Source organism: Saccostrea cucullata, unplaced genomic scaffold (assembly GCF_032062105.1).
Source record: "Saccostrea cucullata isolate Sc308-1 unplaced genomic scaffold, CSIRO_AGI_Scuc_v1 ctg103, whole genome shotgun sequence".
NCBI lineage: Eukaryota > Metazoa > Mollusca > Bivalvia > Ostreida > Ostreidae > Saccostrea > Saccostrea cuccullata.
In genome coordinates, this window is record NW_026937060.1 from 581,991 (window position 1) to 654,079 (window position 72,089).

At 32.1% G+C, this 72,089-nt stretch overlaps 3 protein-coding genes across 3 annotated transcripts; all 3 read right to left on the reverse strand.

Moving 5' to 3' along the window:
• Positions 1-9,375: 9,375 nt before the first annotated feature.
• Positions 9,376-11,692, reverse strand: LOC134247139 (uncharacterized). Its single transcript, XM_062729469.1, has one exon. It carries the CDS (start codon positions 11,682-11,684, stop codon positions 10,926-10,928), a length of 759 nt encoding a protein of 252 aa, XP_062585453.1. The 5' UTR covers positions 11,685-11,692; the 3' UTR covers positions 9,376-10,925.
• Positions 11,693-12,434: 742 nt separating this feature from the next.
• LOC134247160 (mycocerosic acid synthase-like polyketide synthase) lies at positions 12,435-38,065 on the reverse strand. The gene is made up of 7 exons (XM_062729500.1): positions 37,857-38,065; positions 37,011-37,171; positions 36,221-36,424; positions 34,633-34,814; positions 30,441-30,615; positions 12,603-19,144; positions 12,435-12,494 (listed from the first exon to the last, which is right to left on the reverse strand). Exons 1-7 carry the CDS (start codon positions 38,063-38,065, stop codon positions 12,435-12,437), a joined length of 7,533 nt encoding a protein of 2,510 aa, XP_062585484.1.
• Positions 38,066-66,601: 28,536 nt separating this feature from the next.
• On the reverse strand, positions 66,602-67,755 carry LOC134247140 (uncharacterized). Its single transcript, XM_062729470.1, has one exon. It carries the CDS (start codon positions 67,631-67,633, stop codon positions 66,722-66,724), a length of 912 nt encoding a protein of 303 aa, XP_062585454.1. The 5' UTR covers positions 67,634-67,755; the 3' UTR covers positions 66,602-66,721.
• Positions 67,756-72,089: the final 4,334 nt, after the last annotated feature.

Below are 72,089 nucleotides of genomic sequence, written 5' to 3' on the forward strand. Positions count from 1 at the left end.
AACAGTGTAAAAATGGCCACAACCACCCAGCACCTTTAACACAACTTTTATTGTATTGAATCAGACCCTTTAATACACAAATAAGTTCAAAGAGAAAGTAGGAGAGGAGAAGCAAAGATATAAACATACTAAATCTGACAGTCTGTCAGTGAAAAAATCATATCCCCAACCACCAGGTGCCATTTATAATGCTGCGTCTTAAGACAAACCAAATGTGTTCAGAATTCTGATAGGAAAATTGTATGAAAACAGGAAGAAAATATTTTTTCATTGTGACAGATTTGATTATAGATAATGTAAATTAATACTTTCCCATGTATCATTGTTTCACATGTCTCATTAATTATATAATATATAAGGTTCTTTTATATAGATTTATTCTTGTGTAGACACAAAAATGCAACTTTCAAAAGGAAACTGATTTGCATGTAAATAAAAAGAGCAATTTATGTGCATTGTTCGAAATCCACAATTGTTCTGAACTGAATGTTGAAAGAAACACTACTGCAAAGAAATTAACATAAAAATATTAAAAACACATGTTCAAGCAACTGAACTTTATGAGGCAAAAAAAGTACGATGTGTTTTTAAATCTGATATGCTGCAAGAGAACACTAACCCTCAACCCCCACCCACCCCTCTTAGTTTGTGAGTTATATTGGTCTTATTCCTTGTTACCTATAATGTGGCATCTCACGAAACGTCTGTTAGAGCAAGGATTTTTTTTACAAGTATATCGTGAATGAATAAAAAATAGTATCTGGTCTTCATCAGTGGTTGATTTAATTTTTTTTAAATCTCGGGGCAGACACGAAAGACGATGTTGTTAATATAACTATTTTCTTTTCTTACTTTATTCGGTGGAAATAAAGTTTTTTGAGCGTTTAATATTCTACCATATATTATATTTCGAATAACTTAAATTAAAATTTTCCAAAGAAATTCTAGGCGATTGTCTCTCAATTTTTTAAAGTCGGGAAACATTTCAAATTGAAAAAGAAAATCTTCCATTTAAAAAAAGAAGTCTAAAATCTTGATTTATTAAAAAAAAACGCTCTTAATTGTTATACTTTAATGCCTATATATGACCATACCTTTTAATTATCTTCGTTCTATTTCAGTGAAAATAATTGTCTCCTTTATTTGCATAAAAAATGCAATGCAGCCATTTAAAATTACGATTAATTTTACTCCGTTAAAAGATAAAAATTATTCTGAATGAATAAAAAAAAATCACACTTCCCATTTCGGTTTAGTGTATATAGCTAACAAGTGTAAACTATTCTAATTTGGATTTTTCCCCCCCTTTTTTGGTAACTGAATATCACCAAAGCAAAGACGTTGAAACATTCTCAATTCATAAGAGCAGAAAAAGAAAGGTAACTCTTTCTATAGGTCTATTATAAAAAAAATGCTTTATTGGTCCAGTTTTGTCAGCATTTAAGATTGTTAGTCATTAGGTATACGACAGATGATTTAACAGCCTGTATCCGAGAAAAGCATGCAAAATAGTCCGAAAGCAGGTTTCTCCGATTGCCTTCAAATTTTAAGAGCCAAATCTACTATGCATAAAATGAAATCAGACAAATTTCTATTTAGCTACTCCAACCCACATATGTTTTATGGACTGTTACTAAAAATAGCTCTTATGCAACAAAAATTGAGGTAATTTTTTTAACATTTTAGATATATTTTGAGAAGAAAAATAATTGCAACTTTAAAAATTATTCAAATATTTTGTTTTGTTGTAAAATAATAAAGATTAGTTCTTTTTAAATGCATAGTCAGAATGATTGACATTCATTTTGTTTTAGTGCAAATAGGTCATGAAATTGGCAATATTCCAAAATTTGAAAAAAGTGACAATTTTTAGTGGAATTGAAACTATTCTAGTTGAAAGGGGGGATGTTTTAATCCAGTAAATTTTATTGCTTATTGTTAATAATACCTATGTTAACAAAATATGAAAAAATTACCCTTGGCCAATGTACACTTTAGAAAATATTGAAAGTCAAAGTTTGTGAAATTTTCACATAAAAAAATTTCAAGGATACAGTTAGCGCTACTCAAAAAATAGCTCAAAACATGTCCAAGACTAAAAAAAATTATTTTCTAGAGTTCTTCCTATCTGTATTACAGAATTTAAACAAACATAGCTCTCAATTTAATACTTAATGACTTTAAATTTTAAAAAATACATGGAAAAAGAGGCCGGGGGGGGGGGAGGGACTGGTATGAATTCTTTATAAACCTCTAAATGGATAAACTTAAGTATAAACCTTTATTATACAATTATAGCCTTTTGATGAGGTCAATCCCTCGATATATAAACCTTAGAGAAAGTATATCGACCGAGCACGAAGTGCGAGGTCGATATGCTTTCTCTAAGGTCTATATATTGAGGGATTGTACCGAATCAAAAGGCTACAATTGTTTTATTATTTTTTATCAGTTAATAAGAAAAGTCTTAAAATCCTTCTTTATAATATTCAGAGCCTTCTCATACAAGGCATTGTTATGTCATTGCATTATGATGTCACAGTAATGAAAACCAGCTGCAGTACCTGTTTTTAGAAACATCCAGTCTATAAAGACTATTGTGACGTCAGCACTATTGTTGCTTCACAGAAGAACGTTTCCAATTTTAGAAACAGCAGGTTTATAAATTTTTAAAATAGAAACATCCAGTCTGTAACACTTTTTATACTTGATCATGTGATCCAGTTTGAGCCAATCAGATAGTTGGAATAGTAAAGAAAAATAATAACACTTTTTATACTTGATCATATGATCCAGTTTGAGCCAATCAGATAGTTGGAACAATAAAGAAAATAATAATTACATTTAATGCATGTATACATACTTGGTCAATATTTACACAAGTGAACCAAGTGAACACATTATTCATCATACTAGTCATTTGATCAACATATTCATTTGAGTGTTAAAGTACAAACAATTTCTGCAATTTTTCAACATCATCGATACAAACATTGAGATATTTCAGACAAGTTCTTTTTACTGGGGGAAGGTGAAATGAATTGAAAATTTTTTTTGATGAATGTGACACAATACATCCTCCTTTTTTGGAGCTACTTAGCCATTTATTTTGTTTATAAAATTTCATAATTTGCACTCATTACTTTCTTCTTCTGCCATAAAACACAATCTGGACATTTACTGCTCTCTAACAATCTTCACGTATCATAGACAAGTAATTGTTCACTTTCTGGGAGAATCATTTTCTGGATTTTGAAGCCAAACCAATTCATTTTCCTGTTGGCTCTTACTGAACTCCACCAATGCCTGTTCCTGATAGGACACTTTGCAGTTTGTATCAGTAAATTGTGAAACTCTCTAATGCTTTGAACATTTTAGTAGCATACAAATTTGCTGTGATGTTCTTACTTGATCTTGAATTTGTAAAATAAGTGAGATTTCCAACTGCCAAATATTTTTCAAATTTCAAAATTGAACATTCTTTTTGATGTGATGAATATCAACAGGAGTTACATGAATTGATGATTACTACTCTCTTTGCTTGCTGTAGTGTTTTGACAACTTTCACAACTGGTATCATCTTTCACTTGATCAGTCAGATCATGGTTTTATTGAAATGAGTTTTCAGTTCTGCTCCATTGTTCCTGCTTTCTTGGAAAAACTGCATAACCTATGAAACAAAATGCACCATAAAATGAAAAGAAATATGTCCTCCTTCTTTGAGTATATATCAGTAAAATATGACGACATAAAGAATAATTTTTTGTACATGCATAAGTAACTGCTAAGTGGAGGAAAAGTGAAGTTGGATCATTGGAAAGGACTAAGTAAGAAAATAGTGACAAAATTATTGCTGTCATCAACACTGATTTTAAGAATATTACGTTTATAATTAAAACAAGAGGCCCATGGGCCACATCGCTCATCTGAGCACCGTGGCTAGCATAAAAGCAGAAATTAATTTATTATTGAAAAGTTTAAACCTAAAAGTAGTCCCAATCATTCCTTAAAGGCGAGAGGTAATTGCACAAACTTGAATCAACACTACCCGAGAATGCTTCCATATAAATGCATGTATGACCAATCATGGCTTTGCGATTCTTAAAAAGATTCTTAAAGAATTGTCCTATATATTTCTATGTAAAACTTTGGTCGGCCATTGTGGCCCTGTCCTATCCCCTGGGGTCATGATTTGAAAAAAAATTTGAATCTACACTACCTGAGGATGCTTCCATCTAAATATGATTATTCATGGCTTTGTTATTCTTGAGAAGAAGAATTTTAAAAAACTTTTCCTATACATTTCTATGTAAAACTTTGGTCGGTCATTGTGGCCCCGTTTTACGGTAAATCATTCACATTTACACTTAGACTTGATCTGTAGATAATTAAATTAGTGTGATCAAGAGAATAGCAAATATGTACCAAACAAAGTAAGAAATCACTGGCTTTATCATTGTGACAAAACTGAGTCATTGAACATGCTGAATAGCTCTATCAAAGAGCATTTGACTATTATAATAATTGTTTTTTTTCATATAAGACTTCTAAAATATTTTTTTCAGATAACAATTCTTACCATTTACATCTGGATCAGAACACTTGTCTTTTAATATAATGGGGTCCAAAAAAATCCTCTGCATGTTGACAAATGTTGCTACAAGAAGTGAAAGTTAATAGTAAATTATTTATAACTTTACCCAGGTTTGTTATACAATTTGAATAATTTGGACCTCTCCAACATATGGTATACTAATTAAATATCATATTGTGCATGCTTAAATGTTCTGTATAAACTTTCTGTTATGAGTTCATATTATCATGAGCCATTACCTTTCTAAAATATCAATTTTGCAAAAATTGTTAAAGTAAATATGATAGAAAAATATGTGTGATAATATTTGGATAAAAAAACCTTTCCTTCTTTGAATACCTGGTACTTTTACATATACTCTTTAGTTTAGACTTATTTTGAGTAGCAAACTATTTCACTACTTGCACAATACCACAATTCAAAAGCATAAATTACATGTATGCGAATCAAAGCATATGTGCAGTTGAATGTTGAATATTTCTTAATTAGAGAAGTTATAATTTTTACTCCATCTCTTAACAACTGTTTGAACTTTCTTAATTTCTTTACAAAAGTTTACATGTATGACATATCAAACAATAAACATGACTGTTCCTAGTTAGAACATTTTCATTCAATATATAAATTTCTATTACAAATTCTTTATAGGTCACTGTAGATATTGAAATAAATAGGAGCTGCAACTTGGATGTCCAATTTTTTTTTATTGCAGAATTATTTCAAGACCAGAGAAAAAATATTTATAATCTTCTGTTGTTCATATTTGCCGCATGGCGATGAAAAAACTTTTTCATAACCTATGATTGAAGCAAGATTGCATTATCGTTGTCCTGTACAATATTGATTTCTAAATAATTTTAATTTGCTTGTACAGAAGTCTTTCTTCTAAAACACTTTAATACTTCATTTTAGTCTTGCTGAGCATACAGGTTTTAATTTAAATACAAATCTAACATTATAACACATTATATAATTTTTATGGCAAAATAAATTTCTTAAAAATGCAGCTCATATTACTTGAAGTAGAGATAAGATATTTGGCCTACCTGTCAGCATGGTCAGATCCTTCAGTTTCTCGTCAACTTCAAGGTAGCAGAAGTTTGTTATTCTTCTTCGCCATTTTAACCATTAACCCCCCCCCCACGTTATCCGTATGTCTTGGGTAGATTCATAACTTAAAATATACCACTGTATACATGGTCAACATGGTCATGAGAAAAAATCCACATTTCACAATCAATCATCCAGTCGGTCCATAACTTTTTCCCATACAACCTGATACTATAGCATCTCGGTCGGAGCCTTAAAGAAGTGCAAACAGTGTGATGGATCCTTAATACAGTCATACAAATAAAATACTTGACATACACGGCACGAAATGTATAAAAAAATCTCTGAAGTTGCATTGTCCTCTTGGCGACCCTGACACATTGGAATGTCATTTCCGCCTTTTTCACTTGAAGACTTCCACAACGGGAGATAACTCTTATGCACACTTACTCATTCTTGTCATCTTATTTTCTTTGATCATTTTTGGAGTAATTTTAAGTTTTATCAACTTATAAATTTTTACAGCCTTTCTAAATATAAATTCAGACTAAAATATGTTTATTGGTCATCAAATGAATCCATATTAATAGTATTTGATTAATTCTGTGGTACAAAATGAGAGCTTTGCTAACATGCTTAGGTCATCATTTCAACAATTTATAAATTATATCTGCACTAAATAGCCAAGGGTGAATTTTTTATATTTGATAGAACATAAATCAATTATTATAAAAAACTTTATTTGATCAAATTATTTTATCCCCCACCGCTGTACCACTGTACTAAATATCCATAATAATTCTGAATTTCCAAATTTCGCCTAAGATATGGCTTCAGTATAGACTGCAGATAGTTGTAATCATTATGGAAAATAGGTATTTGTAATTTTTGACATATATGTATTTATGAAATAATAAAATACTGTATTTAAAATAATTATGCAGTGACTTTATCAGGCCTCAAACTTTCCTATTTTTACCTTCTATATAATGCCAATTATTGCTAAATATAGAAATTGGGTTGTTACTAAAAATAGATGCATGTGACACACTTTTACAATTTATTTTTTATATCCTAATACAACCTAGATCTTAAAAATATATGACAAGATGAAAAGCTCTATACACCCTTTTGGACATTTTTTTCAGATTTTGCATGTTTTTCTCAGAGACAGGCTGTTAAGTTTACTTGATTAGAAACCTTTGATTTAATTGGAAACACACGTCCAACAATTTTGTTTTTCTATTTCTTAACATTTTATTACATCAAAAATTTGCACCTCCCTATATTTCTAGATATTTGCAAGAAAATTGTATAATTCAAGTTGAAAGAAATTTCTGAATCTCAGCAAAAGGAACATCCAGATAGCCCTTCAGTGACAGTGCAAGTAGAAACGTAATGGAGAGAGAGAGAGAGCTTGTAAAAAAAAGATGGATATTGAAAATATAAAAAGAAAGAAAAGTGCGTTATTGTTTATTACTACCCAGTAAATACGAAAGTGTCAACACATCCTTACTTCCTCTCCTCTCCAAAACAAAATCAATTTAAGGGTCCTCCACACACCCACAGCTTATGTTCTCATATTATTGAGCATTACTTTTAACAAGCATATCAACCTTTAAAAACTGTCCAGGGATTAAAATGTAATTTATACGGATTTTTTAAAATAAAAAATTCACAAGTTTCAAGAAATTTTTCCCAAGGCGTTTTCATACTTAGCACAACAAATTTTGTCTTACCCTTTCGTATATTTTTAAGCTCACAGAATAACCATAAAAACTTAATTTTATCGATCAACATATTTTTTACAGAAATTTATTTTATATATAAAAGGTACATAAAACTCATTTTCTCTGAAATACATCTCGGGAAAAATCAATAAGGACTCCTTTTGTACAGAAGAAACAATAATGAATTAGATTACGTCAAAAAATTGAATTAAAATTAAATGCACTAATGTAGAAAAACATTTTCAAAATCTTTGGTATCAAAGGCCCTTTTTGGAATTATCTTTCCTGTTACATGTACCCGGGACTCAAAAACTTTGGCAAGTCTCCGCATACGTCACCATACTATGTATATTTATAATTACTGGCCACTGAATTGAACAAATATAAAAGAGGAAAACTAGAAACTCACACTATTTTTTCAATATTTATAAACACACAATGAGATAATGTATTATTGAAACGCACAAATTAGTGTGCCGAAATTTCAACTATCAAAACAGACTCGGTTGATTAACCTGAAAGTATAAATAATTAACCTAAACGTTTCTCGTCATACCCACTGGTACCTATTGTTTACGAATTATTATGTAACATAATCCAAGACGTCTGTTGTTCTTTTCCTTTTCCATCGGTCACACCGTGACCGTGATCATGCCATGTGTTCGAATTCATTGTTTACAAACGGTGCTAGGCCAAATCGTTCAAGAATAAATTCGATAAAACCGGAAGTAAAAGTATTTTTTCTCTATATACGTCACATTTCACATGGTGTGGAGGACCCTTAAAATGTAACAAAATAAAAAACAAAATTTCAACTAAAGAAAGTGAAAAGGGCAAGAAAGAAGGACTAGATCTTGGTAATCTATTTCTATCTAGTTGCAAATATTTGAGGACATATGCTGTGCAGATGTATAGATACAGAATATAGAATAAATAAAGAATTGGATACACTGTAAACCTAAATGAAAGACAATTAATTCAGATAATCATGTAGAATTGACAATTATCATTACTGATTTTAAGAATAAAGATTTTCTTCTTTTCACAATTATTAGTTTGGTTAAATTATTAATTAATATTTTGTAAACTTTTTTAAAACAATAGTTTGAACCTATTTAGATCGTAAATGTTAAAAAGAACGAAGTACTAAAATATAAAGAATTGTTAACTTTTATGATGTTCAACGTTTAACTTTTCCACAACCACTTATGTAAATCTGTACACATTTCTTTTAAATTCTTTTCTTGGACATCATGGTGAAAAAAGGGCAACATATATCAGTTTAGAAAATTCTGCACAACTACACGAAGAAATAAACAATGTTCCACCAAAAAGTCATTTTGTCATTTCAAGTTTATAGACGTAAAGTGTGTCATATTGTCATATTTATGGAAAATAATGGTAATCGTGTAGTAATTTCAGTTTATTATAATTTGTAATATGACAAAAGAAACAAACAGAACGGAAAAAGGAACAAAATGGGACGAAACAAAAATTAAAAACAAACAAAGAATACATGGTATTTCATTTAGAATTTAGCAAGGTATTGTGTAAAATATCTATAATAATTTATGTCCCAATAATGGCTATATAAACTTTTCTACTTTCCATATTTAATAAACACTTTCAATTTGTACACAACAATTTAACTGTCACAAAGATAGGGGTATGTATCACTTTATATATACTTAATTGATCATCATATGTATCGCTATTTGCATTTGACAAAAAACTTTAACAATTACATTACATATCACAAAATCATGTTTAGATATGGAAAAATCTATATGTTTACCAAGATGCTGTACAATAATTAATTTTACAAATATGTATTATACTAGCACGTAGGAGCTAAGTTTATATGATTTTTAATTTTAATACATTAATATGTATTATGTGCTCTTAAATGCGGGCAATAATGAACAACTCAGTTCGTATGTACATGTACCTGAAGCACATTTGCAGCTTTGTTCTGCAGCCATTAAAATGATAAAGCGAGTGTTTGTGAATAGAGCATTTATTACATTACAAATGCCAAATAAAATGAAAAATTTTACAATTTCAGAATGCAGCAGAAGGTGGGGTGCAAAAAATATCCCACACCTTCAACACAAGAAAATCAGTAATCTGAACAATAATAAAAATGTGCATGGAGGTTTGAAGGGGGGTGGAGGAGGGTAAAATTTTAAAACCACGTTTTTTGGAGCCAAGCGGAATTATGAATATGGGTTAGGCTAATAGCCGTAAATAGAGGGCGCTTGGAAACTATAACCCGGAAAAACCCCTCAATACCCAAACATTCATACACATTATTAGTAAATCAAAATACAAAAACTTTGAGCATTTAGATCCCATAAATTCCTTTATATACATAAATACACTTATGTGCTCTTAAATGCGGGCAATAATGAACAACTCAGTTCGTATGTATATGTACCTGAAGCACATTTGCAGCTTTGTTCTGCAGCCATTAAAATGATAAAGCGAGTGTTTGTGAATAGAGCATTTATTACATTACAAATGCCAAATAAAATGAAAAATTTTACAATTTCAGAATGCAGCAGAAGGTGGGGTGCAAAAAATATCCCACAAGAGGGACAATGAACTTATAGAGAAGGGTCCCTCGCCCCACCCAAAAATGTGCTTCAGTTCAACATGAGTATGATGATAAACAAATAAATTGATATAGGGATCAATGGAATACTTAAGAGGAATAGTAATCGATTCACATTCAAAAATTTTATATAAAGTTTTGTCATCTTGTATTATACACATACTCATCACACTAATTAAATATTACTGTTAAGTTATAGACCATAATGCATAGAAACGAAATTTATGTTCTTACACAAATAATCCTCTGTTTAAATTCCCCTTGTTTTATCCTGCCCATGAGGAACATAGCCTTGTCCGAACATTAACCAAATATAAATATATGCGTATACATGTATATTGTCTGTTAAACGATAACACAAAATCAAGTAATAGTAATCAGCATGTCCCGCTATATATAATGCACTAGACGGATAATGGAAATGATCCATATAAGAAATTCTAACATATAAAACACACTAGGCTTAGTAAGATATAGTTCCACCATCCACTCACAGGTTGAAAGTAATTAACATATGTACATAATCATTACATATCTTGTAACAGAAAAAATGACATGAAACATTAACAATCCTCTATATCAAAAATCTTGAGTGCCGCCTCAGACAGTCACCCAAATCTAATAAATTTACCGTACATGTTAATGTAGCTATAAATTAAGACAATCAAACATGTTGCAGTGTAACTCTCTCATTCATGATAAAAAATATGACACCATGAAATTAACCTAAAACATCATACATATGCCAAATTATGAGATTATTGAATTAAAAATTTATTACCTGGAAAGGAATGCAATGAAAAGAGATGAAAAATGCTTCAAACAGAATCCCCCTTCCTTCAAAATACAATCAAGTGACCAAAAATAAAGGATACCGCCTCAGACAGTTATCCTTTATATTTGGAGCTTCTAACCTCTTCACAAAAACATGTACACACTAAAATGTTAGAAACATTGATACCCTAATGTATCTCTTAAATGACTCTGAGTGCCATCGTCCCATGACTCTTATTTGTGAATCTGAAAAACCCTGTAAATGTGCCTGGGTTGCTGCTCCAATCCTGAAGCTGTGTGCTTTAAATGTGTTAGAATCAAGCTTGGAAAATTTTAGTGCTGACCTCAAAACATCACAAAATTCTGTACGCGAGATGGGTCGTCCTGATCTGTAGCAAAATAGGGCTCCTTCTTCTGCACCTCGCACCTCCAAATAATTTCTCATAGCTTGCACCGGACAAAAGCTGCATTTGGGTTGGGGATTTATTTCCAGCTGGACAGGTTTTTTACCTAAATTATGTTTGAAGTTGATCATTGTAACAACCATGCGTACTTGTTTTTGGTCACGCCTGAAAGAAACATTTCTTCGAAGCAACAGGTTTGGATTTGAGCCAGAACGAACTGTGATTTCTCCCACTCTTAGAAAAGCATAAAATGCTAAAAGAAACATCGCCATGTACAAATATTCTTGGTACTTAGAATTGGCTACATGTGGTATTGCCATCAGGAGCTTCCCGAGAATATCCAAAGTAATTGGTTGTCGGATATCTGAAGAATTGACCAGCCGTTTTGCCCCACTTAACATTTTCTTGATCAAGAAATGATTTGAGAGATCTGGGGCATTTGTCATGTTGAAATAGTAAGCCAATGCTGCCAGGTAAGTTGATATTGAGCTTGGTGCTAATACAAAAACTTTGAGCATTTAGATCCCATAAATTCCTTTATATACATAAATACACATTATTTGTAACAAGCTACAGGACTTTCATACATGTTTCATCTAAACTTATCTTTTATTCGCTATCTGCAAGACAGATCGCATGTGTGCGTCATGTTTCTCTAAACTAAATTATTTAATCAGTACCAATATTTAAGAGCACATATTATTTAGTTTCCTGGTTTTCTAACATTGTGTTGTCAATTATAATCTTGTACTCTCGCAAGTAGCTTCAAAACATTCGGTTACTTTTCTTCTAAGAACGGCAATCCAAGCATCTCGCCTTTTTCGATCTTTTATCAACAGCCGTTGTTCAGATGTAATTGTTTTTATGTATATTCCATAGAAATCTGGAAAAGCAATAACGCATATCAACGAAAAACCTGTAATTTAAAGAGCATATTTGAATATCGACAATCCTAGTTTAAATCCACCATTTGCATTTACTGATTATGCTAGAAATTTCAGCAAAATGAATTACAATGTGATGTTATCTAAAAGAAAAAAAAATGGCGGGTTATATTTCAACTCTGAGAAATTCCGTTTAAAAGTTCGATAGGTCGGCGAATTGTTGATTAAGAAAATTAAATTGCAACTGTTATTTCACAATATTTTTACATGTACATGTAAGATAAACCTTACCTTGAGCATTGAATCCATTAATGCGGACCATTTCTGAAATGGATATTCTTTTGTTACGCTTTTTACCCCATTCCAAAGCAAATATTGGATGATTTACAATAGATATTTTCTTTTTCCTAAATCTGCCATTGCGGTTGTACAAGAAGAAATATTCTGTAAAAAAAATTAAAGATAGTCAACTTTCAAAATGTTATAACAATTTTTTCTTGAAAGCTGGACAAATATACAATTGTAACACTTACCACCGGAACAGCTTTCTACTTCTCGTTCCATTTTGTTTGAATGCAAGGTATTGGTATTGAAGTTCATAACCGATACAAACTTTTCCAAGATAGCTTCAATGTTTTCTAGAATGTTCTCTGCAAGATATTTTCCCACTTTTTCCACTGAGTACCTCAGTTTTAGCTCTAAAGACTTGTTGGGATGAATAATTACACTAAGATTTGTTTCATAGCTTGAATCTTGTTCCACGCCAAATTTGGATAATTGAACTTGAGAAGTGTTGAAAACACTCCAAAGTGTCAAATCTTCCATTACAATTGAATGCACGCCATGAATATCTTCTACGAAGGCTGGTAATTCTTTCATAAGTTTGAGAGGAAAGAGACTTTTGGACATTCCTTGAGCAATAATATTTTTATTTTCCTTTAGTAAGTTATGGAAAGATGAATTTCGGGTAATCATATCTGTTGAAATAATGGGAATGTAATTCACGCACAAAACAGGTCTTTCCCGGAATTCTGGGAGATGCATTCTGGTATCTGCTGCTGTGATTACACATGTTCTATGGCAATTTAATTGTTTTTGTATGGCTAGTTGAAAAGCAGTACAAAACAAGGTGAACAGCGTACTTTGACTTTTCGTAGACATCTCTTCAATCTTTTGTAACTGATCCACATTCAAGTGTCTTGTGATGACTGCACTCGTACTTGCGGGACTTGTCTCCTCCACTTTTTGAATCCTTTGGAAACTCTGTGATTCTCGACATTTGGAAAGTTCCATGTTCCAGTAAGATTTAAGTTCGTCCATTTGCTCATTCAACATCCCTTCCATTGCCAAGGCTGGATCAACTGGCTGATGGGAAAACTTATCTGGAGCATACTGATGTAATATGTATTGAGTCATGAAATATTGAAGATCTTTTACAATAGCTGCCACACATCCGTTATCGAAGCAGCAGTGATTTATTAACAATCTAAGAATTCCAAATGCAGAGGACTTCCAAAATACAGCTTTTATTGGAATGTCTACGTATGGATCGAATTTTGAAATACTGTCAGACGCCTTTTTAAAATCCTCTTTCGAAGAAACTGTAATAAAATGGAAGGTAACGTCCTCAATGTCAATTATGACCTTTTGTATGTTAGCACGCTTCTTACCCTCTTCTGTCTCTTGAAGCAATGTTCTCAATTCTGGGTTGATTGAAATAAGATTCAAGAGAGAGCCTTTCCATATTTCTGCACTATTAAATTGCGATGAAACATGTAAATCCAACGTAATCGTTAAATGAGGGTTATCTGGGTCCTTTTTTCGCAAGTCTAAATAGTGTTGCTCCAAGAAGGAGGGACTTTCAGAAACGAAATTATCGTTATCGGTCGTGTCCTCCTCAGCTATTTTCGACATGAAGTATTCAGCTATATCACGGACAGCACTTTTACCTGCCATAAGATAAACAACGGGTAATCGGACATGACTGGATGCATATAGGTAGTTGATAAGTTCTATTGCTTTCTGAGAATCTAATCCAAAATCTAGAAGAATTGATGTTTCTTTAATATCTGTGGGTTCAACTGCCAAAACTGATGCTGAGGCATACCTGACAGAGTCAATCCACGATTGAAGCAATTGGTCTTTATTTTGAAATGATTCATTACTGCCAGTGTTTGTGTTCTGAACGTCAATTTTAAGGCGATTTTGCCTCTCTTTTCGTAACTTCTCATCTTGTCTCTCTACTCGAGATATATCCATGCTTGCAAACATGAACTGAACTCTGTTTGTAATTAACGCATGGTTTAAGGCAACCAATATTTTTTCTTTAGGCAAAGCATGAAGACCGCCCATTGCATTTATTGACTGAACATCTTGATCAGCTCCCATTCCAACTGAAAGCAGACCCCAGTTGATAACCTGCGCTGCTTTACCTTTTGATCTTCTATAGTACGCAAATGCATCCATAAAGGCATTCGCTGCTGCATAATTAGTTTGTCCCTTGTTTCCAAAAAGTGATGCAATACTAGAATGCATGACAAAATAATCTAAATCAATGTCTTTTGTCATTAAGTGCAAATTCCAAGTACCTAGTATTTTTGGAATCAGTGGAATATCAAAGCTTTCGTTTGTGAGCCTTGTTACAGGTAAATCTTTGAGAACGCCTGCGCCTTGAAAAACTCCACGAATCCGTGTGCTACCTAGTTGACGCAAAAGACCCGAGAAAACACGTTCTAAATCTTTTATCTCTGTAATGTCAGCTTTTACGTGCACAATTACCGTATTTTGAATATTTTTCATGTTCTCTAGTCGATTCTTCTCTAATGTAGATGGTGTCCTTCTGGAAAGACTAATTACCACTTTTGCGCCTCGAGAGGCTAAAAATTTTGTTACTTCCCAACCTAGACCAGAAAGTCCACCTATGACAATGTATGCCGAGTCCGGTCTTATCAAGAACTTATTTGGTACTTCTACTTCTGTAGTTCCATTCCAAGAATGTAAGTTTAAAATGCATTCTAAACTTGGAGGGGTTATTTCGGCGAAAAAATCTTTATTGTCAAGCATTAATCGTTTTGCTTGCAGAAACCTCTTTTGCATTTTCGTTTGCTCGAATGCTTCATATACATCAATAGCACAAGATTCTATATATGGATAGTGAGCTTGATTATTCAAAATTGTGGACAATGGCAGAAGACCTTTAATGCTCAGCAATTGTTTCATGTTCGGAAACCAGAACACAATAGCTTCAAAAGAACACGCAATTTGATTTGTGAGCAAGACAAGGCAAGTCGTTGATGGGTTTTGTGTGTCTTTTTTAGCATTGAATTCTGCAGCAAAGACTGAACAATGTCTTTTTCGTAACATCATTTGTAACAGTTTTGTGACGTTTTCGAATTGCTTGTCAAATAATATCTGTACATTATTCTTCTTTCCTATTTTTTCTGCCAAACACATTGCTATTACAGTATTGGAAATCATTCCAATCCTGTAAAATGGTAAGTCCGATAATTCACATGTACATAACTTGTTTACTTCCACGGTGCTAGTCACATTGACAAGGCAACAGCCTACAGCACGCGTCCCATTTTTCATCAATTGTCCCGTAAATTCGCAAGCCATTACATCAAGACCCGTGTCATGATTAGAACTCCAGTACTTTCCAACTGGAATAGTTTTTGGAGGTGGAAATAGGAAATTTTTTGAACACAGCAGTACTTCATGAATCAAAACAGTACAATTCTCCCTTGCAAAATTGGATTTTTCTAGGTTTGGGACTTTGAATAATGTTTCATTATCTCTAGCAGACCTTGCTCGCACAGAAAAATTCTTTTCTCTGTTTGAATCAATTTTCTTGACAACACTTTCAAAAGCGATGAGAGGCATATTTTGAAGCTTTTTAGTGAGGACTCCATTTGATGTTATGATATATTCCCGAGGTAGATTTTTATCTTTGTCATTATTCAAAGCATTGGTAATGGACAAAAGTGAATCCTGGAGGTCCGACAACTGGCCATGTAGATCTATCATTATCAGTTTAAAGTCGGGGCATTCCCTCTGAAATGATCGACCCATTCCCCAAAGTTCCGATCCAAAAACACCAAAGACATCTCTTTCCTCGTCACCCTGTGTCCATTCTGTAATAATGTATAAGCTTGTGTTTTTCGTATCTACCTCCTGAAGCACCCTCAGGAGAAGGTGGGTGGACTTCTTAACAGTCTCTAACACATTATTTCCATTCAGATAACCGTCTGCATTGATAAAACCAGGAATGAGGTAAAGATTAGAATGCCGTTTTTCCTTCAATAATGACAGAAAAGCCATTCTTTCCTCCTCGTGAGATAGATTGACAGTCTCTAATTTGGAGCAAGACCTACACAAAGCCTTTCTAGCCTCCCTAAGAACCTCGTCTTTCCAAGAAAAAACAAAACTTGGAATAGAGTAAGAATTTTCACTAACTGGAAGAATGGTCTTCTGCCATGCTTCTTCAAAAAAATATTTCTGAAAATCACCATCCTCTGAAATTATTTTCATTTCGAAACTTTCCATTTCTGCTACAACGATTCCATTCTCACGCAAAAGCAATGTGTTAAATATTAATTTTGAATTCTGATTTAACATGAATCTTGAAAAGCAGGTCATCTTTGCTACAGGGGCTTGTCTGACCCTAAACATCTTCACTCCTGTGGGAAGAATGCGCCATCCTTTTGAAACCCCTGATAACATATTTGGATTAAAAGATGTCTGAAACATGCCATCGATGATTACAGGATGGAAACAAGTTCTTGGCAATTCCATCTGAACATTTTTTGTTAAGTTTATTTCAGAGAGACTGTCGTTCATCGATGTTTGGAAATTTGATACTATCCGGAATGTAGGGCCATGCTTAAATCCTAAGGTATTCAGAATTTTGTAGATGTCTATATTTGGCTGCTGTTTTCCGAGGGTCATTTCAAATCCTGCAACGTCAAATATCGTTGAATGCGTTTTCTCTACATGTTGTGCATACCCATTAGCTAATATTCGGGAACCTGGTGATTCTCTCACTTTGAAATCGATTCTCTGTGGCGAAACAAAATCAGTTTCGATAAGAAGAGACTTTTCCTCGTTCATGGTGATTTCAAGAGGTTTCAAAATTTCCCATGAAACTTCTAGGTTTTCTATATCACCAGTCAATAATATTCTCCCTATTTCAAGTGCTGCCTCTCCATACAGGGCGCCAGGTATAATGATTTTGTTTTCTACAGCATGTTCATATACGAAGGGCGTATTCGATTTTGAGATAAGAATTCTAAATTCTCCGTTCGTTCCTGGTACAGGACGAATAATTCTTCCAGCATTCCCCTCTAGACTGTTTTCTTGTGTCCATCTTTTGACCACTTCAGATTCAAGACAGCAGTCATGCTTGCTAAGAATATATCGTGGGAATTTCGAGAGACGGCCATTTACCTCTGTGAGATTTTCCCACGAAGGGTTTATTCCTTTTTCAAACAATGTATTCAGCGAGCTCAAATACGTCTTTGTTTCCGATGATTTGTTGATTGAAGGTAAGACCGCGATATCTGTGTTAGGAAACACCGTTGACTGATGTGCCATGAATACAGGCCGGGGACCGATTTCTAAAAATATAACATTCTCTAATTCATCTTTGACTAATCTCAGTGCTTGCATAAATTTTACAGGTTTCAAAACATTTAATGCCCAGTATGCTGAGGATGCAAATTCATTTTTCATCTCCATTCCTGTGACAGTTGAGAAGAAACGAACATGTGGCAGTTTGGGATGTAGAGTTTTTAGCATATCAGAGAGACGCTCACTCGCTTCTTTGGCATGATGGCTGTGGTATGCGCATGATGTTTTGAGTGGAATAAACACAGCCTCATCTTTCAATCTAGTTTTAATTTTTTTTAATGCTTCTGTATCACCAGATACTGTACATGACTCGTTGCTATTGTAAACAGCAATATTGGCTTTACATTTGAAATTGCTAAGAATCTCGGTACAAGCTTGACTTACATCTTCGGTTGAGCAATTACGAATGACCATCATTGAACCAGTTTTACAAGCTGATAATGCCAGAGAACGGTTATAAATAACTGTTACGGCATCTTCAAGAGAAAGTGAACCACATTCGTACGCTGCAGCTACTTCCCCTACCGATTGTCCTACGATCGCCGTTGGCTGAATTCCTACGTGTCTCCAAGATGCAGCTAGAGCGACCTGAATTGTAAAAATTGCTAAATGGGCTTTCAAGGGATCTTCATAAACCTCCTCTTTGTTTTTGATGGTTTCGTACATTGATATGTTTGCATTTAGGTTTTTTAAATACATGTCAATTTCAAGAACTTGCTTTCTGAACACGGGATTTATCGTAATAAATTCTGCACACATTCCTTTCCAAGTTGTTCCTACCCCACAGAAAACAAATACTACTTTGGATGACTGGAAATGTGAAACAGAAACGCTTTGATCGCTGTCGTTTAAAAATGTTTTCAACTGATTGTCGAGGTTGCCGATCGAGTCTGTGACAAACATTCTGCGATATTTGAAGTGCTCCCTACGGAGTACAGATGTATATGATAAATCTTCCAACTTCATTCCATTTAAATTTTGTCTCAAGTCTTCAGTTAAATCTTGCACTGACTTTTTCGAAATTGCTGACAAAACAACGGCTTTATAGTTTGGAAATAGAACATCTGTCATAGTAACTTTGTGTTTATTTGGTAGAGAGCTAAGATTTGGTGCACTGCATACTATTGCGTGTGAATTTGTGCCACCAAATCCGAAGGAATTGATTGATGCTAATCGGCGACCATGAGTGTCGCACTTCCATTCTCTACTATCTTGACTGACTACGAATCCATATTTTTGAAATGGGATGTTTTTGTTAAGTGGCTCTGCGTGCAATGATGGCACAAATTTTCCATATTTCATCATCAAAAGAACTTTGATGAGTCCCGCCACTCCCGCAGCAGATTCAAGATGCCCTATGTTAGTCTTTACAGATCCAATTCTTAGGCTGTGATTATTGCGATGGTTACTAAAAAAGTTCCCCAAAGCATTTACTTCTATTGGATCACCCACGGGGGTTCCAGTACCTATAAACAAATTTTAGTGGAAGTTAAAGTACAGATTGTGTTTTGTTTTTTTTCAAAGAATTTGCTTCTTTTCGATAAATACTTTTGCAATTCGATTTGGCATCTCCGCCATAACAAAAACTTGAATCTGAATTCTGATGTCATATAAAATTTAAATGAATTGAAAATAAATATAAGATGACTTGTTATATGAAATTTTAATAATTCTGTCAGATGAATTAAATAAGATTCCAGTTTTTAAGAAAAATATATTAAGAACTCATATTCTTTTCATGTATCATTTTCCACGTTAAAATTAGTCTTTGTCCTGGTTTTCTTAAGAGTAAGTTTTTCAAAGATATTATTATATTTTATGCATAACTTGAATTTCCTTTTCTGGTACGATTTCTGCCAATACTCCTCTGACTTGAAACAGGATAAAAAATTAAGGTTGTATTCCAGTTGACTCACGGTGGATTTTTTGAAGTCCTGATTATTCTTGCCCGTAACTGAACACTCTTTTCTGTGCGAGTATGTGTGGGATATATGTTACTTAATCTTTAAATACTGTGTTTGTTTGTTCGTTGATTATAGTCTCTCTCAAGGTTGTTTCCCAATATTATACCCAAATGAGTTAAGACTACGTAAAGAGAGGTTTCTATGCTAAAAATCTAGTAAAACCCATAATGGTTATATCTACCACTCAGAAAAATTCAAGACTTGTTTTCTAAAACATTCTTGGTACCCACTATATGCGATTGCTAGTTTACATTATGACGTCATTTTATGACGTTATCGACCCTGACTACACAAGTTAAATAAAAAAATGAAAAAAGAATCGCTTCGGTGCAAGGGCATACCTTACTTTGTTTTACAGAAACAAAGTATAAATAGACGCAGGATATTCCAAGGATACAAAATATTGCTGCACAAATGTCGACACCGTAATTGCTGAGTTACAATTTCTAGAGTCTTAAATTGAAATAGGGTAAAATTCACAGTCCAGTGTAAGTTTCCAAAATTTTTTATCAATTGTAAAAGTGCATAGGATTTGTGCAGCAATTTTATTAATCTTTATAATATTCTCCTTAATACTATACATTATTTATTTTAAATTACGCCCATGTTGTTTTGTTAATGTGTTTTATTACCTTGAATGGGAAAGAACAATGGCATCATAATATGACGTCATAATATGTACTAGCAATAATATGCTGTGGGCAATGAGTATGAATAAGGAAATCAATTCAAACTTTCTTTGTATAGGAAATATACAATTTATACATTTTTATTAGCTTATTTGCATAGAAATCCCCATATTTAGCTTAACTCAATTGCGTATTTAGAAACACCAACACTTGAGGCTAGAAAGCTGCAAATTCAGACCTACACTTGGTACTCAGGACTATTGAGCAGTTAGGGATGGGTTTTTTCCGTGCCAACAACCACTACAAAACAGGATTTCCAACTCCCACAGTGGGATTATTTTAAATATAGTTGCAACTAGTTAAAGACGCCCATAAGAAAAACACCTTAAAATTTTCCGAGAAAATAACTTATGTGTTGATATTTTTAAGATAAAAAGTTTTGTTTACCGGGAAATGTTCTATCTGCATATATATGTTTAAGACCTCCACCAAGTTTGGCCAAAGCGACTTCACTTGCATCGGCTCTTTGTCACGTTACATTTTTTAAATTACAGAAGATATTTACGACTACGTTGATAGCAAAAGTTCAACGATGAACGGATTTTTCACTATGAAATTGACTGTTTTTATGACTAATTCCCTCATTTGAAGAGTGCTGGGAGCAACTTTCCCATGTCCGGGAATTACAAATTACATTGAATTTACATTATGAAATGTAGCTGTCTATCTGATGAGCTTACTACATTGACATTATACACATTGAAAAAATGTTAAAATACGGCAAAAGCTACGGCACACAACTAGCTTTCAACACCTTTCAAATTAGTAGGAAGAGGCAAATTCAAGGAAGTGTTGCCCCCGCTTTCGGTGTCTTTGTGGCGATATGTCACTTTTTATGGCATATTGTGTCAAATATGAACGCCCTCTACATGCCATTCCTAAGTTATAACCAAAGTTGATTTTTTAATAAGTCAATCGTGAAGGTCCAGGGGTCAGAAATCATAACATACTCGGATATATCTTGTTACAGGTAATGCACTTGTCAATTATGAAAGCCCTTTGTCTTCTCAATCTATTATCAATTATAAAGAAAAATTTACATTTTTGAAAAGTAGGTCAAACATCAAGGTCAAGGTCATGGGGTAAAAAATCAGAATATATTTAGAAAGGTCTTTTAAAAGGCAATATCTCTTCTCATTTAAAAGTTATGACCAAGGTTTTTGAAAAGTAGGACACATTTCAAGGTCAAGGTCATGATGTAAAAATCATAGTGTATATAAAAAGGTCCTATCTCTCCTCATCCAAACGTTATGGCCAATTTTAAGTAATGTTTATTTTTAAGTATTTAAAACTTCAAGGTATAGGTCACAGGGTCAGAAATCATACTGCATTTATAAAGAATTTGTCACACGCATTATGCAGTTTTAATATGAAAGCATAATCCTTTCTCATTCAAAATTTATGACCGAGGTTAAAGTTCAGAAAAGTAAGTCAAACTTCAAGGTCGAGGTCATGAGGTCAAAAATAATTGTTAAATTAAAAAGGTCTTTAAAGAGTAATTTACATGTATAATATGAGGACCTTATCTCTTCTCTCCCAAATATTATGGCCAATTCAAAGTAATGTTAAAGTTTTTTATAAGGAGGTCAGGGTCAGGGCCATGGGGAAAAATACAAAGTGTATTAAGAAAAGTCTTATCACAAGTAATATACACGTGAAATGAAGGATATGGAGATAACGAAGAGTATTCAGTATCAAAGTCCATAAAACAATACAAAATAGAGACAAAGGAAACACGATCCTCCAAAACATCAGAGGTTGGATCAGGTGCCATGGAGGAGTGAGCATCCCCTGCTGACCGGTCAAACCCACCGTGTGCTCCTTGTCATAATTGGGAAATAACGGAAAACCCGTCGTCAATTCAGTGTATAACTAATGGACAAACAATAAGTATGAAAAACGTCAGCCAGCATTTGACTCAATGATAAATTGTATTTGCTGACAAGGTCATGATATCGACCATAGAATTTGCGAAATGATGACTTTAAACGAGACTGCTGATAGTCTGGTTTCATCGACTTGTTTGTCAATAATTTACCCCTTTTTAGAAATTGTTCATACGTAGAGCATGTCGAATCAACTGAGATATATAAACTACGTTTGCAGGTGATGAAGGTATATTGCTGCATACGTAACGGAAGTTGACGACATAAAAGTTAAAAGTCATAACGTTTATCATAAAGCTTGGTTGTTAGATTACCATTAGTTTCTTTTGAAATTAAATATCCAAGTATGAAACAGATGTGTCAGACTCTGTGGTATCTTTTATCTCAAGCTCCCTGGGATATTTGTATACCGTATCGACACAGGAACGGAAATTACCATTGTTAATTGACAATACGCCGTCAATATATCTAAATGTCGAGTTGAAGGCCACAGTGTTTTCTTCTTTTCACTTACAAGATTTTGCATAAATTCTGCTTCATATGAATACAAAAAGAAGTCTTCTTATAACGGAGCGAAATTGGTACCCATGAGAATTCCAATAGATTTTTGGAAGACCTGGTCTCCAAAAAACCACATAGATATTGTCAATCAGAAACTCGTGTGTGCAATCAGAAAGTGTTTTAACAAAATAATTTTGAATGACCAATGACGAGGTAAGTAAATTTACGAGTTCCATTTTTATGTTGTCAATGATATCAAAAACCTGGAATTTAATTTATCGTGGAGAATGGAATGGTTGTGTATAAAGTTGAAAGTCGTAAGTTTTTAAGCTGTTGATTTTGGTAAAAAAAATTATTTCAAATTGTCCAAAAGTTCTTTGGAATTTTTGAGTATCGACATCTGATTCACACCACTTCTTGAATATATTGTTGCACAGTACTCTTGAAGTTTTTCCTTCATTACTGTCAATATCTTAGTGAGGAGTAGAGAAAGAGGGTTGGTTGAACCTTCACTCGAACCCGCAATGTATCTTTGTTTGTAAGGATTCTTATGAAGTTTCGGAATCCAATATCGGAAGCCCATTTAGGACCTATCGAAAAATATTTTTGAATCCGATATAACGAATTGTCAAATTTGTTATAACGAATTTAATTCGTTATAACAATTTCTTTGAAAACGTTATAATGAATTTAAAGGCCGAGATTTTTAACCGTACGGTTTTCTCAGGTAAGGGGAGGGACTAAATTTTACCTGCTTGGCACCCCGAGGCATTGACGGTCGTGCAGACCGTGGGAAGCGCTAATCCTTATACACAAACAGTATACACAGGAAGTCCATGAGTATTACCTGTACAGCCTGTCTGGCCTACCGTATATACTCGCCTATAAGTCGGTATTTTGGGAGTTAAATTTTGGTCCCAAACTCTATGTCCGACTTATAGGCGAGTCATAAGGAGACATTTTTTCTGGACTGTGAAATGTAGCATTTTATGTATATTTCTACGGACTATTGAAAAACAAAGTCTGGATTACATATAAACATATAAGTATTCAAAGATGATACATAAATTACAAATATTTTCTTACTTTAATGGTTTTATTTTTATCTCAAGTGCATTGCTTATTTGTTTAATGATTTAAAATTAGATATTGGCATCATATGAAATATTAATTAAAACCAGGTCAAAAAATCACTGCATTGATTTAAAATTGTCAGTCGCCAAAAAGTTGCACCGACTTATAAGCGGGTCAATGGCAAATCCCTTCAAAATTACAACAAAAAATACAACCGACTTATAGGCGGACCGACTTATAGGCGAGTATATACGGTACTTTTCATCATAAAATTAGTAGATCTCAACATCATTAATAAAAATGTCATTAGTAATAAATGATATTTGCAAAATTCCATAATTTTCAGACTTATATCTAATATATCAGGCAGAAATTCCATCGGCCGACTTTTGTAAAAATCCACGTTATGTACCTTACATTGAACGTCACAGCACCAATTAGTTGAGTTCATTGTAAAAAAAAAAAAAAAAGTAATGAAATAGGTACAATTTCAAATGTAAAATATTCATCCTTGCCTGTCCCTTTCTATATTTTAAGAAATGTTTATAATTATCGTAAATATAGTAGCATAGAGCTTCGATCACGGTCAATAGTAACATTTACTTCCCGTTTGTATGAAAAGTCGCGTGGTCCTTCCTATTTTTAGCAAAGGTGTCATATTGTGAAAAATTCGTAATCAAGAAATTAATATTATTTACAAGTGTGTGTGAATTTGAAGTTAATGTAAATTATAATACTATATCAAAAAACGAAATATTAAGTTATTGCTAATTTATCAACATGTATTTCTTTCGAAACTATTTCTAACACTTGTGACCTTGAACGGAGGTAACAACCCACGCAGTAAGAAATGCACGGTTATAAAAAATGAAAAGAAAAGAGAGAAAGTCTTAATATTTGACCAGGCTAAGTTATTTCTAATAAGGTATTTTGCTTTCATCCTTACTATTACATGTATTACCAGCTTATATTATTTTTATCCTTTATTTTTATCGTAACCGGTAATTTTTTCGCCGCGTCTCAAAACAAGAATATTTTGCGAGTGAAGACAAGATTGCACTTTTCATTAATAAAGAAAATTATACCCAATCTTGATTGATTTTATTGAAACACTTTGAGAAAATTCTCATTTTTTTCAATGACATGTTTTTATTCAGATAATTATAATCAATGATAATCAGCTAAAATGGCTTCCTAATTGTGCTGGTAATTCATCAGAAGACCAAAAGTTAATTCAATGGTAGCCACGAGTGTCAAAGAAGGTGAAAGAGTTATACACAGGGACTAGTAGCTAAATGTCAATCAATTTTAAGTACCCAATGATGGACCTTAATTCATTTGATTGACAGAGGAATACAGACCAGGAAAGTCTGAAGGCGGTGCTTATTATCTCGGGCTTAAATCTGTTATAACAAATTTGTTGATTTTGTACTAACAAATTCAAAAATTTGTAAAAACGAATTAAACTCGTTTTAACAAATTCTAAAACTTGTTATGACGAATTGGTTTCGTTTAAACGAATTCCATGATTTGTTAAAACGAATTAAATTTGTTAAAACGAAATCGACAAATCGTTATATCAAATTCATATATATATTTTTCAACAGGTCCTTATTATTGTATTTGATTAAACGATTTTAATTTGTTATAATAAACTTTGAAATTTGTTTAAACGAATTCAATTTGTTATAACAAATTTTTAAATTCGTTTTAAGGAATTTAATTCGTTATAACAAATCAAAGAATTTGTTTAAATGAATTCAACAAATTTGTTATAAGAGATTAAAATCATTATAACAAATTCAACGAAATTATTATAATGAATTAAATTCGTTATAATAAATTCGACAATTCGTTATATCAAATTTCAAAAAATATTTATGTAGGTCCTAAATGGGCTTCCGAATATATACAGCTCAACGCACTTTCCAAACTCGCTTGGTTTTTCGCACAAATTGAGATCACATTGTTATAATGCAAAACTGTATAAGGTGACAACAATATATGATTTAAAAGTGATTCATAACCTCATTTTGACCTTATTCCATTACTTTAAACATAATTCACAAATAAAAATTGGTAGGATTTTTATATGCTCTTGACCGATAGATTATGACAGTTCCCAAATGATTTTTTCATGGTATCTCGTCAAATGCAGTCGTCTTTGTATCCGTTCACTATAATGCATACCTTTGCCTTGTCTAGATACAGAAACAGTGCAGTTCATGTAACTTTAGTATTTTCTGTACATTAATATGACACTAAGGCGCAAGATGATACAAGTATTTTTCATCTGTTTGAATGCTCTCTATGTTAAAAAGAGGATATTTTTTTCTGTATAACATTCTGAAATCTAGCATCATGAAAAATACCATTCAACGAAAACTTTCAAAGTTTCAGACCATAGATGTAAGAGTTTTCTTTTCAAAAGTAACGATTTACTATGTTGAAAGATAAATTATACTTCATTATTATATCCTTTTACATGATTTCTTTGCGCAGTTTTGTCATTTTTCAGCGCTGCATTTTGACAAAGACAAGTATGGACAATGTGCAAAGTACTTCGTAAAATACTCATTTGTAAGAATTCAATTTGAACATTTCAACTAAAAAGTTTCAAGAAAAGCTCGATTAATTAATTTGTGAATACCTTTTGTAGAATCATACACATGTAACGTCATAAATGTGTACAAACAAATTCCCTTTAAAAACATCGAGTTTTAAAACTTCAGATACTGATTTTAGAGAATATGCACCTTTATCATGAAATATTATATAATATAAGGTCTATTTCTCCTACTGAAGCTCGATAATTTGAAATTTTATTGCAAGAAAAACAATATCTTAATTTGTGCGAAAAACCATGTGAGATTAACAAGCTGTATATGGTAGTTCAAATTCATTTTGCTTCTTAGGGATATTAAAAATATTCAAAACTGACAAATGATTTTGAAGAATTTCTTCCTTAGAATGGGAACTATGAGTATAAGTTGGATTACCACTTGTAGAATTAAATCCAAGTTCTTCTAAAATACAATTTATATAATGAGCCTTACAAACAAAGACAATGTTGTTACCTACTTTGTCAGCAGGGACCAGTACGTACTGATCATGTAATCTATCTATTTTTTTTTTTCACTTCTGGGGTACTGAATACATACATGTAAGGATAGATGGTTTTCATATTGCCCCTGAATCTTTTAATTCGCGATTTCAACATGGATCTGATACATTTTATCCATTCTGACAACGTGTCAACGTCTTCTTTTTCATATCTGACCTATCGTCTGACGTAATCTTCAATAGAATCCATAATATTTATGAAATTTCAACGCCAGTTGAAGGACCGGGGTTCCCTGAAAGCCCTATCTCTTTTAATTCCAAAGATATGACCAAGGTTAAAGTTTTTGTGACGGACAGACAGCTAGACATACGGGCAGATGAGTGAGATTAAATGTCCCTTCGCTTTCGTGAAAGGTTTAAAACTTCATAATTTACAATGAAGCGAATATCATAGAACTAAGATTTTGGTGGGGCTGTGCAATTCATATATTAATTTTATATTTGATCAAAACTTCTGGTAATGTATGCCGATTTTTTTAAGAATAAACATCACATTAAACTATGAAAAATTATTTTTTAGTAAAATATCTGTGAAAAAGATGCATTGCAAACTTGTGTACATGTATATTGTCTTTAAGGATGTTCATCCAATGTCATTTTAGAACAGGTGATTTGAAAATTTACGTCAAGCTTAAGGTTGACTAAAGTATGTATATTTTTTAATTCTTTTATAAAAATCTTTTAAAATGCCTTAAATTTTAACACCCCCCCCCCCCCCCATTTCACATCAAAGGAACCAAGATCAAGAAATTCACATATTTTGCCTGATCCCAAACGATTTTTTCAATCAAACCGGGTTTAATTAGAACCATTCAGAATGTTCCAAAAAAATAACATTAACGCACAGTTCACGACAGACGACATCTCACAATTATTTGTTATAGCTTTGAAATTTGAATAGAAAAGGAAAATGTTCATCAGTGTAAGTGTTTTCCTATGACGTATTTTGCCTCGGAGTAATTCCCCTTAGTCGCCATCTTGTAGGGCAAAGTAGTGAATTTTCCTCTATGAGCAAACAATTTTTAACATGCATTGTGGCAACGCACTTTGAAATTTTTTTTCAAAGTGCGTTAAAATTGGGACAAAATCAACGCACTTTGAAATTTTTTTTTCAAAGTGCGTTAAATTTGGAACACACTCAACGCACTTTGAAAATTTTTTTTTCAAAGTGCGTCAAGAGTGTACATAAACATTTTTTAACCATGGGGACAGTTAACTCACTTTGAAAAAAAAAATATGTATAAAACAAAAAATTCTAGACTTATTTTAGTAATTGAGAGAATCAATTTGTGAAAATTACTGTAAACGTATTACATTTGGCGGTGTATTCATTTTAGCGCTTTTGGCGGAAAGATACTTCCGCTAATTCAAGTACATCGCTAAATGTCTTTAACATTGATACATGAATAAGAACATCAAGAAATGCGCTAAATCAAATCTACGCTAACTTGTTTAAAAATCATTTTCCGCTCAACACCGTACACGCCAAATATAATACATTTACAGTATAATTACTGTATACAGGGTTAGTTTCGCCCTGTGTTATTTTCGCCCTTTTGCACTTGCGAACAATTCTGTCCCATTTTAAATTCGCCCAGTCATAGTTCTGTTTCAGAAATTATGCCGTATAATTAAGATTCGCCCTGTTTTAAATTCGCCGAATTGAGAGAGGGCGAAAGGATCGAAAATAAAACGGATTCGAAAATTTCCCTGTATACAGTATTGAAAAACTTTTTTTAAATTTACATGTACTCATTTCACCTCATTGGGAACAAGGAGAAGATGAGTAGAAGGTCTCTCATCCCGACTTTTTTTAGTACATTAGCAAATTGAAAGTTGAACCCCTCCCAAGGTAAGCCCCAATTTTTTATGCATATCTTATGTATATCTTTGCAAAACATTTGTGCGCCTACCCCCTCCTCGCCCCCATCCCCCTTCCCGGTGCTGATGCTTATGCTACACCCAAATATATGTATTTATATAACTGGTATGACGTTGAAAACTTTCAATAAATTTCAGTTTATACATAAAATGCATGCAAACTAGAAAACATTAGGAACAGAAAAGAATTTTCAAAGTATGGAAAAATCAAAATCGCCTACTTTCACACCCTGAAGTGACCTCATCACCGAAGAGTTATCAAACAGGTCCAATTATTTATCCCATACGTGTTGGTGATACAGGCCATTAGATAAACTTTTGCTTTATCCACGGGTAGGTGTTTTATCAATAGCACTTCCAGTTTTGACACGATCCCTCGCTTCAAGATTCTATTTTATTGAAACTTTTATTTGTGAAAATTATTGCCCTTAAAAATGAATGGTAAAGAGCGATAATATCGTTAAAAGCAAGAAAAAAGACTCGTATATGTCAAAAAAGTGTCTTATTCTATCAAGGAGCCTGTATTGGCTACTTGAAGACAGATGTTACATCCCCCTTTAAATCGTTTAAATAGAACATCTATAAATGTGTGATTTGATATTGGCTTTATCCAACTCCTTAAAATGGTGTATATTCGCTCTGCAAGCCTCGCGAATATATACACCATTTCAACTCGTTGGATAAAGCCATTATCAAATCACACAATATAAATATCCTCTATTTATCATACCTAAGATTTGCAAGAATATTGACCAATCCATACACATTTTTTCAAAGTGCGTTAATATGGTCGATATTAACGCATTTTGAGAAGAAATTTTATTTTTTCAAAGTGCGTTGATTTGGTTCCAAATTTAACGCACTTGAAATTTTTTTCCAAGTGCGTTCTCACAAGAAAAATTATTTCATATCAATAAATAATGATGTGAATTTGACTTCACATTTTCAAATAACAATGCATGCAAGAAATATATGGGGGAAAATATTTACAATCTTATAATTATGAATTAATGGGGGATTTAACAAGCGTATATTAATTAAGGAATCACTGTCTAGTTAGTATCCAATGTTTCCCACTATTGTTGATGTCCCTGGCATACTATACTAACTAGACAGTGATTCCTTATATTTCCATTTCATTGTGAAATAAAATTGTAGATTTAGACTTTCAAAATGCAGACATAGATTTAAATTTCAATAGTACTCGCCCACTGACGTCAAACACAACGGCAGCCGCACGAAATTTCATGCACATTTGGCCTCCTTAGCGTCGGACCCAGAGACAGATGCGCACGAGATTTGCATGCATATTAGGGCTCCTCAGCTCCTGACCTATTGACCTGCCTAATTTACATTCCGGTAGAATTATCAAGAAATTAGCTCCGCTAACTTTCAAAGAGTTACATATATGATAGAGAGAAAAATTAGAAATGGAAATATTAAGAAAAAGAGTGTTATCTTTACCTCAGTAACTAGTATAACAAATTGAACTCGGTTGAACTATGAAGGGATCTGAGAATGTTGACCTACAATATGGCGACCATTGGGAATAACTCTAAATTATCTCAATGGAAAACACACTATTAGATAATAAGTCAGTTTATCTATCCTTTCAAAACTTTAAAAAAAAGAGTTTTAACATACCGTGAGCTTCTATATACTGTATACTGCTGGGATGAACGGCTGATTTTTCAAAGATTCTCTCTAAGAGCCTAACCTGCTGAACACCGGCTGGCGCCGTGATCGGAGAATTCTCGTGTCCGTCTTGATTGCAGGCAGTGTCTATGATTGCCCATACTTTGTTGTTGTCACGAATAGCCTAGGGATAAAAATTATGAATTTAAAAATTAAATTACATTATCCATTCATACAATAGTTCAACATTCTGTAATTCAAGAAATATAAGCATCAGAAGCAAGTCAGAGAGAAGTAAAAAGGACATCTGTTTAATGTACCTCTCGAGAATTTGTCATTCATATTGACACGCCACCACTTGCAACTGCCGGTGGAAAGCTGCAAATTTATACCTATGCACGGCACTCCGGGCCATTGAGCAGCGAGGTTTCTTTAATTGCAAACACTTACTGCGAAAGGGGACCTTGGTTTGTGAGGTCTTATACAAAGAACCGGTCTTCACGTCTAACAGAGGGATTTGAACGCGCGACTTAAGGATTGACTATCTAGAGCAGAAGCTCTAATCACTGCGCCACACAGACGACAAGATACAGTAATTTGAGATGATAGAGTACCATTTCCGTTGGTAGCAAGCTTATTTTAGAGTACCGGTCTGACTTGTAGAGAAGGCTTTCCCCCAACCCCCAACCCCTCCGGAAAACTGGCTCTAGAGTAGAATCCCCCCAGAACACTGGCTCAAAAGTCGGACCCCCCCCCCACCCACCCGGAAAACAGGCTCTAGAGTAGGATTTCCCCTACGGAAATCCCACACCAGAGTTAATCTTCCGGGGGGAAATCCTACTCTGTATAGTAGTTATAGAGTGCGATTTCCCCAAGGGCCAGCCCCCCCCCGCAATAAAATATAATTGCTCTTCTTCTACTGAGGAGGAATGGTTGGCACACTGCTTCAAGTGTCCATTCAAAATGGTGACCAGATGTATTGAACATACGTATACGAAAAATGAACATGAAAATTTTCAATCCGATTTTTCTTGGCTATACCGTCAAACCATTTTTCAAAAAAAAAACAAATAAATTGATGAAACTAGAGAGGACTATAAATTTCTTCTGTGTCTGTCTGCCCGTCCGTCTTCCTATCCGTCTCTCTGTCTGTCTGTATGTCTCCAATGATTTTCAGCACTTTTTTCTAAATGCTTGAAGATATCGAGCTGATTTTTGGTCAGTAAAAGTTCAAGTTTGCGTTTCGTTTCGTTTCGCTTCAGTTTTATTAAAGGAATTACGACCTTTTCAATCTTTAATAGTTTTTGCAATGTTTTTCTACACGATTAAAGATATTGAGCTAATTTTTGGTAAGTTAATTTCACGTTTTCACTTCGTTCAACTTCAATGAATTTTTACGGAATATTTTTAACTAGATTTATCTAAAATACACTTGCCGTTAGGGGACAAGTATTGCTAACGCAATACTCTAAGAATGCTTGTTATAAATGTATTGTACAATGTAAATATAACATGGCAAATATGAAAATCCATAAGGATAAATAACACAAACAATTTCTTTCATATTAAAATTCAGAAATGTTGGCTAAATTAGATGCTTTTCTCAATTTAGAAGTGATATTTCTTAAGTAAAATAACCCAGCCAAAATGAAATAATTTGGCGAAAAGTTCAAATATGCAACTTTACAGTAAGTTCAACATGTTTCTTAAAAAATTTATGAAATGTATGAATTTTTCTTGCTGCAAAAATTCTGGGGACATTTTCAAGAATGTATTTTAATATTTAACAAAATCCAAACATCCATTTTTTGTTTGTTTCATCATATTTTGAGAATATTTATATTTCTTTGGAAAGTTATATATTTTGGTTGAGATTCCATGATTTGAAAAATATGCCTAGAAAATTCTTACAATATAAATTGAAAAAAACCCCACTCATTTACCTTTTAAAAATCAGTTTGTCGTTGATCTTTTTTTTTTTTTTTTGGAAAAATGTTGCTACTGTGTTTGGATTGACTATAACCTGGGGGAAATCCTACTTTGAGAAAGAAAGGGGGGGGGGGAGTATTTGGCTCTGATGTACAATTTCCGGGGGGAAAGCTGGCCATGGAGGAAATCCTACTCTATAACACCGGTAGTGAAAAATTATATATGTTTTTCATGTCATAGCCGTTTTTGCAAATATAAGTTTTATTAACTCATATCTTTACCGAATTTGTCCTATAAATTAAACTTAATGATAAACCATTCTAGTACCGTGTACTTTTAAGGACAGATGATACAAAAAAATGAATGCCTGGATTGGTATATAGTTCTGGGCCTATTTTTGTTGCAAATGATACAACTAATAAATTTCTAAAATATTAAGAAATTGTAAATCTTCTATCATGATCTAAATTCTACCTTTCCTCAGCTATCCTTAATAATCTATACAAATATTTTTCACTACCAATTCCATTTTTGTGTAAATATGAATGACATTTTAAAAACTATGTGGATAAACTTGTTCATTTTACTCGTTGAAACATGTTTCAGGTTGTTCATTTCAATTTTTACGACAAAAGTGTGTTTGTATCATCTGTCCTTAACTTCAACTCAAATATGAATTTTCTATTCAAAAATGAATTTTTAAAGTTTTACTTAAAATATTTTATGTACATTGGAATGCTCTGCTCTACGTGTAAGAGTTATCGCGCTTGCATTATCCTTGGAATTAGGAGAGGCAGATGCAACCGATTCTTGGAAATGGGAACATTTAGTAAACGCCCAATGAAAATCGTGCACGGTAAAAATCTGGACCCGGTCGTCCAGTTAGCGTCACTTTTCAGTTTCTTTTAGGACGCCGTGAAAAGTACACGTGTGTTGGATAGCTTCAAATTATTTTAAGCGGTAAGGTATTTGTTTTTTATCATACAATTTAATTGTTTTATTGAACTTGATCAAATTTAATTTAAAGTATAAATTTAATCAAGTACATGGCGGTTTCAGACCACAAGAACGTTTGATATATTATGTAATCAATTACGCCATATATTATGTAATCACGGTTTACATATAAATCATATTCATAATTCGGTTTCATTCTAATGTGAATTTTTGATACAGATAATAAGTTGTTTATTCATAATTTTATGGATTTCATGATCAGTTATTACATAATCAATTACAAGTATTTTCTATAATTAAAGTCACATTGGTGGCAAAGTGCAACATACCTAAATCTCTTGTTGTTTATGAGAATGGAGAGTGAAGGCGGTTTCTTGAAATTCTGCGATAGCACAATAACTGTGAGTTGGGTTCACGGCAGTACATGAAAATCTTAATGAACGAGAAGTTCCACAAACTAGTTATTAGGTAAAAATGAATTTGCATTGGCAATTGTACATAGATGAATTTTAAGTTTTACTTAAAATATTTTATGCACATTGGAATGCTCTGCGTGTATGAGTTATCGCGCTTGCATTATCCTTGGAAAGTTTTTGGCATGTCCATATTAGGAGAGGCAGATGCAACCGATTCTTGGAAATGGGAACATTTAGTAAACGCCCAATGAAAATCATGCGCGGTAAAAATCTGGACCCGGTCGTCCAGATAGCGTCACTTTTCAGTTTTTTTTAGGACGCCGTGAAAAGTGCATGTGTGTTGGATAGCTTCAAATTATTTTAAGCCGCCTCCACCTCGCCACCTGTTCCTTTTTTAGGACGTTAAATTCTGTCTATTTCTTCTTTTCTTGGTGTTTAATGTGTTTTACGTTGTTTTCGGTTTCAGACCACAAGAATGCTTGATATATTATGTAATCAATTACGCCATATATTATGTAATCACGGTTTACATATTAATCATATTCATAATTCGGTTTCATTCTAATGTGAATTTTTGATACAGATAATAAGTTGTTTATTCATAATTTTATGGATTTCATGATCAGTTATTACATAATCAATTTTTACAAGTATTCTCTATAATTAAAGTCACATTGGTGGCAAAGTGCAACATACCTAAATGTCTTGTTGTTTATGAGAATGGAGAGTGAAGGCGGTTTCTTGAAATTCTGCTATAGCACAATAACTGTGAGTTGGGTTCACGACAGTAATTGAAAATGTTAATGAACGAGAAGTTCCACAAATTAGTTATTAGGTAAAAATGAATTTGCATTGGCAATTATACATAAAAGAATATATATATACAATAAAATGCTTACATCACCAAGGCGTTTTAGAAGCACAATTCCACATCCCTCCCCTCTCACATAGCCATCAGCATTCTGGGAAAAAGTGTGACATTTTCCAGCCCTTGATGCCATACGTGCTTTAGACAAGCCTATAGACGTTGCTGGACTCAACAAAACGTTGACTCCCCCACATATCGCCATCTTCATTTCACCTTTTCAAAAAAAAAGGAGAGAGAGAGAAAGGTGTACATAATACAGTCAATAAAAAGTTAAAAGCATAGTGCCATGGACATGACCTACGATTTTGCTTCCTTAGAGACGTGATGCATTATATTCGTCAACTTAAGGTGGAATGTCACACCAACTTTTTATTTTATAGATCTTTGACTCATCCTTTTTAAACAATGGTTTCAGCATTGAAAAACCGATATTAGCTCTTAATTATTTTACATTAATTTTATTGTATTTTATCAAAGAAAATGGGGAAAAAAATTATATCCCAATAAGCTGTTTTCGAGAAATACTTTTGCTGAAAATGAATGCATCATATGAATATCTAATAAAATATATGAAGAAAGGCTGGTTAGACTTTTTAATTTTTTTTTTATAAAAAATTATTTGAAAATAAAAGACACTATTTGTGAATATTTTTTAAACCTATGATTAAAAACATCATAAAACTAGTCACAACTGAAGACAACATGTTTGTCAATCATATTTTAAAAAGAAATTGAAACGAAATTGAGAAAATTACGATAATTTTTTTTTTTTATATTTGGACCTTACCCGATCAAAATTAAAATGATCCCGATCAAAATTAACACAAAATGAATAAAATGCTAATTTATTGCCTCTTCATGTATTTACAATGAAAAAAATTCCTTTTATTGACAAGTTCAATAATGTTTAATCCTTATTACACCTTATCAAACTAGCGTTCTTGGGGAAATGTTATTTATTTTCAATAATTGTACAATTATGGTTGGGATCGGTTTAATTTTGAGCAGGATTGGCCAAAATTAAAAAAAAAATTAATTTCTCTAAAATTTGGCTATTTCGTTTCAAGTTTTTTTTTATATAAATATGATAAACGAACATGTTCTCCCCAGCTGTGACTGGTTTTAAGAAGATTTTAACCATAAGTTTAGAAAATATTCACAAATTATGTCGTTTATTTTCATAAATATTTTTTATTAAAAAAAATTAAGATCTATACGGCTTTTCTTTACATATTTTATTAGGTATTTAAGTGATGCATTCATATAGGCCTACGGCCAAATTTTTACAAGAAAGCATCTAATTTGGATGTAAATATTTTTTTTTTATTTTCTTTGAAAATACAAAAAAATTCATATAAAATAATTAAGAGCTAATGTTGGCCTTTTGAAACCATTGTTTAAAAGGGTCGACACAGAGATATATAAAATTAAAAAAAATGGTGTGGCATTCCTCCTTGAAAGCCATTGAAAACAAAATTACTCTATAGTAAGCGTTAATTTGTTGCAATCGTATTTGCTATAAACGTATTTGACTGTATAATCTAACGATGAAGAAATATACATGCAGTAAATATATTTTTTTTAAAAATGTTAATAAAAAAATAAGCATGTTTATTTACCAGTTTTAATGGCCTGTTGTGCGGTATGAATGGCGACAAGTGAAGACGAACAAGCAGTATCTATAGACACTGCCGGACCGTGGAGGTTTAAAAAGTAGGAAACTTGCGCGGATATGATACTTCTACTAATGCCTGTCACTGAGGTGTTGGTTAATACGTTAGGATCTATCCCAGTGATTGCTTCAAACTCTCCATTCATCACGCCTTAAGAGAAAAAGAAATCTTTTCTAGATATAAAAACTGCTTTTATTTTCAAAATCATGATGCTACTTTAAGATTTCATCATATTCTGCACACGACTCATGAAGTTTGAATGCCTCCATTATGCACTGAAATATATACGTGTATAAGAAGATCTCTAGCTAATTAATTCACTCAAATCAAAGTTTCATAAGTACTGCCTTGTTCGCATACGTTCACGCAAAAATACTTTGATTTCTTCTACAATTGCAATTTCGATAAATTGAAACTATTATATCATTTCAAAAGACAACATGAACAGTTCCATTCCAATTTTCTCGTATTAGATCAAAAAATATTATGTTTCTCTTACTTCCATTTTTAAGAGATTGCTCTTGGTTCTTCGTTAAATATATTAAATCATTAATTTTTTAACTGTGATGTCAAGACATGATTTTGCATTTACGTTGATATTTTTCAAGACGTGCATATCGGATCTAAAAACCTCTTATACTTGAACAATTTTATCCACAAAACAGAAAGTTAAATTTTTTAAATAATTAGTTAAAATATTTTTTATAAACTATCTAAATTGAAACGAAGAACACACCTATATATACTCCTGTATCCGATTGGTTGAGCGATGTTTTGGTGATTCCGGCGTCTTCCAGAGCCTTGTAGGTGCACTCTAGCACCAATCTCTGTTGGGGGTCCATTCTCTTTGCCTCATTTTCACCAATTCCGAAAAATTTGTAATCCCATTCGTTGATCCTGTAATCATGATAAAAATAGAGGTACTCTGAGCAATGAGATCACTAAATGATACCTCCGCCTCCCATATGATTATAATGGCAACGTCCATGTTTTGCTGTGGCAGGGAAACCCAACATATTTGTCGGATCAAAAAGTAAAATTGGAGTTCACAATGGCAATATGTAATAAAGATTCTGTGAAAGTTTTATCAAATTTCACTAGTTGCGGATAAGAGATAGGTACCCCAAAGCGTAACAGACAGAAGGACGGACATATTGATTACAGTATACCCTCCCACTTTTCAAGCGGGGGTATAATAAAATCAAAATTTCACACCAAAATACTTCGTGAATGATATAATTGATGAAAGAAAGATGAATTCGATAAACTAAATTAATCAAGTGCGAGAAACACTTCTCATGTTATTGTCATTTGATTATGGTAATATTATGATTAAAATAATAAAAATTATACTTTTCTTTAATTTTTTTTATACCTACATCTTAATATAACTTAAAAACTCTTTCTTTTTTAAAATCTATTTTGACACATTAAAAATTTTAGAATGACTACCTATTAAGAAATAAAAGAAAATTAGACTATTATTATTTTAAAAATTTATGTAAGCTAAAGAATTAATTTAATGATTCCTTAATTTGATGATTCCTTAATTAATTAAATGATTCTTTAATTTGATTCCTACCCGGAAACTAATCCAGCTTTTCTGATGTATGTTTTACCAGGCGTGTCAGGATCGCTATCATAAAAAGCTTCGACATTGAATCTTTCCTTGGGAATATCTTTAACGTGGTCTTCCCCATTCTTAAGAACATTCCAAAATTCATCCACATTTTCTGCTCCAGGAAATTTGCAGCCAATTCCAACGATTGCGATGGCATCTTCAGTGTCCATTTTGCATATGGTTTTAAAGTTGAAAAATTTTGCACGGGAACATTTTAGTAGACATTTTTTTTTTCAAACTGAGGGTAAGCTCGATCGTGAATTTATATACTAACTCTGTTTCTATGACATTGGTTTAAGTTACATAAAATATTATTGGATGAAACAATTCTTGACTGGCAGTTAAATTTAAATATCTATTTGAAAGGACAACATGACCTGATTGAAGTCAAAACATAATGCACAAAGCACAATAAAAACACGTGATATGATAGTTGTATAGCTCTTTAGGTACTTTCCCTAGGGTGGTTTTTATTGAAAAGTTTCGGAAAAAACCATAAGCATGTGCCAAATTTTAGGTACGCTCCGTATGGCATGTACTTTGGAAATTTTATGACAATTTTAAAAGTACATGTATGTAATAAATTTAATTCCTAATCAAACTTGAAAATCTCATTTCGAGAACAAAAGCAAAATTTACTTTCAGCTTACAATAAATTGCTATTAAAATAATAGAAGGAGTTTAGATTGAAACGAAGATTCCAAACAACTACATGCAGTTATACACCCTGCAATATTACAATGCATTATTATGTGTATTCTTAGCTTTTTTTTCAGTAAAAATCTAGCAGATTGCCCATCTGAAATTTAAAAAAAATCCTTTCAAAAGATCCTAGGTGGAATTTTGAAAATTACGATTATTTATATGCAAAAGTTAACGTAGAGCAAAGAAGGTATTCCCATGGTTATGGCTATTAGTGAAACTTTTGTTTCTTTGTTTGTTTAAACACTTGCAAATGAAAGGCTGCAAATTTAGACCTATATTTGGCACTCAAGGCCATTGAGCTTTGAGGAATACTTCTTGTATGAGCATCTACTTCGACAAGGGACATTGGATTACCCGGTCTTATTAGAATGACTGGTTTCCACTCCAGCTGTGAGATCCAAACCCACGACATAATGATTAATTACTTTATTCTTGACTCTGGAGTAAATACTCTGATTAATGGCCCACGCAGAAATAAGTAAAAAATATCGAACAAGATAAATGCGACATCCTAAGACTTTACTAACTGTAGCAATTTTTTGTATCTTAATTGTAATGTTTTAGAATTTACTAGAATTGCTACACAATCTGTTTATAATTGATTTGACACGTAAGCAAAGTTAGCTCTCTGACTCTCACAGAGTTCAGTAACCTACTGACATTATTCTGAAATTGAGTCACCTATATTTCTGTTTCCCAGGCTCCGAAGACTATAGAATATAAAATGATTTTGGTACAAAGACACCTACTTGCTTACTGATATCTAATGTAGTCAGGCTGTACATATATTTGTATTTATTAGATAAACTATATAAAATATATTCCAGTGTTGTTTCTGATATATTGAATTAATTCTTAAGGCTATATTCTTTTACAGATTTTTTTTTTTAAATTTGCAAAATAAAAATAATTTGTTCGTTTATCTTGGTTGAATGTGCGATGGTGTCACTTTTGGAGGTTGAATTTCAAAAATTAGAAAAACAAAATTGTTATTTCTGTAGTTATATTTTGTTTTCTACTGCATATGGTGTTTGCCTCTAAACTGATTCCATACTCAAAAGCATACATTCAGCAAATTCATTCATTAGCCAAGGTATGCTACTACGGAAGCCCATTTAGGACCTATAAAAATATTTTTGAAATTTGATATAAAATTGTCGAATTTGTTATAACGAATTTAATTCATTATAACAATTTCTTTGAATTTGTTATAACGATTTGAAACTGTTATAACAGATTTGATGAATTCATTATAACGAATTCTTGAATTTGTAATAAGGAATTAAATTCGTTAAAACGAATTCAAAAATTTGTTATAACAAATCAAATTCGTTTAAACAATTTCTAAAATATGTTATAACAAATTAAATTCGTTTAATCAAGTTCAATAATCAGGGCCTATAGAAAAATATGTATGTATTCGATATAACGGTTTGTCGAATTCGTTTTAACGAATTTAGTTCGTTATAACAAATTGTGGAATTCGTTTAAACGAATTCAATTCTATATAACAAGTTTTAGAATCTGTTATAACGAGTTTAATTCGTATTAACAAATTTTTGAATTCGTTATAACGAAATCAACAGATTTGTTATAACAGATTAAATTCATTATAACGAATTCAAAGAAATTATTATAACGAATTAAATTCGTTATAACAAATTCGACAATTCGTTATATCGGATTCAAAAATATTTTCGATAGGTCCTAAATGGGCTTCCGTACTACGCTACTGAGATTGTGTTACAAAGATTTCAACAACTTCCGTTTAAAGTCAGTACATGTATTCTGTAAATCCTATGGCCTTTTAAATTGACCATGTTAACAGATATCACTTACCGATTTTTAACTGACATATTTCATGCGGATTGTTACTAAATTTGACCGATCCGCAGCTTGTTCCTTTTGTTTCACATTTCATATAACAGCGGGTGTAAACTGTCGACAGCGAATGCTCGGTTCTCCTTAGTACCACCCATGGAATTTTCTGTTTTCGTGTTTCGTTCCGTGTCCATTGATTTTATTTTTTCAGCTTTTTTCCAGATCAAGCACTATTTATGGCCTTTTTAAGGAGCATATCGGTATTTCTCTCAATTTCTTAATTTTTCATCAAAGAATTTTCCAAATTTTGTTAATGGAAAATTAAATTGAACACATTCAACACTATTCAACTTCAAAAGTTGTCCACCTTTAGATAGAAAACTTCTGGGTTTGATTTCATAACTGCTATGCATGAAAATATTACACAGATGGTATCACTTTAAGATATGTGAGTTATGTGATCCTTAGAAATGTACATATATAATATGATATAAATTAAATATATAATTGTAAAAAGTCAAAAATAACAAATTAAGGTCGGTAAGTTTCATTCTTCGTGAAAACATTGCCAATACCTTGTATGTGTTGTTCTTCCCAAACATTCATTACTGTTCCCTGTGGGCATGCGCAGGTCATCTTGTATATCCGGACACGACCGTCTGTGTTGTGAGGTACTTGAAACTCTTGGAAAGATAATGACCTGGATAATAAACAAAAAAAGGTGAATTGCATGTTACCATAGTAACTGTTAAAGAAAAAAACATTTCCGAAGAAATATAATTTCTAGGAAAATAATATACGTTTTGTTTCAATGGTTTGAAAGTATTTCTTGTAGAAAAACAAGTATATCGTACCTATTTCATATGTCCATTTAAATGATCTATTTTGTGAGAGAGAATGAACAGGCTTTGTAGTAGATGCCCTATCATCCTCAGCTTTGCTAACTTTTCTCTTGCATAATTAACATGCTCTCAAAGTATATAAAAGTAATGGAAGAAAAAACGCACCGTGCAATAAACCAAAGGTGATGACCAGAAACATAAGCTTAAAAAAAGACACAAAAATATAACTGCTAGAAAATGCTAGCATTATTATTCCCAAATAGGTCGAGAGTGCAGCATTAACGATAGGACCACCAGCACGGCCCATTGCTTTCTATAGAATTTCATTTGCATCCTCCCATTCCACCGAAAAAAATGCATGGCAGATATGAACACTAAAATCTACAGAAAAGCCAACACTCATGACCAAATGGATCATGGTAATAAAACTCAGAGTGAGATCCAAATGGATCATGGTAATAGAACTCAGAGTGAGATCCAAATAGATCATGGTAATAGAACTCAGAGTGAGATCCAAATGAATCATCGTAATAGAACTCAGAGTGAGATCCAAATGGATCATGGTAATAGAACTCAGAGTGAGATCCAGATGGATCATGGTAATAGAACTCAGAGAGAGATCCAGATGGAAAATGGTAATAGAACTGAGAATGAGATCCAGATGGATCACGGTAATAAAACTCAGAGTGAGATCCAAATAGATCATGGTAATAGAACTCAGAGTGAGATCCAAATAGATCATGGTAATAGAACTCAGAGTGAGATCCAAATGGATCATCGTAATAGAACTCAGAGTGAGATCCAAATGGATCATGGTAATAGAACTCAGAGTGAGATCCAGATGGATCATGGTAATAGAACTCAGAGTGAGATCCAGATGGAAATGGTAATAAAACTGAGAATGAGATCCAGATGGATCACAGTAATAAAACTCAGAGTGAGATCCAAATAGATCATGGTAATAGAACTCAGAGTGAGATCCAAATAGATCATGGTAATAGAACTCAGAGTGAGATCCAAATAGATCATGGTAATAGAACTCAGAGTGAGATCCAAATAGATCATGGTAATAGAACTCAGAGTGAGGTCCCAATAGAACATGGATCCAAATATTCCAGCAAGGATACTAATACATTGTATTTAATTATTAAGGCTAGTAAGATCGTATTTGCAAGTAATATCACTTTAAACTGAGTAAATATATGTTTCGAAAAATTGTCATAGGGTTTTTAATCATTTGACTCATTTTTATTCTTTGGTTTTCATTTAAAAATACACTCTTTAGTACCTATATCTAACAATCGATATGTATCACGCGTTTTGTTTGATTTCAAGCATTCACATGTAAATAAATACTTTGATTTGATTTTATTTGATTTGAGTGTTTAAACACAGTTATTTTATGTGCAATCTATCAATTCGAATAAGACTAAAGACACACATTTTTTTCATCGCCTGATTTTTAGAACCAGACAACCAAAAAAAAAAACATCAGAAAGGAAAAGAGTTTTGGTTTCGGTCCCATTCAAATTTACATCGAATGAAAATTAAAGTGCATTAGCATGTTTGAAATTAAGCAAAAATTATCCTTGAAATCCAATGTCCCTTTAAAAATGATCATCATTTTTGGACTGTTACGCAAAAGAATTGAATTAACAGTAGAAATACACGTGTGTGAACCAGAAAGTCCAATTATTTTTCTCGACGATTCTCGGAAATACTCCATGATCTCTGACCTAAATAAAAGTTTTGATTACATCATTTCCATGGGATACTTTATATACCTATTGTTTCACAGACAATGACACGCTTTCTATTTACGTACAGTACCCAACTATTCTTTAACGTGCAAAACATTCTGCATAAGCACTTACTGACTTTTAGATAACAAAGCAATTGCTTACTTATTATTTGATTTAATAGTTAAAGCAGTAAGCGTAAGAATTAAATATCATATAAATACTTATTTAAATGCAATAAGTATTTTGATAGCCTGGTTACCCATCAACTGGCCAATTTCTTTCCATAATCCTTTCAACGCTAGAACACCTTATCTTATCTTCCTTCAATGAGTAAATGTAGGATTAAAAGTTCTTTTTTCAGAATTTATCGATATATAAACTCTGCCTTTTTGCTCACAAACTGAATGAAAGTGCGAAGCACTTTTATTTAAAGTTTGTGAGTAAAAAGGCAGAGTTTACACATCAATAAATTCTGAAAAAAAAGAACGTTTAATTCTAATAATTCCAATTACGAATTTTTACAGTTATTAAAATTATTTCTCTTTGAGGCCGCCATACAATCCGTTATTCTGTACGGCGTAGGAATACTTTGTGCCGCAAAGAAACGTAAACAAGAAGAATATCGATAAAACCCAACTTAAATTGTCAAAATAATCAATAAATAAACTTATAAAAACTCATCAAATGATGTTTAAGTCAACAAATATCGTAAATACGCGTATACTCCAGAATAATTCGTCCTTGACCATGGCCATGTTGACATTATCGACAACGCTCTGAGCGAAAGTTGCAGACCGACGACGCCCTCAATTTGCTCTGCTTTGTGCAAAGATTTGGGATGAATAGGGGATCAGTAGGATGTAAATATATGAATTTCATGCTTATAAGGCAAGAGTCTGAGGAACCATTCTTTTCCCTATCACCAACTGAGCTGATATGGAACGTCGAGAATATGACAGCATGATCAGCGATTTTTTAAAATTCTCACTCGTGATCCGACAGTGACATAAACATCATAGGCCTATTCTCGTCTGTCAATCCTGTTTGTCGCCTGTTATGCTTTTTTTTTTCAAGTTTCTTGTAATCATAATTTAGCTAAAACAGACTAGAAGTACCTGGGGGTTTTTTTTATTGTTTTTACAACAGTCTAGAGGCTAGGTCAAGAAAGTAGTTCTGATTGAAAAATTCATCGATGTGTAAACTTTTTCTTGAATTTGTTCTCGTCCAATCAAAACACATGGAATCAATAAATAAAATTAAGATTGGAATTATAAGTCTGTAAAACAGTTTGTTATGTGATAAAATAAATAACAAACTTTGAAAAAAAAATTCCGTCCTTCGAGGATGCAGATGGGAGAAAAGGCAGAGTGACGCACCGCGTGGTCGGAATTTCATTTGTTAGAATTTGATTGGTCAATCTCTGCATCTCCTAAGACATGAAACAAAATTACCCTTATAATACATTGCTATACACTATTTCAGACTTTCGCATTCAAGGATGACACTTTTTGATGACAATAAAAAATTTTGAGTTAACTTAAAGTTATTTACATGTGTATTTTCTTTATTTTTCAGAAAATTTTCAAAATTTGTATACATATGAAAAGGATATCATAATCATCCTCGAATGTTATAAGATTAAAATTTTATATCATACTTCATGCAAACTTGAATTTTAAACATTGTATTTATTGGTTTTATTTTATTAAAAATGATATTTCTTATAGGTTTTCTTAAACCATTCTATCTAATTATTTAAAAATGTCATATTCTACCTTTCAAGATTCATGTGAAATAGGACATGACAAATGACCAGAAAGTAGGACATGACAAATGACCAGAAAGTAGGACAAAGAAAACCAGTCAAAATGTAGGCTACCTTGTATTTTAAGATAAATGGACGGAACAAAACAATTGTGCTAAACATTCTTCCCATCTGGAAAAGGTCAATGTCTTTTCTGCTATAAAATTTTCTCAATGAGTCCATTGATATTTTATGGGGTGTAAATATTATCAATAGGGGCCAGTAGCTCAATAGACAATTTAAACCAAATTCTTTAAATAAATCACCATTATGTTAGTTTAATTTTGCAAAATAAATGTCCAGTACGTTTCAAACCCTCATTTCCCCTAACAAATTAAAAAAAAAAACTTTCTTTTTGATTTCTTTGAACGATCATCAAATGTATTCTAGAAAATGTAATAAATATGTTTATGGTTAGGTTTTTTAAATACCAACATTCAATGATTTTATGATATTTATTTCCAACTGTTGTGAATTTTATTCATTTTTATAAATATATCTTTAATATTTTTGTTTTAAGTAAACTTAATTCCTTTTAAAACCTTAAGTTTCTAAATTGATTCGCACCAAAACAAATCAGATATAGAAAAAAATAGCAAGCCTTTGTTGATGCAGCTCTTTTTCAAAGGTACTTAGAAAAAAGTAGAGCATAATGTACCTTATTCCCAGCAGAATGTAGAATAAAGAAGGATATTTTTCTGTAAGTGATACTCTATCGTGACTTGTCAAGATAACTTGATCTACCATGGGACGGGGTACCTTGATACTAACCTTGAGTTTACTGATACCAGTACATGTACTGAAAACTACAGTTTAAAGTTAATAAACAAATCATTCAGAAAACAAGAAAAATAAGTGAAATTTTGTTTCCAAAATTAGCACTCATTTTTAAATGAAGTATAATTCAAAGGCATTATTTATTTGAAGTCATTTTAAATATTACCGGTAGTTATGATCAATAAAACAACACCATTATACAGTGTAGATGAAATATATCATTAATTAAACGGTCGGCAGGGATGTTTTAATATAAGTCAAAACTGCAGATATATAAAATTTAATATTATTTTTCTCATTTATTCCAAGCTCTCTGACTTTCTCAAACGTGATCACATGATCAAGAATATAACAGCATAAAGACTTTTCACGGATTCTGAAATGCATATCGACTTGATGTTTCTTAAAAAAAGACCTAAAAATGGAAAATTAATAATTTCTGTAAGCAATAGATAATTCAGTGTTTGACTTGATGTTTCTAAAAAAGAAAAATGAACTTGAACTTCTTTAAGATATATTTATAAAATATTTATAAAATTTATAAAATATAAAATTTATAAAACAAATGCAGCCTTTTAAATTATTATTATATTTCCTAAATTACTCTATCAATATATAGGAAAAAAATATGTATTGAACAGCCCAAATTAATTTTGATCTACAGCCTCTGAGGGAAAAAGACAAAAGAAAAACTTATGGCTTGTTCCCATTATCTTCAATTTTTTTTTTCAATCTCTAAGAAAATAATATAACAAGTGTAACCTTTCAATTCGGTCAATCCATAGATATATATTTATCGACTTCACATAAAAGCATATTCTTTTCTGTGAAGTCAATATATCTATGGATAGACCTCATAAAAGGGCTATATTTATATATAATAAATAGAAACTAACGAGGTAAGAAAATTTGGAAAAATGGACTCATTGGATACTTTGAAAATTTTAAAGTTACAACATGCAATCCTATATTTAAAATCAAGAAGTGTGTGCAACCATGATAAAATTTCTTAAAATTTTCAATCTTTTCTAAAAGTTTGTCAATATTTGATTGTCATATGACAATTGTTTTCCTGTCTGATCAGGTTTTTTTTAATAATTACTACATGTATAACAAATAATCTCTTGTCACCTAAAGTTTATATTAGAGAAAAGAAGACACATACAAGCAACAACGCTCAATTCGAGGAATAACGTTTATTCAGTCAAAAGTGCATAGGTAATTATTTCTTTTTTTTGTCTACACCTCACAATCTTTTCCTAACCTTACTTTCACTTTCAGGACTGCTATGAAAGACTTCCGTTTAACAGACTATGAATAATTAAATAATCAATCCCAATAAAATTTCATTAAACGGTGAAAATGCTTGAGTCTGCAAAAATACTTTCTTTGCAATTTTTCTATGAGAGCCATAATCAAATGTCTTCCATAATAAAAAAAATACTATTGAGCTAATACATATTTACCGAGGTATTATAACTTTGACACACAATTCTAGAAAAGCATCAATTTCTAGTAGTACATATATGAAACCGAAACGTTATGTCATGTGCGCTTTCTAGTCAAGTAAAGAAAGAAATATATACATCTGTATATGTTACTAAAGCTCATTACTTGCAGTGCAAGTATTGGAACAATAAAGTACTGTGCTAATTTAAATCAAATTTTTTATCTTCAATCATACATACTTTTGATGAATATAAAAAGTTTTATCAAAGATAATTCTTTCATTTGAATTTAAAATGGGGTTCAATGAAACAATCCAAAATGCAGATTTTTGATTAGTATATATTTTCATGTACATATCTTTTTGGCTAAAAAAAAATAGATACATTTTCTTATTTAAAAAAAAACCTTCCTAAAATTTTATATGTCAACAAATGACTTGAATTCCTTAAAACACTAAACGTTGGACTGAACAAAACAACTGACCTAGAAATTCTTTCCATCCAAGAAGGACGTAAACCATATTGCCTTTAACAAAATGCTACAAACAAAATGTACATAGGTTATGTATTTAAATTTAGTTTTCTATTCACTTTCTGATTTCTCCGTAACTTCATAAAAGATATGTTTTAATTTTCTGAGTGATAGGGAGGTGGTTATCCAATATGCTGCACTTTTTAAAAAGCTTAAGGGGGACCTATGTCCGAAAGTCTTTTTGTGAAATTTTCAAAACTTTGACATTTCTTTCCTGACCTCTTGTTATTAATTATTACGAATTAAACCAATACCTTTATATACTAATTTTTACACAGTAGCACGTGCAAAAACCGTTTGAAATGCTAAAAATAGATTATTTTCAGACATTATTTTGCTACTCCAAAAATACGCTAAAAAGAACCAAAAATGTCAAATCACATTCGAAATCAACAGGTATTTAATTTATATGACTTGTATCTTTAAAAGAAGGCAAATTCATTGTAATTCATCTCGCATGAAAAATCATAATGGAGCACATTGTAAGTATCACCCCGTTTTTCTTGTCGTATTTTTTTTTTTTTGAATTTAAAAGTAATATCTTAAAAAGTCTTTGTGTGAAAATGTTTAAATTCATAATTCTTTAAAGAAATGATTAATCTCTTTATTTTAACAAAGAAAAAAGTATACGTTAATGATAAAATAAACGAGATATATGACGTTTTCTTTTATTTTCGAACTCTTCTTCCATAAATGTTGACCTTTCTGCACTAAAAAAAAAGTAAGTAAGCACTGACAAACATCTGAAAATAAAACTATTTTGCGAAAAACGAGTATTTTGTTTTGATTAGAAACAATTTAAACGAATTAATTTTTTTTCTTCTTCATTCTATTCATTCTGTCCCCCCATTTCCCCGTCAACAACCAACACCTATTAGAACCCAGGAATGACTTTATACAATAAAATCTTTATATACTATAAATCAATAAGCAAATATTGGTACATGTACATTTCTTAATTTCTATCTAAGTTTTATACAAAAATACAATTAATGGTTAACATATTTCCCTGATTTAAGCAATTTTTTCTGCTGAATTTTTTCTTAAATTGTGTACGTTATTGATTATTAACCACTGTTAACAATGTTATGCCGATATCACAATTGCAAAAGTCAACAGGTAAAAATAAACGTCGGTTTTGTGACGTCAAATAACGCTGATTTGACGTAGAATGACATAGGTCCTCCTTAAGTCAATGAACAAAACATATCCTATCATCCCCTCATGCCCTGTTTGTTTTGAATACTAGTATTAAAAAAGACAATTTCTAAAATTGTATGAATATTTCATGTGGTCTTAAAACATAAAATTAAATATCTTAATATACTTATTTCACGCAGATATTAATTTAATCCTGTTTGAATTCAAATAATTTCATATACAGTATTCTACTAAATATCTTTTTCTCCAATTCTGATTATTAGTTCCTTATTGTTCAAAGTTTCAAATATAAACTTAAAGCCATTTTGAATAATCTTCAGAAGATAAACACATAGTGAACATTTTCATCGCCACTGTATATATTTAGTTTCTGGATATTATCATTAACATAAAATATATTAGTACAGTGTATATGATGTGAAATGTATGGAGATAAGGAACAATATTCAAGCTCAAAGTCCATCAAACAATACAAAATAGGCAAACGCAGACCTCTTAAACATCTGAGGTGGGGTCAGGTGCCATGGAGGAGTGTGCATCGCCTGCCAAATAGTCACATGCGCCATGTGCTCTTTGTAATGATCGTGAAATAACGGGAAAATCCGTCGACAATTCAGTCGTTATATATGATGGCCTAACAATTATTATGAAAAACTTCATTCAGCAATTAATTGACGGAATGATAAATTGCATTTCCTGACAAGGTCATAGTATCGACCATAGAAATTACGAAACTATTACTTTTAACGAGACTGCTGATATTCTTATTACAGCAACTTGTTTGTCAATTATTTGTTCCGTTTTAGAAATTGCTCATACGTGGAGCATACTCTCGTGTATCGAATAAACTCTGCCTGAGGTGATGGTAGTATATTGCTACATAAGTAAGGGAAGATGACGATGGAAAAGTTGACGTCATCACGTTTATTCTTAAGCTGCATTATTTAATTACCATTAACGTCTTTTTCGAGTAAAATATTTCAATATTGTTTCAAACTCTGTGGTATCGTTCAATCTCACCGGGACATATCCATTCCGAAATAATTTGAATGGAAATAATCATAGTTGATTGATATCTAAATGTGAATTGTTTTCTTCTTTTCACGTATTATATTTTGGACAAATTCTGCTTCATATGAATACAAAAATAGCTTTGATAATAACGGGATGCACAGATAAAAGACTTTCTATATTTTTTTCTTTTAACTTACAAAAAATATAACATTAACTTTGAGTGTTAATTAAATAAGGCCCTGAGAAAAGGGGACGGTGTCTCTTATAATTTCATCCGTGAAACACTTTTAAACTTGGAAACCATTTTCTTTTAGATTTGCTTCTCCTCAATAATCTTGTTGATTGAGGAAATTTTTATAGTGATGATCCTGACCTTCAGTGAAGCTTCCTTCTGTATGCCTAGACAGAAAGGTAAAAAAAAAAACATACAAACAAAAATTCTCGTGAACCTAAAACAATTTTAAAAACAGAAACAGGTAATGGTAATCCAAAGAAACTATCCTGAGAGGCTTTTCCAGATTTTCGTGTTTCCATTAAATTTAAGTCATTAGGAACTCGTTATATCAATTGCATATTTTACACAAAGAAGAAGTTATTGTTCATTATATGATAAAATGCCCTTTTGTGTCAGTATGTCAAAACATATTGAAAGCGGGTATTTAAATTTTATGTAATTGTGGCTCTGTAAAATATATCTGAAATAAAGATCATGTATATATATAGTGTAGCATTTTTTGTCTTAACGGTTTGAATTTCTTTAAAAAAGCCGTCAAGCGAGCACAAAGAGCATCAGATAGAAGTAACCTGATTTACATTTACAACAATAGTTAACCTGTATGTTTCCAGCCAATCAAAACGAAGATTAATTTTTCTTCCGGGTTTAAGTAAATGGAGCAACAAAAATTATAATTGTGATACCTTTAAAAATTTGTTCCTATACAAATCTATACAAAAAAAGTCTAACATTTCTAATGTTTTGCTGAGCGGGCATAAAAAAATCGATGTTGGACCGCTGAGTGTGATGTTGGACCTGTTGATGAGACGTTGGACCGCTTACGTCACAGAATGGGCAGAGTTTAATCTCATTTTCATTTATTGGTGTTCAAAATGACAGACCTGATGTTACATCACGAAAGACAGTACAAAATACATGTATGTAAAAAAAATTAAAACGAAAGGTATAACAAAACATTTATTGACTGTGTTCTCTGGCAAAATGCGTTTTGTCGACCCTCGAACCAAACTGTCTGCCTGAGGCCGTTAGACAGTTTGGTTCTTGGGTCCGACAAAACGCATGTTGCCCTCGAACTCAGTCAATAAATGTATAATGTTAAAGTGTTATGTAAAAAAAAGGGGGGGGCAAAATTTTATGACAAATATCAAATTAGTCCAGGCCCCTTGATTATACACTGTGAAAAAAAATTGAGTCAAAACATTCGATTTGAACATCTTGAATTTTCCTTAATATATTTTATTTATGAAAAAATTCAGATTTTTATAATCCTTTAAATTTGACAGTGTATATGATTTACCTCTTCTATATTAGATATAAATAATATAAATAATTAATTTTCAATATGAGTATAGGAATATCAGATATAACAGTTTTGTTTAAGGTCAGGCGATATATACGTTCCCCAAATATCGGTTTTGTAAATCTTCATAATGTATAATAAATATACAAAATTTTTATTACTTTCTGTTTTCTAAACCGGTTTTTAATTGTTTTTAAAAATTTGAAACACTAAAATGTAATTTTGGCAAACTAAGTATTTTTTCTTAAAGGAATATATAAGAAATGCCAACCTCTGGTATCTCACACAAATGCCTGGTAAGGTACATTGATTTTTTGTGATTTCATGTTAAAGTAGTAATCCTTCAATGACAAAATCTTGGAAAAAATTATATATTATTGAGGAACGTCTCGTCTGTCCTTAAAAATACAGTAGATGTCCTATTTTCTAGAACTTTGTCAACGTTTTTTTTTTATTGTGCATTACTCTTCATTATTTTAATGTCTATTGCAATTAACTTTCCGATACAATAAACCGATAAAATTAAATTTTAGTTTGACTATTATGCACGATTTAAAACCTAGACAAATTTATAATACATGCATGATTAAGAGCGTCACATGAACAACTTTGCACAATTCCAAACTATAATACATAAGAATTAGCAAATTGAAAAAAATTGTAATTTTGGTGGGTGGCTTTGGCCATTTACAGACTTAATGATCTCCTTTAGAAGAAGATCTCTTTATATAATAGATATACAAAAATGATAAAATTTTAAACTAATTTACATATGAGAAGAAGATTTTGATTGACATTGTCTGCCGGAGAGGTGTATGAATGTTTTATTTCGATGACTTTCTTAAAAATCAAAAGAATAGAAGGACCCAATGTGTGCCAATCTTAATTTATGAAAATTTATCGTAAATTTTACATAGAGCGTCCAAACAAATAAGGCCTTGAAAATGACGTCAAAAGGGGGAGGGTTTTCATTTTCAACATTCTATAAATTTTTGCCCCTAAAAAACTGGTATAGATCTAGGAAATGTGGCTAAATAAAAAATAAAACGCATCTAGAATTTTTGTTTTTTAATGCCAAAAGATATTCAGAGAGAAAAAGAATGTACAGTTAATGTAAATTTGTAAAAAAAAAAAAAAAAAAAAAAAAAAAAAAAAAAAAAAAAAAAAAAAAACTGGTATAGATCTAGGAAATGTGGCTAAATAAAAAATAAAACGCATCTAGAATTTTTGTTTTTTAATGCCAAAAGATATTCAGAGAGAAAAAGGATGTACAGTTAATGTAAATTTGTATACATATTTACTTTTTCCCAACTACAAAATATATTATTTTCTCTTTTCTGCCTGTACGAATCCTTTATACTTAATCTGTCAAAAGTAGCAAGACAGCATTTTAAAAAAAAGTTTTTGTTTCCCTTATTTTAATTCACTTTTAAATGCGTTATACGAGAAACTCGATCAAAAGTCAATGTCTTAACTCTGTATGTTTTTTCTTGAATATCACAAAAAAATATCTTTTATATTTTTTTCCTATGTTCTATTGTATTTTCAAGTTCTATTTTTAGAGTATGATCGGGCCAATTTTCTTATATAGAGAAAACAAACATTATTCAAGCTCAACAATACAAACTTAGGAGCAAAGCAAATGTGATTCTCTTAAACATCAGAGATTGGATCAGTTGCCATGAAGGAGTGAGCATCCCTTGCCGTTCGGTTTTACCCACCGTATGTTCCTTGTCATGATCGGGAAATAACGGGGAAAAAAGTCGACAATTAGTATGATAAACGGAAGTCAACATTAATGATAGATTGTATTTCTGACAAGGTCATTGTATTAACCACAGAACTTACGAAATGGCAGCTTTAACGAGACTACTGATCGTTTTCAAGAAAAATATATGTAAACTTAATATTATGAGAAGTGATTATCTTCCATGTAACAATAAACTATCAGCATGTTCGGCTCATATTCACGAACAATTTCTTAGATAAGACAGGTTATTAAAAGATAGGTTAAAAATAAACATGCTTGCATCTACAGTGTACATACTAGTTAACTTTTTAAAACTATTTGTATAAATTAATAAAACTAATAATTATTTTGTTATTGTTGGTGTTCTGTTCATCTTTCAATAGACTTGTATGGTGTGTAGAGAATTTTTTTGTTCCATTTCTGTCTCGGCGACAACATATTAAGAATTTTATTTAAACAATATCAAACATCAGAATTGGAAAAAGGTCGGTTCAGTCCCATTCAAAATTAAACGCTCCTCAATAATATATAATTTTTTCCCAAGATTTTGTCATTGAAGTTTTGCTAGTTTAACATGTTGACTCACAAATAATTGAGGTACCTTACCAGTCATGTGTGCAAGATACGAGAGGATTGCATTTCTTATATAATCCTTTAAAAAAATAGTTTGCCAAAATCATATTTTTAGTGTATCAAATTTTTAAAACAAGTAGAAACCGGTTAGAAAATCAGACAGTAATCAAAATTTTGTATATTTTTCATACATTGTAAAGATATACAAAACAGAAATTTTGGGAACGTATCGACTGACCTTAAAGTGCATAACTAGGTTGAAAGTCAGCAAATTCTGTCCTTGTTAATTCAATGGGCCTTTGCCAATGATCACTGACCTAGATCAAAATCTGATTACATCTTAACCATGGGAAACTCTAAATATTTATTACTGCGTAAAGTTCATTTATATCCAAACCCAATTTTTTTAAACGTGCAAATCATTCTTTATGGGTACTTATTGACTATGAAAAAGTTGCTTACAAATTTATTTAATTAGATAATGAAAAACTGCAGTTAGCGTAGGAATTAAAAATGATATAAATATATGAGCATTGTCCTAAGTTTGATAAGATTTATAAGACTGGCTTTTTTCATGTTTGAAATGAGTACTTTGCATTAATAAAATTCAGGAGAAGAACTATAAAATAAGAACTTGTTTCCGATCATTTTGTGTTAAACAATAAAATATGTTCTTATCAGATTCAATTTAATAAAAGCCTCGGGTTCTGTCAGGTTTAGTCTTTTGTCTGTCGCTTTATAACTTTATAATATTTTTAATGACAAATTCATAAATATAAATATATTCTTTTGTGTATATTCTCATTATATGCATGACTTTTATTTAATTATGTCATTGCTCCTTTATAGAAAATATATCATAAAATTAAAAAATATATATATATATATATGAGAACCAATAAAATTTTAATTTCTAAAGAAAAAATAAAAAGAGCAAGCCGACTGGGTTTCTCTCTCTCTCTCTCTCTCTCTCTCTCTCTCTCTCTCTCTCTCTCTCTCTCTCTCTCTCTCTCTCTCTTTTATTTTTACTTTTTCAGATGTCAACTTTAATTCTTTTTTTTTTAATTTGACAATCACAAAAAATATATCTTTTGTATAAAATACTTTTTTTCAGATGTTTTAATTTCATTTCTTTTCGACTATGTGAAACTCTTTTGAGAAATTATTGAAATCCTTTGTAATTAATCTTTAAAAATTTGATACCGGTCATTTATGGGTGTGGTTTTTTTTTCAATTTTCTACCTGGTGCAAAGTAAAATTGAAAATTACTGCTTGATTATTACTTAAAAACAAAGTAAGGTAGGGTTTTAAAATGATTTAAATATCAAGGCTAATTAATTCCACTGATATTTTTTCTTTCTTTTCAACTTTTAATTATCATTTTTTTAATTAATGCACGTATTTTCAGCTATGTGTGGAGGAATAGATTTAATACTAAAAGCGAAAATACGAGGGTTGTCCAAAAAGTTCGTGGACAATGACGTTTTTGTGAAAATAAATGGTCTGTATAAACTGTTGTATATTAAAATCTTATTTTTTAATTTTTATTGATGTTACGTAATATTTTTGTAAAAAAATCGGGGTCTTTAAAGATCGCAGATTGTGCGCACGGACCAAGGTTAAAATGACATAAAATCTGATATAAAGTGTTCGTATTTAAATAATTATTTTCCATATAAAACAAGTCAAAAATTAATAAACATTTTATGTAACACAAATAAAGAGGCTATAATCATTTTATGATATCTTAAGTATCGCTTACTGTATAGACAGTGCTAATACAAAACAAAAACCATAACAAGTTTTAATGTAGCCGGGGAACTAAAAAAAGTGTTTTGATACACAGAGACAAAATATTTATTAAAACAATTCAAAATCATTGAAATATATTTAGTGTATTGATTTGAAGGTTTTATGCGATTTTTCAACGGTGTGTACAAATTGAAGAACTACAAGAATTTAAAAACACATGTTTTACTGAAAATGGAAATTCATGACGTTGAACTGGGCTGTGCAGTTTTTGTATACAAACTGTTTATATAGATGACGTTCGTAAATTTTTGTGCATTGTTTAGAATTTTAAAAATTAATTAAATTATAATCTATACTTAAAGATTATTGCTAGCACTTGGAAGTGTGTTGCGCCTTAAAAAAGCAATGCAGTGTGTGTCCATGAACATGTGTTTAGTCAAAATCCAAATGTATGACGTTATAATGAAATGAGCTTAACGTCCCTGCGCACAATCTGCGATTTTTTAAAGACCCCGATTTTTACAAAAATATTGTTTCATCAATAAGAATAAAATAATTCTGACTTGATTTTTCAGAAGAAATAATTTGATATACAATTGATACATACAGAACTATTTATTTTAACAAAAACGTCATTGTCCACGAACTTTTTGGACAACCCTCGTATAATTTTTAGACTTCAATCACTACATATATATTGTCCCCCGCTTTGGGGTTTTTTTCTCAATTTTCTGCCTGGTGCAAATGAAAATTTAAAATTACTGCTTGATTATTACTTATAAAACTGCAAAATGTGATTCATATTTCATATGTGTATTCCTTGTGATAAGACCTTTCTTTAGGTACCACGAAATTTGACCTTTTGACCTTGATTTTTTTTTAAAAAATTCCAAAGTTTAGGTGGGGTTGGCCATAAATTTTGTAAATTTTAAGGACTTTCATTATTTCAATGATATTTTTGCTTTCTTTTCTACTTTAAATTATCATTTTTTAATTAATGCACGTATTTTCAGCTATATGTGGAGGAATAGATTTAATACTAAAAGCGAAAATATAATTTTTAGACTTCAGTAGACACTACATATATATTTATCATTGCTCTAAAAGATTCTTATATCTGTCCAAAGCACGAACAATTTCTAAGATGAGGCAGGTTTTTGACTAACAAGTTGATGATAAAAGATCTAAAGTCTCGAAAACTCATATAGTCAACATTTCGGTAATTTCATGGCAGAAGACCTTGTTTGTAAAATACACAATTTTTCGTTAAGGTCAAGATCTATTAAATGAAAGTTGCCTTCATATTTATTAAATTTGAGAAATGAATTCCTTTATTGATGCTTTACAACTTCAGCTTGGTCAAATAAGGTGTTTCGGGGCATAATTTGTAGGTAAACAAGATTAAAAACTGTATTTTAAACTGTCATTTTCAATGAAAAATTAAGAAAACCAGTCATGAATATGGGAGTTTTATTCATATTCGACAGAAGAAATGTATCCAGATTGCCTACAGTATGTCAGAAAACGGTAATTAGTATGTTTGTGGCTTCTTCTTTAAATCAATATCAAATTTAATATAAGTATCCGGTTTACTTGAATATCATGAAAATACCCTTTTTTCTACATAATTCTGCTAAAGCCGTAAAGTACGGGCAAAAGAAACTTGAAACTGATTATGACGTCATAATGGATCTAGCACCAAAAAATTAGTCTAAAGCTGTTAGCAGAATTATGTAGAAAATAGGGTATTTTCATGACATTCAATTTGAAATCATATGAAAAGTAAACCGGATACTTATATTAAATTTGATATTGATTTAAAGAAGAGGCCATGAACATACTAATTACCGTTTTCTGAGAGACTGTAGGCAATCTGGATACATTTCCTTTGTCGAATATAAAAAAAACTCCCAAATTCATGACTGGTTTTCTTAATTTTTCATTGAAAATGACAGTTTAAAATACAGTTTTTCATCTTGTTTACCTACAAATTATGTCGAAACACCTTATTTGATAGTTTAAAGCATCAATAAAGGAATTTATTTCTCAAGTTTGATAAATCTGTGGGCACCCTCCATTTACTAGATCTTGACCTTAAGTAAAATGTTGACTCGTCTTTCATACTAATTGAAAATCCATTATTTTCACACTCACGTAATGGTTTTAACCCGGCTGGTGTAACTGTTTGACATGTACAGAGAGTGCTAAATCATCCATGACAACTTCGGATACCTAAAGCATTTTCCCGCCATATAGTTATCGTTTATTGAAAGAAAACTCCCGAGGGTAGTAAACGTCACAGAAACCTGTTTTACGTCAAAATGTCAAAATTTGCTGTTTATTGATGTGTCAAAGGGTAAACAGTAACTTTGCGTTAAAAATGAAAGTGAAACATACGTGAAGCTTTTTCTTTTTTGTTTTCACATATCTTAAAAAACTTGAGTGAAGAAAAAATTATTAATAAAATATTAAAACAATGAAATACAGATTTAAATGTGTAAAAGATGATATAAACAATATTATTTTGAAAAATATAACTTTTAGAATTGAAAAATGTCTTTTCTCAGAGCGGGGGATTGTCCTTGCCTTGTACGCCTCCATTCTGTGAGAGCAGTGCTGAATGAAAGTCTATATTTATTTAATATAAGTTTTTGATTAGTTCGGTATTTTAAAAAAAACAATTCATTGCATGAATGTTCGGGAAACATGAAGAGTTATTCAGCCAAGAAATATCATATTCCCCTCTCCTATGCAAAGATTATGATAGAAATGAAACACCAGATTAATAGAATATTTCAAAGTAAACCATACCATGGCACCTTGACTATAGCTTTGATTTCTTTTTTGGCATGAATTATATTAAAATGGAAATAGATTTAGTAAACATTGGAAAATTCGATATTTAATGTTGCTTTTTATTCTAATCATTTTTTCAGCATTCACTTTATTGATTCAGAATCAGATATTTTTAATCATGTATACATGTAATTGTCAGAAATTGGATTGATGATTTTTCTTTGGATTGCTGAATATTATAGACTTTGTTGACATTAATTACAACAACAAATATACATAAAAGTTAGCTGCATTTTAAATTAATGATTTGTTTCTGTAAATATCAAAAAACAAATTATGCTCTGTAATTAAACAACTGGTTAATTAAATGTGAAATAAATAAATTGTCTTACAAGTTCTGTGTGCATATATTCTTAATGCAGTTAAATTATTTGTTGCTTTAGCGTTTCAAAACATAGCTAAAGTTAAGTTTCTTTTACAAATTAGATATACGTTGGGTTATTTTTTATCCACATAAAGTATTTTAATTTTTTTATATTTCTGTGTCCCAGAATAAAAACACAGAAGTTCAAATTTAAAAAAAAAATGTAGCTTTGTAACGATTATTCTTGGTTTAAGAAGAGTAATCAAGAACTTTAAAAAAACGCATATTTAGAAAACGATATCTGACAAATGCGTGCACACGTTAAAAATGTTCTTTAGTCTTTTTAGATTTTAAATCATTTGACGTCGGTAAGTAAACAATGCGTCTTTGATTACCATCATGCTCTATTTAAAAAAGATTACAAATGAGTTTTTGTAAAGATTCACAGTGATAAAATCAGGCTTTGTCCTTTACAATGAAATTGTACTCCCGCCCTAGAAACCATTAGCATAAATGTGTCACTGGTACACAATAAAAAAAAATACCATGTCAAAGGTTACGCAACTATTTCATTGAGAAAATTCTTGTTATTATACGTAATCGTTGACCCATATTGATTTAAATTACACGTACGTGTGACCATGCAAATTGACATCAGTTATCTAAAAGACATTTTAAAACCGCCTACTTTGGAATTTTTCCTACTCAATGAAAATTAAATTTGCTCTTAATTTTAAAATTATTTAATTTTCTTTTTCTTGTGTGGTCCTGATTTCAGGTAGTCTAGACCATAATGACGGAAGAAATTTATTTAAGATGCATGTCATTCGCCGAATTTTTTTAAATAATTCAACTTTCTAATTCCAATATTTTTCAAGTTTTCATCTCCGACATTTCTCATAAAGTACATTCCAGCGATGGAAAAAATATATCATTCGATTTCCACAAAAATTTCGGTGTAAAGTCGCTATCAGACATATACTGAGTATTCCCCGGGATAGATATTTCGTAAACATAGATTCTAGTACATACATTTTTTACACATGCAACAGTGAACATTGTCTAGCATTTGTATTAGATGTATTGTAATTTATATGTTTTTATACCGAAAACTATTTTGATATTGTTTATTAAGAACCGCGCAATATTGGTATCCTGTTAAAATCTATTTACATTAAATTTTGTAAGCATTAAGACTCTTTCTCTGTAATGACTTGAAATTTTATATAGGGGTTGTGGTAGGCTTAGTCTCAGAATTTATCCTAACTCTCTATGATGAAAGTCGTTGATATCTTTAACTGAAATCAGGCAAAATTGGTTACTATGTGTTTCAGTCACCATGACAACATGTCTTAAAGTTTTAAAAATGCATTTATAACATCTTTAGAACCAAAAATTAACATAATTTGCGGCAAAGCAACAATTGACAATGACTGATTCCAAAAGTTAAAGGCCCTGATGTCTTAAATTCATGATAAATATGTTTGGTAGATCAACTATAACAAACGATACTAAAGTGACAAAGTATTCAAAAGTAAAAATAAAATTTCATTGAATTTTATAAAGTCAAATTCAAACGTATTAAAATTTAAAAAAAACAAACTTGTAGGATAAATGCGACTAAATAATAGAGAAAAGAGCCTTGAAACATATATCAAAAACGAATAATGATATTTCTTTGGTTACATGTAGCAAAGAATGCCATGATTTTTATACCACAGACTTCACATTTCGTTCTGTTCGTTTAAATCTGATCCTATCATTTTAAAAAGCACATATTTATTTAACAGATGAATAATTTTTTAAGATTGTTGATATGGTCCTAATTTTTCAAATTTATTAAAATTCAAATCAGATCTTTTAAAAAGAGGGTTGCTATGGATATAAGAAAAAAAGAAATGCTTTAAAATCTGATATAAAAACATTGTTTCCTTGGGTGCGTACCTTTTAAAATAGATTCCCAAAACTTTAATGATTGATATTTATGAAAAACTAACGTGACTTTTAATTGTGACTATTATCCAAATTCTAACTGGATGTCAGAAGCTGGCACAGTGGGTTTGATATTTAAACAATAAAATGCTTTCTTTCTTTGTTATTACTGGAATTAACGGAAGCAGCTGTTGCAGAAAAAATACATAACCCGCGTAAGCGGGTTATGTAAATTTTTTCTGCAATAGCTGCGACCGTTAATTCCAGTAATAACAAACAAAGAAAGACATTTTATTGATTATATTTATATCCGTTTAAATAATCATTTAAAGTGGGATTAAAAAGATTAAATATTTTTTTATGATGCGAACGTCTTTATACGTTTCATTGATAGAACAGCCACTGATCAAGAAATCTGTACAGGTGACATGCCTAATATAGTTCATGCAGTGATTAACGCAATGGGTTTTCTTAAGAAATAAAGGTGAAAATATTCAGTGGATGTAAATTTATTGATATAAAGTTTACAAAATCGAACATTTCTCCTTCGTGATAACCATAGCAACAGTATTGTTTTCTTCATTAAATTTTATCAAAATAAATTACACTTTTGTTCTACCAGATAAATACAATTCAAGGTGAGTAATATAATATAGTTCTTGATTAAATGTCAAGTTTATTCCTAAAGCAGCAAAAAAAAAATCACTTTGAACCACTAGTACCTTATTTCCATAGTAACACAACAAAGTGGCAATTAATCCCAATTTTTCTATTTTTGTCGGTGTTGCAAGGTCCTAAGGATGCATTTGCAAGTACTGAATTTCATGTTTATCCTTTAGACAGTAGTACTGATTTTGCTTGGTTACACTGTGTTGGCATGGCAACGATAACAATTATTTATGGAATGATGTTGATTATACCTATATACTTAAGGTAAAACATTCTCATTATTTAAGTTTTGATTGAGTTTGATCATGATACACCTACCATTAGTGAATATTGAGCGTTTTTTAGCCTATTTCAGCATTTAAAATGTATTCTAAATATACCTTTGGTTACGACTTACTTGAAGTAAATTCTAAACTGTTTCTTTACAGCATAAGTTGCAATAAGGTGTCATGTGTTTGAGAGAATGGTTAGTTACCTTTGCCTAGTTTTTAATACATGTAACCTAAAGGCTCGATTAAAGATTAAAGTAGCTGAAAATCTAAATTTTTCAAACTTTTCTTGCTGTTTCCATGGCAACCAAGACACATAGCAACAAAATCTTATTTACTAAATATGCACGCGTGGCAAAGAAGCTCAAGAGGTTACAGAGAATAGCTATGAAAATTGCTGGAAATGTGTCTTTAAAATGAAAATCCAGGAAATGTAATGCTACGTTTACACTATGTTCCCGGCAGCCACGGCAGCCCCGTTTGCCCGAAACGTAGTGCGCCGTGAGATTTTGGTTATTTTTTACATCCAAGTCTTGACAAGTTCTTTTGCGGTCTTCTACGGAATCCGTGATGGGCCGTAGGAAGAAGTTTCCATGGAGTGCCGGAGGCTCCACGGCGCACTACGGTTCTGCCACATATGCCAGCACGTTCCCCCCAGGACTCTTACGTTCTGATAGGTCCCCTCTCGTTTCTCGCGTTCTTATGAAGTTCTTATACGTTTCTCACGTTCTGTCAAGTCTTTCTACGCATGAAACATGGACGCCGGGAAACTATGGATCAAGTTTGTACCAGAGAAGGTCTCCTAACCAGAAACAATCATTGTATCATGACCCTTCGAAGATAAAACATCATGAATTCCCAAGACGAAGATTCTATTTTCGCGTGTTTGCTGGGTGCATACCTAAAATCACTTCGTCAAAATGAAGAGAACCAGCAGCAGTTACAGAGAGGGAAGGCAGGAGTGCAGCAACTAGGAATGAGACGAATAAGACGGATGAGAAGGCGGAGATCCATATGGATCCATAATGAAACTTCTCTGCAGTGCCCGGATTTTATATGCTTCCTCTCAGACCGCGTGCGCCGTGTCAGACCGTAGTAGAACGCAACGCACCGGGACCATAAACCGTAACATGCCGTGACGAACCGCGATTGAACGCGAGGAAACGGCTACCATACACCCTAGTTTGCCGTGAGGACCGTGATGAAACGTGGCAGAACGTGATAAAACGGACAACAACCGTGAACTAGCCGTGACAGAACGCGGACTAAACTCAGCAAAACGTCTCAAAACGTGAATGGACCGTGAGATGAATGGAAATATACATTCTCCCGTCCCACTGCGGACTGCCTCCAAGTTCTGTTACGGTCTATTACGTGCTGTCGCGTTTTGTTGCGTTTATTCCGTTTTACTACGACTTACTAAGTTTCACATCTGCAACGTGGCCGCCGTGGCAAATTTTTTGACAGTTTAAAAATCTGGCACGGCATCCACGGCAATCGCGATGAGTTACGTTTGACCATCCCGTTGCCCCAAGTTTTCTCACGCCCGTCCCGTTTTTTCCACGGTGGCCTGAAACGTGATTGCCGTGGCTGCCGGGAACATAGTGTAAACGTAGCATAAACCAATTTAGGTAAGAAACAAAATGCTTTACCAAACATTACCGTACAAAGGGCTATAACTCTAAGTAAATAATGACACAAAAGTTCCATTTGCACATCATATAATTTCATAAGTGACAATTTTGATAATAAATCAAATTTATTTAGTCATAGATAAGAAATCAAATCTATTTAGTCATAGAAAACAGTATGAAACAGCAAGTACAATTTGGTTCTAAATTAATAATTATCAATCAACATTTTACTACACGTGGGTCAATGAGGCTTTAGATTATGATGATTGATTTGTTATTGTCATAATTTTTGGAATATATTCCATGTTTCTCAATGTATGGGAGAAAATGTCTGATTGTCAATATTCATGGGTTTTATCCATTTGAACAAATTTATGGAAGAAAAATCCAATGTAAGTAAATATCCCATACGACATTTTTTTTCTCCCATGGGAGAATGGTGGGATAGTTGGTGGGACTGAAAATCCCATCATTCTCCATGGGATCTTAATTTTAGGACTTCATGCCTTTAGAGGAGGAGATGTTTGTAAGTTCATCATAAGACTGGAATACTGCAAAGAAATCCCAGTGATATCAAAATATTATGAATATCACAATTAGAAATGGTAGTAAAATTCTGGACAATGTCGTGTTTGGGGTTAAAATATCGTACTGTTTTTAGTTTATAGTTCAAACCAAAAAATTAAAGGTTATGGGCAAGGATTAAGTTTTTACAAACAAACAGACAGACAGAGAGGTCAAAAACTATATATTCCCGAATCTTCGATAACAGGGGCATAACTATACTATGTTACATTGGCTGCAACGTTATTGTTGACAAACCAATCGTGTTAAATCGTGCGTGTAACGTGCGTGATCGTTCGTGTAACGTGGGAGATCGTGCGCGTTTCAGACTCAATCGTTTGCTGTTTAAATCATAAATAATTGATTGTGCGTGAAGAAACACATAAATTTCGTTTTGTAATTTTTTATCGGAATGTTATTTGTCAAACAAGCATATAATTACATTCTTTTTTTTTAATCCAAATGAAATAAATGAAGCACGAGTGAAGCTGCTAAAGGTGTTCAAGATATTTATCTATATTTTTATATATTAATAATTAATTTTCGGCGAATATACATGATTATCGGGTTTCTTTTATCAGAGTGTTTATCTCTAACAAATCTTACTTAATTTTTATAGTTTCTGCAAATGAATGATTTGTAAAATATAACTGATTTCAAAGATTTTAAAATGGAAAGTTGAATATATTCGTTTAAAATTCATTTTTATGTCATTTTCAATCTCTCCCTTACTGTATATTATGAAATCCAATAGAATCAAAACTCACGGCCCATCTACTGTACATCTTTATCATGTAGATAGAACTGAAAGAAAAAAATCCTGAGTTGGAAATTACATAATTATTTGAAATCTAAATTAATAAATCTGCAATGTATTTAGTTTTGTTTTTTTTAATCATTTTTGATATTTTTTTTAATTTCTCAAAGTCGATGAAATAATATCAAAAATCATTTGAAATCTAAAAAAAATATTATCAAAGCTTTGCGATACTTCGTTTTATAAATTATCCATTCCTAAATATTTTGAACTATTTTGTGTAAATAATTGTGCGCTTGCGTTAGCAATCGTGAAAGATCGTGTAACGTGCGGAATCGTTCGTCGTGTTAAGTTGTCAATGTCAACAACAACGTTGAAGCCACTGTATCAGAAAACCAAAATTAATTCATTTTGAAGTTTTGAAATACAATAAAAACAATATTATGTTTCATTAAATTAAACGTCAAATATGATTTGTAACCAAAATGTGACTTTTGTTACATGTACTTGTACCTAAATCTATGTAATGTATATTGTAGTATATAGTATTGTTGTTTAAATATAAATGTTTTCTATGATATGCACTTTTTATATTTCATTTTTTATCAATTTTTTTAGATCTTAAAAATTAGATACCCTTGTTGCAAGTTTTGGGCTGCGTAATAAGAGTGTTACACAGTTGTAAGAGTCGATTATAAGACTTCTAGTATAATAAATGCTTGTTTCTTGAATGAGATTCTTATACTTATGTAATTTCCATCGATTCATTTCTACAAATTAAGCTTGAAGTTTGAAGTTGGGCTAGAAGAAAAAAAAACATGATAAAACTGAATTCACATAGTCATAGGAACATGGAGGCAGGACTGACAGACTTACAGAGAGACGGACAGACGAATGAGATTTATCCCCTCTCGCTTTCGAGAAATAGCGGGGAACAATATACATTTATTGACTTAGTTCGAGGGCAACATGCGTTTTGTCGGACCCAAGAACCAAACTGTCTGCCTGAGGCCGTTACGCCGAAGGCAGACAGTTTGGTTGGATCTAGCTAGGGTCGACAAAATGCATTTTGCCCAAGAACACAGTCAATAAATGTTTTGTTATACCTTTCATTTTATTTTTTTTATTTTTTTTGACATACATGAATGTGTTTTGTACACTCACTTTGTACTGTCTAACTTCGGGTCCGTCACTTTTGAACACCAGCGTATGAAATGAGATAAAGCTTCGCCCACTCTGTGACGTTAGCTGTCCAAAATCTCATCGACCGGTCCAACATCTCAATTAGCGGCCCAACATCGATTTTTTTATGCCCGCTCAGCAAAACATTAAAAATGTTAGACTTTTTTCGCATAGATTTATATGGGAACAAACTTTTAAAGGTATAACAATAAAAATTATGACTTCAATACCGAAGGTTAAAAGTTTTTCAAAAGTGGGTCGAACTCAAGGGTCAAAGTTAAAGTGTCAGAAATAATTGAATCCATGGAAAGGTTTTCTAACATTGGATACACATCTATCAATGAATACTATCGAAAACATAGCTACTTTATCCTCGTGCCCCCTTCATAAAAAACTTCAGACGACTTTTGGTGGTTGACACTCCTCTCCCCCCTCAACTTGAAATGAATAACTGTGACCTCATCCCAAGAAATGAGATGTTTTACGTTTTCATATTTTTATTTTTAAGCCCCCGCAATCATAGATTCAGGGTATACAGTTTTTGTCCTGTCCATCTGTCTCTCTATCTGTCTAGCTCTGTTGTCCGTAAAAACTTTAAACTTGCCCATAACTGTTGAGTCGGTGGGTCTATGGCTTTCTTATTTCACAGATATATTACTTATAAAATAACCTATCTTCGTTTACCACCAAATTTGACAACTTCACCTTGACCTTGGAGTTTGACCCACTTTTAAAACAATAACAAATTGTAACCATGGCCATAACTTTCGAACAGTTGGTGCCGTGGCTTTTATTCTTCACATGTGTATTCACTGTGACAAGACCTTTCAGTGAGCATAAATCTATTTGACCTTTTGACCTTAACCTTAGAATTTGACCCACTTTATAAAAACTTTGTTTAACCCTGACCATAACTTTTGAACAGTTGGTACTAGGGCTTTCATATTTCGCAGGTTTATTCCTTGTGACAAAATCTTCATTTGATTCCAACAACTTTGACCTTTTGACCTTGCCTTTGGGGATTGACTTGCATTTGAGAAAGTTCAATCCTTGCCACAAGATGTCATACGGGGGCATCACTGTTTTACAAATACGTCTCTTTTTTTCTTCATGACATGTACAGCTTAATATATTATTTGGGATACTATCAAATTCTTTTCCTATAAATTTTTATTCATAAAGGTGATTCAGAACAATTTCAGTTTAAATTTTATCCGGTCTTAGGAACCAGACATCCATAGGCCAAGAACTATGGTTACTGTTGGAAAATTCAGGTTCCAGTCCAAATTTTTTCAAGAATTTCACAATAAAATTCCCACTCTCTTTTCCTCTATGTGCCATAAACTCCATTAAAATATAATCTACATTTACATGATTGAAGAATTTATATGCTCCTCTTAAAACATTCGCCTCAAAAGATTCTACATCCATTTTGATTACGACTCTTCCATAAAATCTGTAGATTTCCAAAAGATCGTCCAATAAAATTGCGTCGATGACTAAACTGTCACTTCCTGTTGAAACACCTATACGCTTTACAAATGTTCCACCAACATTAAGATGAAATTTTCCAAGTGATACCTTTTCTCTTCTGAATGACAACACGTTGTGAATTATCGACATTCTGTTTTGTAAATGATTTATTTTCATTGAGGCACAAAGCCGAGCGGTATTGTCCCTTAACGCATCTACTGCAATTACAGGATTACCAAGTTCCGCCATAGTCAGAGAAAATGCTCCGACATTCGCTCCTATATCAAGAAATATCATCGAAGGGTCCGACTTCAGAATTCTGTGAATTCTCTGTATGTGATGCTCTTCCCACTTTCCTTCATTTATTATTCTTCCCGATACCCATTTATCAATGGATGTGGGATACACAAATATTGAAGGAGACTCTTCCCACTTCAGCTGCGCGCGCACAAAATTATCACGTGGCTTACAGTTCTCGTCTTCGACATACCAAATTCCATCTTCATTTGTTAAAACTTTCCCAAAAGTGTCTTCGTCAGACAAGAATTTTCTTTTACCACTCAGAGCTTTTGAACACCAGTAAAGAACAAAGCATCCTAAAATGGTGATAGTGAAAGTAAATATTCGATAATGAAGTTTCATGATAAATCATTTTCTATCCATTATGAAATATGTTCAGACTAATTTAATCCAATACTATTGAAGAGTTCCGTGAAATACATTTTCATCACGCTTCCAGATGACGGTGTGATGGTTCATGTAAAGTGTACCTTGAAAAAAGAACAATATAAATGATTTTTTTTTTTTGTTTTGAAAACGCATGGAGTCTAAAATTCATATAATACTCAAACTGCCTTGAATTCATTGAAAGCCCTAACTCTTTATCAAAAACCAAAAGTACATGTAGGAATTAGCTTTCTTCATCAACAAACAATGCAAGCAAAAAAAAAAAACAAACAAACAAAGGATCGAGCAGAAAAGAATAACCTCGATACCACAATAATGTATCATATTGTTGAATACTTTTTGTTTTAAATCTTTTAACATAAACTTAAACAAACCGCAGTTTAAAATAGGAACAATTAATAGCATTCTGTGGACCGCTTTAAGGTTTTCAGTGTATAATGAAGGGATTTTGAACAATTTTGAATCTTATAATTTTTAACTAGCTAGTTAAATATGCAATACACGATGTGCTACAATGTATAATGCTAAGAGAAATAACTCTTGCGGACAAAAAAGCGTCCCAAAAGTTTTACATTCGGAATTTATCTTTCTTTTTTCCCCTGGATTTTGCAGACATTTAATGAGAAAGAAATCCTCTGCCTAACTACATTATAACATTTTTAGATACAGCATTTTAGTCAGGCAGTCGATAATTGAATCTATATAGGGATATCACATCCTTCATGTACATGTCAGAGGAAAGAGAGAAAAGAGAGAGAGAAAGAGAGAGAGAGAGAACTTACCTTTTCCTTATCGATTATCAAAATATAAAAATATAAGTTCACTCGACTGGTAAGGATTATTGTACTTAATAATATCTGTTACTGTTTTCAAAAGGTATTAACTTGCAAGCTAAAGAAAAGTGACGGATTCCAACGATATGAAAACAGCAGACATGTTTACATACTATCTTAGGACTAAGAAACGTCTTAAGATATACTTACGACATTTCTTCTAAGTGGGGTTTTCGAAAGTATCCTAACTTAGGAATGTTCTTAAGAATAATCTTAAAGTTAAGACAGCTTTTGACATATCTTAAGTCTATCTTAAGCAAAAATGGCCGCATTACAGTAATATGAAATATATAAGTGCTAATTTTAGCAATGTCTTGTGTTTAATCTAACGAGGGTATTCAGACACACCTATAGAAAAAACACATAATACACAAAATACACCATACTGAAACCAAGCGCCTTTGGTTGTTGCTGACTCGACGAAATCGTCCTATCAGACGTGACAGAGTATTTATTGATAATCCTCTTGACTACCTTGATGGCGAAGCTATAATAAAAAGATATAGGCTTTTGAGACCCTTAATCCATGATTTATGTGAACAATTTCAAAATGATCTCAAACGCCCTACTATGAGGAAATCTATACTCTACTCAGAAACTGATAGCATGAAATACCATGTGTATTTTTCGTTATATACCTCCCCCCACCCCATCCCCCCGATGTTAAATTGCATGTCTGCATGCAGCTACTTTCCAAGAATATATCCATGGTTAGAATTCTTATGACATTCAATGCCTCAGGAAGATGCACGACATACATAGTAAGAGAGAGTTTGCATGTTGCTATTTTTTCGTTGACCCCACAGGTGTTGATACCACCCTCTATACCAATTTTTTTTCCTGCGTAGGATTTACTCGGGGGGGGGGGGGGGGGGGGGGCTCCTCCAGTTTTCGCTGCCTCCCTCCGATTTTGCGCTGCCTGCTATTTTCGTTTCAGTCATGTAATATATTATTATTTATATTTATAGATTGTAAAAAATCAGTTTTTTTTTTATTTTTTACCCTTTTAATATTTTCATTACGATGACATAAGGATATATGCACGTGAGTGCATGGGGACATCTGATATTTTGAAAACACGGAATTTTTCTTTTTTAGAATATTTTTTTCTCTTTTTTCTTCTTATCGATGGCAAGTTTGTTTTTTTTTCGGGTATTGTAGTTACACTTCAATCATATAAATATATAGTAAATAGTCAAAGAATATTATAGTTGACAGAGATATTTCATTTTACATCGAATCGGATTTATTTTAACTGTCAATCAAATTACTGATTAGCAATCATCGCAATAAAAAAAACAGCATAGTACTTTAACATAGTCATTCCCTTCGGATACAATTATTTCTTTAAAGAGAGAGAGAGAGAGAGAGAGAGAGAAGCTATAGAGATTAGTGTCACCGGGTTTGACATTCAAAAAAACACGGCAGCCACTGGGCGTACTACCTTTAACTTTGTGCAAGCTTATGGACACGATGAGAAATTTTCATGGGTGAAATATTTTGTATGTTGTGAAGCAGAAACTATCCTTGTACAAAAGAGATTTTATCATTTTTGGAACCTTATACCTATAATTTGATTTTCCGTCTCTGCTTTGCTTCGTGTTCTCCGCGTCACGGCCCTAAGTGTCAATGTTACAGTGTATCAAATTTCATGTCTTGTTAAATTGTAAGGACGCTATAGTCATTTTTTTTGACTTACCAGATTTTGCAAATTTTACTGTAAGTACATGTAATAAATTGATTTTAACAAAACTACTGTGTACATTAGTACTGTGACATATGTTTTCATAAAGCATGCAGAGGCCTTCTATGCGATGATGCTTTTGAACTATAATATTTAATGCCATTCATTCATGCAGTCGTGATTATATGTTATAAGTCTTAATTTTGTATTATTTGTATTCATATACCCCAGTTGGGGTCATTGTCTTAAATAGAATCTTGAAACTTGGTAAGGATGAGCCAGGGGACAATTCACATTGTCTAGAACACACATTTTTGGTCCGGTATTTTTTCTTAACGCTAAATGAAACAAACTTGGACGACAAAAGTCCTTTGTGACGTACCTTCAATCCTCAAAGAACTCAACGGGCCTGCCATCTGTCAGTTAGCTAGCAAATGAACCGATACACATGTAAATTGTTTAATTATATATTTAACAGATGTTAATTACAAGAGTATATTCAAAGTAATTTACAACAAGGAACCTCCTTGTCATATTGAATAATCTTCATGTACATGTAATCATTCAATCGAAATTTATCATACAATGTTTTTCCACCTCGTACTCGAGATTTAATATCTATAATCCTTGACATACAGTTCTCTCTCTCTCTCTCTCTCTCTCTCTCTCTCAGAAGTGAGACCTCATAAACATTTTAATCACCTCAAAGATGCTACTCGCTAAGGTCGCCGTGCAACATTACAACAAATAATAACATCAGTTGTATCTAAAATTTAGAAATATATTTTTAAAAAGTCAAGATTTAACTAGAAGAGAAAACACTTTTTGCAGTTGACGTGCATTATACATCTTATCGGGACCCTCTCCCTTGGAATTTGTAGAGTTGGTAAATGTAAAATACTAAACCAATTTGGAAACGCGGACATGTGTGAAATTGGTATGAAAAAGTCATACAGATAAAGCTTTATAAAAGTCAACCCTCCCAACCTCTTACCCACCACGAAAATGGGTTTGAAAAATGCATTAAATATTTTGAATGACCTGAAATTTTGCCATGAAATTTTGGACAATTCTGTAATGAAGAAGTTTAAAAGAAGGAAAGAAGAACTTTGTATATATTTCGATTTTCTAAAATAAGGAAGTAGGTTAAGAGATGTCGATTAAATTATAAAAGTAATAATATAGAATTATGTATTCAAAAATTGTTTGTGATTCTAAAAGTTACATTTCTCGGTCATTTGTATAAGCGATCTTCTCAGTAAAGCAAAACTGGTTTTACAATTTTGCTTCTAAGGTGAAGAACAGTACTGTAGTCAAAATGGGGACCGTAACATCAGTCATCCAAAACATCTACAGGAAAAATAAACAACTTTAAAAAACGGAATCAAATTTCAGCTGAATCTTCAATGCAAGTACACCTTACATGACCCTTTGAAGGTGTCATGTTTTGCATGGAATTGGGGTTGATTTCTTTTTCAGCTCTCAGATTTCTTTAAATTCTAGTATCAATTATACAGCCTGTTCAAGCAAAAGTTAACGCACAGTCGCACAGTCGCCTAAATTTTACGCATAAAAGTATAGAACTTACAATCAACTGCTTTTTTTTTAGATATTATAAACGCTAAATACATGTATAACGACACAAGAAGCCACTGGGCCACACCGAGCACCTGAGCACTGTGGCTAGGAAAAAAGCAAAATCAGTTCAGCTTTGAAAAGCTTTCAAAGTTGTCCAAGACTACCCTTAAAAATTGGGGGAGGGGGTATGATTTGATCAAACTTGAGTTGAATCTAAACTGAGGGTGCTTAATTATACACATTTCTTTAACCAACTGTTTTTTTTTTATCCGTTTGAACTTTCACTGTTGTTCCACCCTACCTCGGTGGCACCCTA

Excerpts from the sequence above, each read along its gene's own strand:
- LOC134247160 (XM_062729500.1), bottom strand. The coding sequence starts at position 38,065 with ATGGACACTGAAGATGCCATCGCAATCGTTGGAATTGGCTGCAAATTT. Across the intron at positions 36,425-37,010 it reads GGATACAGGAGTATATATAG|GCGTGATGAATGGAGAGTTT; the intron begins GTGTGTTCTTCG and ends TTTTCTCTTAAG. Across the intron at positions 12,495-12,602 it reads CAAACAAAATGGAACGAGAA|AATATTTCTTCTTGTACAAC; the intron begins GTAGAAAGCTGT and ends TTTTTTTTACAG.
- LOC134247140 (XM_062729470.1), bottom strand. The coding sequence starts at position 67,633 with ATGAAACTTCATTATCGAATATTTACTTTCACTATCACCATTTTAGGA.
- LOC134247139 (XM_062729469.1), bottom strand. The coding sequence starts at position 11,684 with ATGCTCAAAGTTTTTGTATTAGCACCAAGCTCAATATCAACTTACCTG.